Here is a 72089-nt window from a genome sequence, read left to right on the forward strand (position 1 = left end):
CGATCTATAGTTGCTCGTTTGGGTGGCTGGTCGCTGTTGGGAGAAAGGTTTACCGTTCGTGCATATGCTGATGACTTTATGGTTCTTCTCCGTACCCATGATGATACACCACTGCTGAAGGAAGTTTTGGATGCCTTTTGTCGTCTTACGGGAGAGCGGGTTAATGACCAGAAATGTCGCTTACTCAGTTAGCAGGATTTGACGCTGTTAAAATTCCGTGGGCTTTGAATGTCACCCGATATCGATCGTTAGGTGTTATAATTGACAGTTGTCCGCTAAAGATATCTACGATAAACTGGAAGCCTGTCACGGATAAGATTCAGGGAGCAATCATTGAACACGAGCGTCGTTTCGTCTCCCTTCTTCATAAGGTCCTGGCAATGGAAACGAATGTGTTAAGTAAGGCTTATTTTATTACACAAATGTTTCCACTTCCTGCAATGATGTACCGCAAGTTGCAAAGTTTAACTGGTAGGTTTATCTGGCGCTACTCTGTATTTCACGTGTGTTATGGAGTCATTCGCGCGCCCCCGTCTGCTGGGAGATTTGGGGCTCCCTGACATTCGGGTTAAGGCTTCTGCCTTATTCATCCGTCGCATCGTTTCAACATGTCTACGCGCCCCAGTCACTTACAGCTCGCCTTCATGACTGTATCCGACCGGCGACCTTAACACCTGCAGTAGATATTGGTAGGATTAATTATAAACTACGGCACGTTTAGGAATTTTTTCTTGAAGTCAGTTATTTAGCAGTAAATATCCTTTCCCAAACGAATCTCCCCCTAAAATGGTGTTAAGCCGCTGGCCAATTCCTCATAGTATTCCTTCTGTTGAAGCCCTGTCGCCAGAAACGAATTGGGAGATTGTTTGGTCTAACGTTAGCCTCCGGATGTAAATGGCACTCTCATGGTACAAAGTTGTTCATGGTATTTTACCTACCAACATGCGAACTTTTTCGTATTGGTCTCAATGTGACGGATCGTTGAAACCGTTGCCATAAAACTGATACATTATATCATCGGTTGATCTCCCGCGGTCATGGCCATTGGAGATGGCTTTGCCGATAACAGGCTTTTCTCCTCAGGACGTAGGACGCCGTTATCTCGGGGGAGATTCTCGTGCCTCCCGATTCAACCTTCTTTCCCCGATCGAAGATCAATGCCATCATGTGGCTTTTTGAACGTTATCCCGACTACGTGATTGTGAGTGGAAATGACGCAGATCCATGTGCCTTTTCCCAATAATGGGCACAGCCCATTGGAGTGGATCAGGATGCCACGTTATCGTGAACATTTTTCTAATACGCTGTATTTTTTTATTCATCGACAAGGAGTTGGATGAGTTTACATAACCCCCCTTTTTTTTTTGGAAACTCTTGTTTGGATTTAGATGTTCCACGATGTAGAAGTGACAGAGGACAGAAGGTGTGAGCACGTTAAAATTAACACCATATTCCTTCATATTTGTTGTTCTGATTTAACCCTTTTGTTTTTCTAGAAATGACTTCTTTTGTTTTGTTTTAATTGATTGCCTTAAATAAGTGCTTTGAAGAAAAATAAGAAAGAAAGTAGTAGAATGCTCGCCTGCCACGCGGGCGGCCCGGGTTCGATTCCCGGCCAATGCATCTCTTTTTCTTATTTTTTTTTCTTTTCTTAGCAGCTAGGGAACTTCCACCTACTCAGTTCGCAGTTGGTTACGAACAAAGCTAACAGATTATACTACTATTGAATATTAAATCCAACACAACTAAGATAACGAATTCGTTTTCTATTTCTCGAATACACAATGCTAGAGGTAATAAGTTGGTCTCAGTCCTCAACCGCCTCTTGACTCTCTCGATACGTTTTGCAGAATGACTGAAATTCTCTTGAAACCTTCTCAGAAAAAGAGGAGGACTCTACAATTCTGTCACAGGTTTGTGCGGATAATCACTTGTTTCTCTGGGATCCATGTTTCTAATCGACTAATCCTGTTCGCTGTACGTGGAGTACTATGCCAGTTTCAGGTTGGCTATCTAACGGGCTGCAGGGATACAAACATTCTATTTTCAATATTTCGTATAATTACTGACCGAATTTAAAATGATGTAGCAAAAAAATAAAAAATAAAAGACATGGCTGAATTGTACCGTCACTGCTACACGAAAACACTGAGTACTAGACGGTGCTATCAAATGGTTCAAATGGCTCTGAGCACTATGGGACTCAACTGCTGAGGTCATTAGTCCCCTAGAACTTAGAACTAGTTAAACCTAACTAACCTAAGGACATCACAAACATCCATGCCCGAGGCAGGATTCGAACCTGCGACCGTAGCGGTCTTGCGGTTCCAGACTGCAGCGCCTTTAACCGCACGGCCACTTCGGCCGGCGGTGCTATCATTCAACTAATTTAATACAGACTGAGCCGGTGAGTTTCTGGCGCCAGGCGATATCGATTATTACTTACTTCTTTGATCATAGTCCCTGTGCCTTCCTCTCTTTGCGTCTTTGAGGCAGGCTATATATGGTGGCGCGCGTGCGCAAGTCTAGGATAGTGGGTCCACGCATGAGCCGAGTCAATGACGTGACGTTCTTTCGATGTTGACGTTGTGGGGAGTTGGCGACACCATGTCACGTGGCACGGCCATATGCCGTGATGACCAGTTGAGTTGGAGCAACGAAGAAGCATGGGCCGCTGCCGGAAAGTATTAAAGTTGTATTGACACGGCTGACGAGTGGCGATCAGGATTTGCTATTACCTCGGGAGCTATGTGGATGGATGCCGTGTGAATTTCACATGAAGAAGAAAAAATTAATCGCCAAGCTTTCGTGGTGGGTTCCTCCTTCTATATATATAGAGAATATTATTGTGTGGAACCGCGCGTCTGCTACGGTCGCAGGTTCGAATCCTGCCTCGGGCATGGATGTGTGTGATGTCCTTAGGTTAGTTAGGTTTAAGTAGTGCTAAGTTCTAGGGGACTGATGACCTCAGATGTTAAGTCCCATAGTACTCACAGCCATTTGAACCATTTATTATTGTGTACTTAAGGCTGTTGACTGTTGCAGTTGCTCGTGCTAGTGGGCAGCAAAACACTCACTGCAGTGGTGGCAAGGCGAGATATGTTCTGGAACGGCCATGAAATTATGTTACTAAAGTGGCTAGAAATAGCGCCTCGCATTTGTAAGTTTGGATTTGGTGCTTAGTGGCACGCTGAAGGTAGCTGGTTCAGTTCAACGTCATTTCTTGATTTAGCTACAAATTTAGAATTTTCTGGGTTTATGAATTAGTGGTAGTTGTTGTTTCTTAATAATTTCTTTTTTTTATGGATTATCACGTTAGATACTTATTATCTACATTTTCTCCTGGATCAAGGGAAACTAAGCTCCTTAATTTTGTTAACTAGTAATATGTTTATATTACGGTATTGTTTCTCTCTCTCTCTCTCTCTCTCTCTCTCTCTATCTCTCTCTCTCTCTCTCTCTCTCTCTCTCTCTGTATATATATATATATATATATATATATATATATATATATATATATATATATATATATATATATAACTTTTACATACTACAGTCTGTCTGCCGATCATATTTTCCTGTTCTCAGAAACGTGTATAGTGGTCGACGAGAGCAAACCTCGCCCCACGAGCTTGCAGTGTGACGGAAATCTCAGGATTTGAACTCAGGGCCGTCCGGACCCGGTCAACGCGTGATTTCTCTATTCCATTCAACGAGAGGCTTGTTTTAGACAGAAGATGTCCTACTGCCCAAAGTTTAGTATAATTTCACCATTTGGATCGTGTGTTTGCGAACTCGTAATAGATTAACGTTTGCTCGCGGCCATCACATGTTTATCAAATTGGCGCTTCGCCTTAAGCTTGCGTAAGTGTAAAACTGAGTGATAATAAAAAGAAGTCAGTAAATCTATGAACATAGGCACACACAAAGGGTAAATTCTATCCTGGTTGTGCCTATCCCTAAGTTGCATATTTAAAGTAATTTAAAATTTTTGTCATTTTGCAGTATGGCTGTGGCATGACTGAAATATCTCCTGTTTGCAAGTTCATTTAAGTTACTACTTATATTATATGAAAAGTTACATTCCTGTATAATATTTTTAAATGACTATATATTTGAAGCTGTTTCTGTGCTCTACAATTCTTTATACTTATTTTTGTGTATTTTTAAGTACTAATTGTGGATAGGGCCTTAATATGCTAATGTTGTTAATTGATGATTACTGCTGATGAATTCATATGTATGTGTAATCAATAAAGAAGTGTTGCAACTACAAACTGTTTGTGTTACTGGTGTACAAGGTTAGAGCGTGCAATCACCACACCACAGTCGTGTCTCTAATAAGACAAAGGATGTTAATAAAAATATTTTTTATAAATTTACATAACACAAATACTAGACATTATGTCATATAAGTACACAAGTAGTAAATAAACACTGCGTATTATCTGTTTGTTTATGAGTAATTTTTACTGTTACGATTTGCATTGTTTTGGAATATCGCGTTATTATTATAGAAAATGGGAAATCAGACGGTACTATTTTAATAACAATGCCGACAGAAATGAGCAAAACACACGTGGCATAAGATTTGGAGCAGCGTTGCTGAGACAGTGACGTGCCTGTTACCAGGTGGCGTGGCCTATTAGGTGGTACACGTACACATGCAATGTGAAAGATCTGCCCCATCTCGTCTATACGATATTTTCTCACTGAAGTCGTCGGACATCAGATGTATAACAGAAAGGCAACTTCCCTAGCCTGGAAATGTTTTTCGTATTGCGGTATCAATGAAGTGCAATGATCCGTTTGTTTAAAAGATTACATATGGGAGGAGCAACAAAGAACTTGCGACATAATACAAGGAGAAAACTTCAAACTTAATAGATCATTCGCAGTTGACAATAAAAAAAGTGCACCTGATCAGCTGCCGTGTGTGCATAACATGCCCTTATCTGCTTGTAGCCCTTGAAAACGGACAAATTAATTAGAAAAACAGAGTTCTTCAGCTTCAGTTTTCACTCTTCAGCACTGAATTTTCGTAATGTCTAAATAGTGGTACGACCCCCGATTACAACATAGTTTTGAGCAGTTTCCAAAATTTAGAAAAATTCGAAACTACCGGTGATTTTTTGTAAGAGTCAGGCACTCATCACTTTCTCAGGACAAGCAGCGAACGTTCGACGGACTAAGTGTTCTTTTATTTGCCTTTTCAATTTCACATTTGATTCCACGTATCGCGAAACTGAGGGAGTCAAAATAATTTCAGTCTTTGTTAGATTATTTGAATAAAAAAAATGAAAATCGGCTACTTTGGTAGCCTGCTATTTCGGTCGGTTTTAACGGTCCTGTTAAACTGAAGCTCAAAAAAAAAAAGGTATACCCGAAACCTGGTCGTTTTAGCGATAACTTTGGAGTGTGTGTGTGGGTGTGTGTGTGTGTGTGGGTGGGTGGGTGTGTTTGTGTTTTTCTGGCTGATTGAAGACGTGTAACTTTACGTGTCCCTGTGTGAAATGGTCTTTTACGAGGTACCCGACCCCAAAATCCGTGTTCATGCGGTTCTCTTCGAGATGTTCGCTCGGACACTGGTTGAGATGGATGTGCGTGAACTGAGAGCAGCACCTTCTGTCGAGTATGAAGGTAACTGTTGTTCACAAGGCGTTGAATTTGTTTCCGGACACCATCGATTAGGAACTTTTCTTATCCCGTATTACATGTCAGTCAGTGATACAACATTCCTTGTAGAAACGATGGGCAGTCCGTATTAATCCTTCAACAAATTGGGCAGCTTCATGAATCGTACCGAGCGAGGTGGCGCAGTGGTTAGACACTGGACTCGCATTCGGGAGGACGACGGTTCAATCCCGCGTCCGGCCATCCTGATTTAGGTTTTCCGTGATTTCCCTAAATCGCTCCAGGCAAATGCCGGGATGGTTCCTTTGAAAGGGCACGGCCAACTTCCTTCCCCGTCCTTCCCTCATTTGATGAGACCGATGACCTCGCTGTCTGGTCTCCTTCCCCAAAACAACCAACCTTCATGAATCGTGTGGAAATGGACATGTGCAAACACGATGGGCCCTTTCTGACGCTCACTAAGATCTCCATGTGCTGTTCCACATAAGTTATTGACTCATATACAGTTCTTCAGTGCCGTGACTAACGTCAGTGGTGAAGGAGGGTCACCTCTTCTAGACCATACATGGCGCTCCTAACGGGCCAGCGCGCTCTTCTAAAAGTGTGGCTAGTACACTGACGGAAAGAAACAGCAACACTAACAAGGAGTTGGTTCAAATGGCTCTGAACACTATGGGACTCAACTGCTGTGGTCATAAGTCCCCTAGAACTTAGAACTACTTAAACCTAACTAACCTAAGGACAGCACACAACACCCAGCCATCACGAGGCAGAGAAAATCCCTGACCCCGCCGGGAATCGAACCCGGGAACCCGGGCGTGGGAAGCGAGAACGCTACCGCACGACCACGAGATGCGGGCTAACAAGGAGTTGCACAACATCAATGAAAGACGGTTGGTGTGTTTCTGCATCCGAAAGATGATATCCACTCAAGTTCCACGTCAGTCGTACATAAGTGGCGCTAGTAGCTCCGCTAAGAAATTGCAAATCAAATTTGCCTTAGGTACAAGTTGTAACGGACGTGGCCGTTAGTTACCGTTGGGAATGGACGTGGTGAGTTGATGTTAGTCAAGAATGCCTTTAAGATGACAAAAATTCCCTTATCAGCTCCTCATTGAGTTTGAATGAAGTCTTGTCTATGAGTAGCTGAATGTTCCTTCTGCGACATTCAGAGTGACTTGGCAGAGTGACTGTACGTAACTGTTGTGTAGGGGTAGTCGGGAGAATATACGGTGCAAAGAAGACAGGGCTTCAGTCGGCCATGTGGCACTACCACGAAAGGAGAGCATCGCATTCGGCTTATGGCTCTGGCGCATCGCACTACATCATCAGCAGAAGTTATTACAACAGTTCGCACCACAGTAACACAACGAACTGGTACAAGTCGGTTACTTCAAGTACAGCTCCGAGCCACGATAGCGTGCTTTCAACTGACCGCAGACCACCAACATTTACAACTTCATTGGCGTCAAGCGATAACCTATTGGATGGCAGAGTGGAGGTCTGTTGCATTTTCTAATGAAAGCTGGTTCTGCCACGGTGCTAGTGATGGCCGTGTGTTGGTTATAAAGAGGCGAGTTGGGGGCCTGTTACCTACATATGTGCGTCAGACACACGAGACCTACATCTGGAAGTATGATTTGTCACCAGTCGAGCACATATGGTACACCATCAGAGGACACTTCCAGTGTCATCCACAAGCAGCATTAATCGTCCCTGTACTGACCGGCCATATGCAACAGGCATGGAACTCCATCCCACAACTGACATCTGGCAGTCGTACGATCCAGTGTATGAAGGCTTGCTTGCTTGCATTCAACATACTGGCGATTACATCGGTCATGAATGTAATGGATCATCTCACACTTACATTAACCTGTGGTCTTCAGTGTTAATTACTTAAATATGTTACCTAGACTAAGTATTTCCGAAATTTCATTAATTTACGTTAATTCATTTTTGTGTCGCCGTTTTTCCCGTCAGTGTATTTAGTCCCCTGAGCATATATAGTGACACTAAAGCTTTTATTGGATTTGTTTATACCCAGCAAATGGTTCAAATGGCTCTGAGCACTACAGGACTTAACTGTTGAGGTCATCAGTCTCCTAGAACTTAGAACTACTTAAACCTAACTAACCTAAGGACATCACACACTTCCATGCCCGAGGCAGGATTCGAACCTGCGACTGAAGCGGTCGCGTGGTTCCAGACTGTAGCTCCTAGAACTGCTCGGCCACTGCGGCCGGCTTATACCCAGCACTACACTGAGAGTCGCATAGCAGCACCAACATCTGAGGGTACCCGCCAGTCACAACTGAAACAGATATGCTAGACATCCACCACTCGAAGCCATAGAGGTCTTGAGGGTGGTGTCTACACCCAGTGAAAGACGCCACAGTTGGACACCCAAGTGTCACCCGAAGGGACAGAGACGCCACCGAATATTGGTCGGCAATTATAAAACATACAATATAGGCAATAATGCAACTTCCCATACGCTCCGAAGTAAATTGTCAGGGCGAGTGTGAAAGGGAAGCATAAGGAGCAGTTGTGAAAGTTACTGTTGAACAGTTTTACTGGTGAGAAAGAGATCATGTGCTGTCTCATAAAGTGTATAGATATACCTATAGATATCTTAACGGAATGGAAGAACAGAGATCATCTTAGTGTGGTATTCCACTTGCTTTACTCCAGTGTAGAGACACCGGAGTAAAGAGTTCGGTGCCGACCTTGATGAGGAAGGATATTTCGCTACGGCTCGGAAGTCGCTCAATTCAATGGTTTCGAGCACAATGACCGCCAGAGGATCATAATGAGATGGTCCGAGGAGTGGTCGCCAGTTTACACTCCATTGCGGCAATGGCATTTATACAGACTTCGCTTGCTGAATCCACGCTGCAAATCCTACATGCTGCCAAACATCTCCAGTACGGGTTAGCTGGCGCCGCCTACAGTTTGGTTTTGGTTTTGGGGCGCTCAACTGCTCGGTCTTCAGCGCCTGTAAAAAGCCCCAATTTTTACACAGTCCAATTATGTGCGCAGTCACGAATATTTATGATGATTACGAAATGATGAGGACAACAAAAACAGCCAGTCCCCGGGAGGAGAAACTAGCCAATCCGGCCAGGGATCGAACCTGGGATCCTATGATCCAGTCATCGTCTGGTTATGACAGTCAGTAATGTGCTTCCGTCATAGTTCATCTGCCCAAATCACGCATCTGTCTGAGGAACTAGTATGAGAATATAGTAAGAAGTTAATGAGACTTTCATCAATATATTTGGCATATTGTTGTTTTTTCATTCTAATCATATAGATACATGTGTTAATGATGTGTAGCGGGTGCTGCTGTTGTTGTGGTCTTCAGTCCGAACGCTGCTTAGATACGTATCTCCATGCTACTTTATGCTGTGCAAGCCACTTCATCTCTAAGTAACTACTGAAACCTACATCCCTCTGAATAACTGTATTCATCCTTTGGTCTCTCTCTATGATTTTTACCCCAAACATTTGTCTCCAGTACTAAATTTATGATCCCTTGATTCCTCTGAATGTGTCCAACCAACCGATCTCTCATTTTAGTTAGGTTGAACCACAGTTTCTCTTCTCTCCAGCTCTTTTCAGTACCTTCTCATAAGCTACGTGATCTACCATCTAATCGTCCACATTTTTCTGTAGTACCACATTTCAAAATCTCCTATTCACATCCTGTCTAAACTGTTTATCGTCAATGTTTCACTACCATGCATAGCTACACTACATACAAATACTTTCAGAAAGGACTTCCTGACATTTAAATCTATACTCGATGTTAACAAATTTCTGTTCTTCCGAAACCAACTAGCAAAACTCATTTACTGCTTTAAATGTCTCATTTCCTAATCTAATTCCTTCAGCATCAACTGATTTAATTCGACTACATTCTATTATATTCGTTTCCCTTTGTTGATGTCCATCTTCTATCCCCCTTTCAAGACACTGGCTATTCCGTTCAACGTCCTTTCCAAGCCCTTTGCTGTCTCTGACAGAATTGCAATGTCATTAGCAAACCTCAAAGTTTTTATTTCTTCTCTTTGGTCTTTAGTTCCTACTCCCAACTTTTTTGTTTCCTTTACTGCTTTCTCAATATATAGATCGAATAACATTGGTGATAGGATACAACCCTGTTTCACTCAGTTCTCAACCACTGCTTCCCGTTCGTGCCCCTCGACTCTTATAACTGCAAACTGGTTTCTGTACGAATTGTAAATAGCCTGTCGCTCCATGTATATTATCCCTGCCACCTTTAGAATATGAAAGAGAGTATTCCAGTAAATATTGTCAAAAGCTTTCTCTAAGTCTACAAATACTAGAAACGTAGGTTTGCCTTTCCGTAACCTATCTTTCATGAGAAGTTGTGTGGTTGTATTACCTTCCTTTTTCCTACATTTCTCCAGAATCCAAACTGATCTTCCCCGTGGTCGGGTTCTAACAGTTTTTCCATTATTCTTTAAATGATTCGTGTTAGTATTTTGCAGCCGTTACTTACTAAACTGATAGTTCGGTAATTTTCAAACGTGTCAGCACCTGCTTTCGTTGAAATTGAAATTATTATATTCTTCTTGAAGTCTGAGGGTATTTCGCCTGTCTCATACATCTTGCTCACGAGGTAGAAGAGTCTTGTCATGGCTGGGTCTCCCAAGTCTACCAGTAGTTCTAAAGGAAATTGTCTAGTTCCCGGGCCATGCTTCTACTCAAGTCTTTCACTGCTTTGTCAAATTCTTCACGTTGTATCACATCTCCCTTCTCATCTTCCCCTACGTCCTCTTTCATTTTCATAATATTACCATCAAATACATTTCCCTTGTATAGACCCTCTATATACTCACTCCTTCCACCCTCTATATCATCTACATCTACATCTGCATGGATATTCTGCAAATCACATTCAAGTGCCTGGCAGAGGGTTCATGGAACCACCTTCACAGTTCTCTATTATTCCAATCTCTTACAGCGCGGGGAAAGAATGAACACCTATATCTTTCCCTACGAGCTATGATTTCCCTTATTTTATCGTGGTGATCGTTCATCGCTATGTAGGTCAGTATCAACAAAATATTTTCGAATTCGGAGAAGAAAGTTGGTGATTGGAATTTCGTGAGAAGATTCCGTCGCAACGAAAAACACCTTTCTTTTAATGATTTCCATCTCAAACCCTGTATCATCTCTGTGACATTCTCTCCCATGTTTCGCGATAATACCAAACTTGCTGCCTTTCTTTGAACTTTTTCGATGTACTCCGTCAGTCCCATCTGGTAAGGATTCCACACCACGCATCAGTATTCTAAAAGAGGACGGACAAGGGTAGTGCAGGCAGTCTCCTTAGTAGGTGTGTTACATTTTCTAAGTGTCCTGCCAAAAAACGCACTCTTTTGTTAGCCTGCCCCACAACATTTTCAACGAGTTCCTTCCAATTTAAGTTCTTTGTAATTGTAATACCTAGGTAATTAGTTGAATTTATAGCTTTTAGGTTAGACTGATTTATCGTGTAACCGAAGTTTAACGAGCTCCTTTTAGCACTCACGTGGATGACCTCACACTTTTCGTTATTTAGGGTCAACTGTCACTTTTCCCATCATTCAGATATCTTTTCTAAATCGTTTTGCAGTTTGTTTTGATCTTCTGATAACTTTATATGGATAAGGAATAGCAAAGAAATCACTTCTGTTTTACTCGATGACTTTCCGTCAATTACTACGAACTGTGACCTCTCTGACAGGAAATCACAAATCCAGTCACATAACTGAGACGATATTCTATAAGCCCGCAGTTTCACTACGAGCCGCTTGTGTGGTACGGTGTCAAAAGCCTTCCGGAAATCCAGAAATACGGAATCGATCTGAAATCCCTTGTCAATAGCACTCAATACCTCATGTGTATTAAGAGCTAGTTGTGTTTCACAGGAACGATGATTTCTAAACCCGTGTTGACTGTGTGTCAATAGACCGTTTTCTTCGAGGTAATTCATAAAGTTCGAACACAATATATGTTCTAAAATCCTGCTGCATATCGACGTTAACGATGTTGTTGTTGTAGTGGTCTTCAGTCCTGAGACTGGTTTGATGCAGCTCTCCATGCTACTCTATCCTGTGCAAGCTTCTTCATCTCCCAGTACTTACTGCAACCTGCATCCTTCTGAATCTGCTTAGTGTATTCATCTCGTGGTCTCCCTCTACGATTTTTATCCTCCACGCTGCCCTCCAATGCTAAATTTGTGATCCCTTGATGCCTCAAAACATGTCCTACCAACCGATCCCTTCTTTTTGCCAAGTTTTGCCACAAACTCCTCTTCTCCCCAATTCTATTCAATACCTCCTCATTAGTTATGTGATCTACCCATCTAATCTTCAGCATTATTCTGTAGCACCACATTTCCAAAGCTTCTATTCTCTTCTTGTCCAAACTATTTATCGTCCACGTTTCACTTCCATACATGGCTACACTCCAAACACATACTTTCAGAAACGACTTCCTGACACTTAAATCTATACTCGATATTAACAAATTTCTCTTCTTCAGAAACGATTTCCTTGCCATTGCCAGTCTACATTTTATATCCTCTCTGCTTCGACCATCATCAGTTACTTTACTTCCTAAATAGCAAAACTCCTTTACTACTTTAAGTGTCTCATTTCCTAATCTAATTCCCTCAGCATCACCCGATTTAATTTGACTACATTCCATTATCCTCGTTTTGCTTTTGTTGATGTTCATCTTATATCCTCCTTTCAAGACACTGTCCATTCCGCACGTTAACGATACGGGCCTGTAATTTAGTGGATTACTCCCACTATATTTCTTGAACATTGTCGTGACCTGTGCAACTTTCCAGTCATTGGGTACGGGTCTTTAGTCAGGCTAATGGTTGTATATGATTGTGAAGTATGGAGCTAATGCATCAGCATGTTGACAGATGTTCTCATTCGAATTCTGGAATATTTACTTCGTCTTCTTTTGTGAAGGCATTTCGGAATGCTGTGTTTAGTAACTCTGCTTTGGCAGCACTGTGTTCGATAGTATCTCCATTGCTATCGTGCAGAGAAGGCATTGATTGTTTCTTGCCGCTGACATACTTCACATGCGACGATAATCTCTTTTGATTTTATGCCATGTCTCGAGACAAAGTTTCGTTGTGGAAACTGTTATAGGCATCTCGCATTGAAGCCGGTGCTAAATTTCGAGCTTCTGTAAAATACCGCCAATCTTGGGGCTTTTGCATCTGTTTATATTTGATATGTTTGTTTCGTTATTTCTGTAACAGCGTTATAACTCGTTTTGTGTACCAAGGAAGATCAGGTCCGTCGTTTGGTAATTTATTTGGTATAAATCTCTCAATTGCTGCGATACTATTTCTTTGAATGTAAGCCACATCTGGTCTACACTTATATTATTAATTCGATATGAGTGGTGATTGTCTCTTAGGAAGGCGTCAAGTGAATTTTTATTTGGTTTTTTTAATTGGAATATCTTTCGCTTATTTTTCGAGGATTTGGGGATTACAGTATTCAATGTCGCTGCGACAATTCTGTGTTCACTAATCACTGAATCGGTTTTAATGCTCCTTCCACTTTTCTGATTTGCCTTCTTTGTTTATGAAGGGTTTTCCATTTGAAATTTTGATATTCATAGAAGATGTTATCTTTTCTCCAAAGGTCTGTTAAATTTTCATGTAGCAAGTATCTATCGTACACCTAGTGATAAATGCTTCTACATCCTTACGTCTGACCTGTAGCAATTCCTGCTTAGACATTTTGCACTTCCTGTCGATTTCATTTTTTAGACGTTTGTATTCCCTTCTGCTTGCTCCATTTATTGAGATTTTATATTTTCTCCTTTCATCGATGAAATTTAATGTTTCTCTCGTTACTCAAGGATTGCTACTAGCTCTCGTCTTTTTACCTAATTGATCCTCCCCATTCTTCTTCTACTGTATTCCTTTCGCCCGTTCTTGTCAAATAAAAACGGCGGAGATCCTATGGTTCTTTCAGTTTATCCACATCCCACCTCCTTAAATTTCTGCCTTTTAGCAGTTTCTTCAGTTTTAATCGGAAGTTCATAACCAGTAAATTGTGAGCAGCGTCCACATCTGCCCCTGAAAATGTCTTACAATTTAATATCTGATTCCTTAATGTATGTCTAATCGTTATATGATCAATCTGAAACCTTCCATTGTCTCCAGGTCTCTTCCACTTATAAATCCTTCTCTCATGATTCTTAAACCAAGTGTTAGCTATGATTGAGTTATGGTCTGTGCAAACTTCTACCAAGCGGCTTCCTCTTTCATTCCTTACCACCATTCCACATTCACGTACTACTATTCCTTCTTTTCGTTTCCCTACTGTCGAATTCCCACTCCCCATGACTATTAAATTTTCGACTCCCTTAACTGTCTGAATAATTTCTTTTATCTGATCATGCATTTCCTCAATTTCCTCATCTGTGAAGCTAGTTGGCATATAAACTGGTACTACTGTGGTGGGTGTGGGCTTCGTGTTTATCTTGGCCACAATAATGCGTTCACTATGCTGTTCATAGTGGCTTATCCGCATTCCTACTTTTTACTCATTATGAAACCTACTCTTGCATTACTCCTATTTGATTTTGTATTTATAAGCCTTTATTCACCTGACCAAAAGTCTTGTTCCTACTGCCACCGAACTTCACTAATTCCCACTGTATTTAACATTAACCTATCCATTCCTCTTTTTAAACTTTCTGAAGGGTTCTGACATTCCAGGCTCCGATCCGTAGAACACCATTTTTGTTTCTCCTGATAACGACGCCCTGCTGAGTAGTTTCCGCCCAGAGATCCGAATGGAGGACTGTTTTACCTCCGGATTATACACTCCTGGAAATGGAAAAAAGAACACATTGACACCGGTGTGTCAGACCCACCATACTTGCTCCGGACACTGCGAGAGGGCTGAACAAGCAATGATCACACGCACGGCACAGCGGACACACCAGGAACCGCGGTGTTGGCCGTCGAATGGCGCTAGCTGCGCAGCATTTGTGCACCGCCGCCGTCAGTGTCAGCCAGTTTGCCGTGGCATACGGAGCTCCATCGCAGTCTTTAACACTGGTAGCATGCCGCGACAGCGTGGACGTGAACCGTATGTGCAGTTGACGGACTTTGAGCGAGGGCGTATAGTGGGCATGCTGGAGGCCGGGTGGACGTACCGCCGAATTGCTCAACACGTGGGGCGTGAGGTCTCCACAGTACATCGATGTTGTCGCCAGTGGTCGGCGGAAGGTGCACGTGCCCGTCGACCTGGGACCGGACCGCAGCGACGCACGGATGCACGCCAAGACCGTAGGATCCTACGCAGTGCCGTAGGGGACCGCACCGCCACTTCCCAGCAAATTAGGGACACTGTTGCTCCTGGGGTATCGGCGAGGACCATTCGCAACCGTCTCCATGAAGCTGGGCTACGGTCCCGCACACCGTTAGGCCGTCTTCCGCTCACGCCCCAACATCGTGCAGCCCGCCTCCAGTGGTGTCGCGACAGGCGTGAATGGAGGGACGAATGGAGACGTGTCGTCTTCAGCGGTGAGAGTCGCTTCTGCCTTGGTGCCAATGATGGTCGTATGCGTGTTTGGCGCCGTGCAGGTGAGCGCCACAATCAGGACTGCATACGACCGAGGCACACAGGGCCAACACCCGGCATCATGGTGTGGGGAGCGATCTCCTACACAGGCCGTACACCACTGGTGATCGTCGAGGGGACACTGAATAGTGCACGGTACATCCAAACCGTCATCGAACCCATCGTTCTCAAAAATGGTTCAAATGGCTCTGAGCACTATGGGACTCAACTGCTGTGGTCATAAGTCCCCTAGAACTTAGAACTACTTAAACCTAACTAACCTAAGGACAGCACACAACACCCAGCCATCACGAGGCAGAGAAAATCCCTGACCCCGCCGGGAATCGATCCCGGGAACCCGGGCGTGGGAAGCGAGAACGCTACCGCACGACCACGAGATGCGGGCCCCATCGTTCTACCATTCCTAGACCGGCAAGGGAACTTGCTGTTCCAACAGGACAATGCACGTCCGCATGTATCCCGTGCCACCCAACGTGCTCTAGAAGGTGTACGTCGACTACCCTGGCCAGCAAGATCTCCGGATCTGTCCCCCATTGAGCATGTTTGGGACTGGATGAAGCGTCGTCTCACGCGGTCTGCACGTCCAGCACGAACGCTGGTCCAACTGAGGCGCCAGGTGGAAATGGCATGGCAAGCCGTTCCACAGGACTACATCCAGCATCTCTACGATCGTCTCCATGGGAGAATAGCAGCCTGCATTGCTGCGAAAGGTGGATATACACTGTAATAGTGACGACATTGTGCATGCTCTGTTGCCTGTGTCTATGTGCCTGTGGTTCTGTCGGTGTGATCATGTGATGTATCTGACCCCAGGAATGTGTCAATAAAGTTTCCCCTTCCTGGGACAATGAATTCACGGTGTTCTTATTTCAATTTCCAGGAGTGTATTACCCAAAACGAAACCATCAATATTTACCATACAGGAGAGCTCCGTACCCTCTGGAAAAATTACGGCTTGAGTTTCCCCTTGCTTTTAGCCGTTCGCAGCACCAGCGCCGCAAGGATGATTTGGTTAGTGTTACAAGGCCAGATCAGGCAATCATCCAGACTGTTGCCCCTGCAACTACTTAAACGGCTGCTGCCCCTCTTCAGGATCCACACGTTTGTCTGGCCTCTCAACTGACTCTCCTCAGTTGTGCTTGAAACTACGGTACGTGCCGGCCGCGGTGGTCTCGTGGTTCTAGGCGCGCAGTCCAGAACCGTGGGACTGCTACGGTCGCAGGTTCGAATCTTGCCTTGGGCATGGATGTGTGTGATGTCCTTAGGTTAGTTAGGTTTAAGTAGTTCTAAGTTCTAGGGGACTGATAACCACAGCAGTTGAGTCCCATAGTGCTCAGAGCCATTTGAACCATTTGAACCTACGGTACGGCTATCTCTATCGCTGACGCGCGCAAGCCTCTCCACCAATGGCATCTCCCTTGGTTCAGTGGGGAGGGGGGAAGCGGGGAGGGGATATAACGGTAATCGTTCATTAATATTATCTTCATGAAACATGTAACTGAAGATAATATCTGTGAACGATTAATTGTTAGGTCAATATAAATATTTGGAACTGAGCCTATTTACATATCTGCACCTGGTCTCCTAATCGAATTACTTTTTAATTATTCAGTCGATGCCAGCCAAAGTACCGCTATATCTGTCTAGTCAAATTAAAGAGCCCAACTGTCAAAACCCTGAAAAACCATGCTTCGCAGCGCGGGCCGCTGCAAAAAGTGCAGGGAAAGATTCAGGTTCTGGAAGATACCCACAGGGCTATGGAGCCATGGCGACTCCAGTGCTATGGCCGACTGCGATAGATTCCTCTGTTGAGAATCCATGGCGCGAACAGTCCGGTCGAGGTGGTCCCACAGCTTTTCAGTTGAGTTTAAATACGGGAAGTTTGTTTGTCATTGGAGTACGGTAAAGTAATCCTGGCGCACGTAGAACTACGCACGTGTACTGTGAGCTGTACGGAACGTTGCACTGTCCTGCTGGTAGATGTAATTGTGCTGAGAAAAAAAAAACTGCACGTAAGGCTGCTCGTGGCCACCCAGGATAAATGAATACATGTGTTGATCCAGTGTGCTTTCCGGAATGACAAGATCACCCAGGAATGTCACGAAAACATTTTCCAGACAAAATGTTCTTTTCTACAATCTAGACCCTTCCGACAATTGTTGCTGAGTGCTTGCTTTCAGACGATTCACGTTCCGTTGGAACAAAAAATTTGATTCATCTGAAAAAGCCACCTGTCGGCACTTAGTGGTCTTCTTGGAGTAATGTGCTAATTCAAGCCTTCATTGCCGATGAACAACTGCAACAGGGGTGTATGAACCACACGAGCACTGCGGAGGTTGGTATAAAGCAACGTTCGCTGTACGGTTGTTGAGGGATACTGCTGGTTGCCCTTTGGTTCATCCACGTAGTGGACGGTGGTGACATTAATGTGAGTGGATCGCGTTTCTGTGTATACGTTTGTGTGTGTGTGTGTGTGTGTGTGTGTGTGTGTGTGTGTGTGTGAGTGAGTGTGGGGGTCGGTGGATTTGTTGGTTTGTGGATGTGTGTGTGGGTGTGGGTGGATGAGTGTTAGTTTCTTTGTAAGATGCAAAAAGTAAATGAAGGAAAATTTCTGTCAATTGCAGTTAAGGATCTAAGAACGTTCAGAGTTTAGTGGATGAACTCAACGCTCTGTACATGATCGGCTGCGCTAAGATTGATGTTCTACTGATTGAATGCTCATTTAAGAGAAATGTTCAAACTTCTGTCAAATTACCCGAACGTAAAACTCGGTACACCGCGTGTGAATGACCTACGGATGACACGTAAAGTGGCTGCTGTCACAGAGCGACAAGCTTCCGTCTTACGCTGTTTCAAGTTGTCTGAGGATGAGTGTTCGGTGACAAAAACACAGTTCTTTAGAAAGACATGTCAGCAACACTGAAGGACACAAGGAGGTTCCGCATAATGTGTCACTGCCAAGTAATATAGCTCGAAGTAACTTTGACCATACACAGAAAGAACTGCTGCAGTGAAACAAAGAGGAAAACAGAAGAAATTACGTACAGAAAAGAAAAAAAATGACTATTTTATTCAAGGACAATAATTACACAGCAATCACTGTGATTTATAACTTTCCAGTCGATACTGCAAAACGCGGCTCATGGTTCTTAAAAGATCTGCAACGAGCTTTCATGCTGACCACAGGGATGGTAAGGTTTTTTAGTGGTACAGCGTTCTATTCCTCCACTAGCGCGATTGACAATTGCTGGATGGTCGTTGCGCATGTGGACGTGCTGCAACAGTTGTTCAGCATCCCACCCGTCTCGACGAGATTTAGGTTGGGTGAAAGGGCAGGCCTGTCCTTCCGCGTCATATTCTCTCGTTTCAAGAGAGCAGCTCGTTGTCTAGTGGCTAGCGTTGCTACCTCTGAATCACGGGTTCCCGGGTTCGATTCCCGGCCGGGGTGGGGATTTTCTCTGTCCGGGGACTGGGTGTTTAAACTGTCCTAATCAGTTCATCATCGTCCTCATCATTCGTGACTGTGGCTAGACTGGACTGTGAAAAAAATTGGACTGTCAAAAAAATTGGGACTTGGTACGGGCGTTGACGACCGCGCAGTTGAGCGCCCCACAAATCTAAAATCATCATCATCATCATCGTTTCATGAGCTCCTGCACTTGGACAGTTTGATGGGTCGTGCATTTTTATTCACTAAAATAAAGTCAGAGGTGAATGCACTCCTGAAAAGACGTTCATGAGGAAGGAGTATAGTGTCACAATAATGTTCACCACGTGTTCAAATATTGTGTGTCCCCACATTAGAGTACTGAACTACCAAAACTATCATTTTCGACAGTGTTGGTGGATGCCCCATAAACATTTGTCGAGCATTGTTAGTTTTGGTGGTCCATGGGAGTACTGACCTCGAAATCTTTGAAGACGGTGCACTCAGAAGTCAGTGTTACTGTGACTCCTTCACCGTGTGTCTTTTCTCATGGATGCTCTCGGCTGTGACTCCACTTTTATGGATGGCAATTCACTACCGCACAGCATTCGGCGAATGGCTTGGCCTACCTGTTCTCTTGGTTTAAATCCCATGTAGCATGTGTGGTATGCTTTGGGGAGACGAACTGCAGGACGTTCACACATCATCTACAAACCGGCATTTGTCGACCGCACTGGCGGATGGATGGAACGCTCTACCACAGAAAATCCTTAGAAACGTTTCAGAGTGTACATTAAGATGGTGGTGATTGTGGTGATCGCCAGTCTATTAAGAACTGTGTCCGACCCTTTTAATGTCCAGTGTAGCATCATAGATCACTCTGGCGTCGAGTAACTACTGTCGTTGAATAAAAGGGTCATTTCTTGTGGAGTCAGTGCATATTTGTTTCGGTTATCTTCTGTACTGTACAAAAAAATGGTTCAAATGGCTCTGAGCACTATGGGACTTAACATCTATGGTCATCAGTCCCCTAGAAGTTAGAACTACTTAAACGTAACTAAGGACATCACACACATCCATGCCCGAGGCAGGATTCGAACCTGCGACCGTAGCAGTCGCGCGGCTCCGGACTGAGCGCCTAGAACCGCTAGACCACCACGGCCGGCTTCTGTACTGTACAGTACTGTACTGTATTGTAGCAGTTCATTCTATGTACCGTCGAAGGTTCATCGAGCTATGTAACTTGGCAATGATGCATCACACGAAAGTTAATTTCTTTCTTAAGTTTTGCACACCATTGAACAACAACAAAAGCAAATATACTGGTGTTAACTGACGCGACGGAGAAGGCCATTGCTGAGGACCGCAGCGGCCTCCACATCTTCCAGTGAACATGTTGTTTAGTTTTTGCACTACAGCAGGCGCAGAGTGATTTGAGTGACCATCGCGGTGCATCTAAATATGACCTGAAGTACCTGGAATTACATTTTTAAAGTTAGCACTTAAATTGTCGACCATTAAAGCTAGATACGTGTCACCTTGCAAAGCACCAACTAAATAATGTGGATCGACGGTTTCATCTACAAGAATTCCTCACCACAAATATATGAACCACGCCTTCTGACGATCGACATGAAGCAACATCCCATGTTTTTCTAGGGCCCAGCGATGCATATTAAGACGGTTCTCTTTAACATAATTTGTGGACTTGGATTCAGCCGAAAATGTAACGCTTTGTAAAGCGTGTACAGAAAACTGCTCATTTACAGAAAGCAACTCACCAATTGAAAAAGATTCCATGCATGTCGCATGTCAATGACAAGCGGTACGTGTACTACCCGCCACACTCATGTTAGGCTGATGCCAGTAACTGCAGCAGATTCTCGTAAGGTTCCAGAATCGTGGTATATTGCAACTAAACAAACTTTTCAGATTACTCTTTTCCTGTTGTTTGTCTATTACCTCTGCGCCTTCTCAAACTACTTTTTGAGTCTATAGTATCCGCCTGAGACTATACTGCTGCCCATACCAGGTGCGTATTGTCGGCTGTCGCCACTCCAGGAGCACGCGAGTAAACAACTCACATCATCACCGTGCTGTTTACTAGCCTGGCCCGGCTCGGGCTGTTTACGTCGTAGCCCTATAGAACCTCCACGGTGACGTCGACCTGGGCAATAAGCAGCGTGCCCAGCGCTGTAGAGAGCGCTGTACTCTGGTGTCACTATCTTACGCCATGTCATGCGGCCGGTCAGCACCACGCTGGTATCCCTCCGCTGGAGAGTACTGACTGCCGACGGACCACGCTCCAAACCGTGTCTGTTGTGACCAGGAGAAACTACTTTCATCCGGCTTCATCATGGGTTCCTTATTGCTGTGAGACAAGGCTCTTCGGTGATCTACTAGAAGAAGATCAGTTTGGCTTTAGGAAAGGTAAAGGCACCAGAGAGGCAATTCTGACGTTGCACTTGATAATGGAAGGAAGAATGCAGGAAAATCAAGACACGCTCAAAGGAACTGTAGTGTTGCAAATTGGTGGAGGAATTTCTAAATTCTCAGAGAAATAGGTGTAACATATACGGAAAGACGGGTAATATACAATGTGTACAAGAACGAAGAGGGAACAATAAGAGTGAGAAGGAAGAGCGAAGTGCTCGGATTAAGAAGGGCGTAAGACAGAGACGTAGTCTTTCTCTCCAATTGCTCAATCTGTACATCGAAGAATAAAATAAAGGTTCCGGAGTGGAATGAAAATTTAGGGTGAAAGCACATCAATGATACGATTCGCTGATGACATTGCTATCCTGAGTGAAAGTAAGGAAGATTTAAATGATCTGCTGAATGGTTTGAACGGGTAGGAAACTAACCGATGACGGACGGAGCAAGGAGGACATAATTTGCGGATTAGTAATGTCAAAAAGTGCGTTCCTGGTCAATAGAAGTCTATTATTATCACTCATATGCCTTAATTTGAGAAAGAAATTTCTGAAAATGTACGTTTGGTGCAAAATGTTGTATGGTAGCGTAACATGGACTGTGGGAAAACCAGAAAAGGAGAGAATCGAAGCATATGAGATGCAGTGTTACAGAAGAACGTTGAAAATTAGGTGGATTGATAAGGTAAGAAATGACGTCATTCTCTGGAGAATCAGTGAGGAAAGAATTATATGGAAAACATTGTCAATAAGAAGAGACCAAATGGTAGGATGACCTATCATGTGGCCCTTTCTTAGTGTCAGTATTTTCCATATATTCCTATCTTCGCCGAATCTCCAGAGACCCACGTCATTAAATTTTTTATTTATGAGTAAAATTTTTAACTTTCACATATTTCTTTTCTACAGGAGTACTGGACAATTTACAGCTGACAACTGCCATGTACTAGCAAAGCATCACTTCATGCAATAATTAACGAACTGTTGTCTTGTGGTACAACTTTTAATATCGACAATACCACAAGTTCATATGTAACCATAGCTGTCACTGTACCACTCGATGGCGTTCAGTTACTGTTCAGTAATAGCTCTCCACAGCTCGAGACGTCAGCTAAGGTCTCAAACTGTGGAGAGCTCCTGCTTTGTCGACAGTATATTGGTATCAACGTGAAGATTTTAGTATGCTCAGAAGTGTGGTCTACGGTAACATCTCCTATACGTCATTACAGACTGCAGCGAGCCCACGTAAATATCTGTAGTATCGATTTGCGTTGCCAACTTTGGTTTAGGAAGGTGAAGTTTGTACGAAACCACATCCCCCAGCCCTCGGCCCCAAGCCTCTTCGTCGTGTATGGTGAATGTATGGAGAGGACTGGATGCGGACGCAGATGAGAAGTCATGGAGGGAACTGTAGTTCATAATTTGGTATCCACGGCGAGGGCGTTCGGAAACACCAGACAAGAAACCTGTCGCGGGGTGCCCGCCTGCATCCGCAGACATAAACGCTGTTGGTAACTGGATGACAAGGGGATCTTCTGGAGCGGCTTGATTACCTTCTGGAGGCGTCTCATCCAGGGAACAAACATTCTTTGTCACAATCACTGGCATTCTTGTATGCGGGGTGCAGCTGGTTGCTGTGGCATACCAGTAGCCCAGCAGAACAGTGGACAACGTAAGATGAGCGTCCGGTCACTGTGGTAGTAGCTTCACGCTACCGTCACTGTTTCTTGCCGAAGACTTTGTGAAAGACGTTATTCTCCGGCTGAAACTTTGTCAGACCTGGCGGAATGAATTGTTTCCGCAGCGGCCACACAATATGTAACATAGTACGGTGATTTCGACCGCGTAACAATTCTGCCGGGGATTTGCTCTCACCTGAAAGGAGCGAAATAAGGACAAAACATTTTCAATGCCCGCTTCCGTGTCGCGCGATGAATGGAGTAACTCTATGTCACTTTTGAACGTTGAATGAACCGTTCAGTCTCACCGCTTGACGCTGATTGAAAAGTTTGCCTTTGGAAATCGGCTGACATGAACAGACCATTGTTGCCGGCCGCGGTGGTCTAGCGGTTCTGGCGCTGCAGTCGGGAACCGCAGGACTGCTACGGTCGCAGGTTCGAATCCTGCCTCGGGCATGGGTGTGTGTGATGTCCTTAGGTTAGTTAGGTTTAAGTAGTTCTAAGTTCTAGGGGACTTATGACCACAGATGTTGAGTCCCATAGTGCTCAGAGCCATTTGAACCATTTGAACAGACCATTGTCTGAAACAAAGACCTCTGGAAGACCTTGAAGACAAAGCCGATGCAGTACTCGTAGAAGTGGTGGATCTCATGTGGACAACAAAAGGAAACTTACTGTAAGCATCCACCACAAACAACCATTGCGTGTCATGGAACTGATCCGGGAAATCAGTATGAATGCGCTGACACGGTCCAAAAGGATGTGGCCACTCAAAAATGTGTTACGGCGTTGCTGACTGGTTTTCCTCGCAAACTTTGCAGCGAGCAGTCATTTTCTCAGTTTGTGCTGCCTAGTCAAACGTCGGAGGGCTAGTTGCTTCATGCAGTCTACGCCCTAATGACTTCGGTGCAGTAAAGAAAGAACCTCCCGCTGTAGGGACTGAAGAATCACAACCCGCTCTTCGTCTTTCTCCGTATGCAATAGCACAACACCTGATCGTGTGTTAACGATGTGACGATGTACTGGGCAGTGTATTTCTTCTAAACTGTAACGTCACCCATAGCCGTCATACTGCTAAACAACCTGGAGAGCTGCGTCGGAAGCCGTTGCAGCGGCAACACTGAGAAAACTGAGACGAAAATTTTGAAGACTTTCAAAATGCCGAGAATCGATTTGAAAATATTATTCCTCAGATGAACATGTCAGCGTTCTAATGTAGAGTAGTGGGCCCTTACAAAAATTAATTCATAATGATAGTGTAAAAGTAGAAGTAAAGCTTCTAACATCCAAGATTGTTATTTTACAGCATTTATTGTGAGAACAGTTTCCGCAAACTATGTTTCCATCATCAGATCATTTGAAACATTATTCTATGATATAACACGTCATCATTTGCGTTTAATCAAGACACAGTGAAATGTATTACAGAAGAGACGATGAGGAAGTAGTTTGCTGAAACAGGTAATAACAATAAATATTGTACTATAGCGATCTCGGCTGTTAGAAGTAGTACCACTGTTTCTACATTAACCTAGATCGCCCCCTAACTTGATAATGTCAAGCATGTATCTTACTGATAGCTAGACATCAGAGCCCTATGTGGCAGTTTTTCTGCTTTCTGAGGTGGAACAGGCTTGGCAGGATTAAATAAGGCCTCCAAAGTCGATGATCTGTCAGAAAATAGATTCTGGTGAAATTTCGTAATGACGAGCGTCTCTTTCTCAATCTGAGTGTAGTTAGACCGCACTTAGTTAAAAGTATTGGAGGCAAAAGCAATGGGCCTGTCAGAAGAACCAATTATGCGCGAGAGCACCTCTCCAATCCCATAAGAAGATGCATTAGCAGCTAACGTGACAGGCTTCGCCGGGTCAAAGTCAATCAAACATCTACGACATAACAATGACCTTTGCAATTCCTGAAATACATTCTGACGTTCTTTTGACGACACAAAACGAAGAGTTTTCTGACACAGCTGATTAAGCAGACTAGCAATCTGCACAGCGTTAGGAATTTTATATATCAAGTTTCCTTCCGCATGACTGATTGTAGTTCATTAACGTTATGGGGCACCAGCAGATCTCTCATCGCAGCCAAGCGTTAAGTAGTTGGATGTACAGCTCGGGCATTTATTACTTGACCTAAATAGTTCAGTTCTGTGTAGAAGAAAGAGCCCCTTCCATTATTGTATTTTAAGAGGGTAACAGAGTGGACATGAAACAAGCAATCTAATTTTTCTAGATTTCAGTAGGAAAATGACCTGCGACGATAGCATCATCCTGATAAATAGTACAGGAAGAGAATTCCGCTCTTCACTGTTCCAGAAACAATTTAAAATTGCTGGAGTAAACCACTTCCAAATGGTGGTATTTGAAACTAAAACAAACCTAAATTAGTCTTATTACGAAGTATTTTTCGGTTTGTTCATCGAGTGGTATCTGCACTTAAACCTCTTGCAAATGTTTGTAAAGTATCTGCCCTGGCCCAGTTTATACATCAATTCCTCCGAAAGTGGAGGAAGAAAAGAATCGACTACGGTTTGTGGGTTTACTGCTGCCTTAAATTCTCTCCACACTAGCGCTAGCCATCTGAAGGCTTTCTCGGAATGACCAAGGCTGACGCCCATTGGCTTGCAGAAAGGCATTGCATAACCCCATTATCTTGCCATTTTTCATTTCCTGAGGAAGTTACTTATGTAATGCATGGGGAACAGTTTGTGCATGAAACAAGCGCGGCTGTGCATTGTCTTTCGTAGTGATGAGAGTGTTATCTCTCCCTATTCATGTACAAATAGTACACAATAAGAGACACACTTTAACACATCCAGGAAAGTTACTGGCAAAGTACACACACCAAGGACTGGAATTTCTTTTCCATTATAGCCAGAAAAAATAGGTGTAGGCTGCTCCAGCAGTCTATTATCGGTTCTGGCGAAAGTGTCTTTATTCATCAGGGAACAGAAGCATGTGTCCAACTGTACCTTACCAATAACGACCTAAATTATTTTTCTGTTTTTGATTTTGATGAAATTAAGTGAAAATAATTCTTTTAAGAGTACCAGCATGTATTAATAAGTAAAATGTTACTTTTTTAATTTTTACACTGTTTTATTTCGTATATGATAAAATATAAGATAGGCATTAACATTTATTGTTCAATGGAACAATTCAATCGTTTATTCAGCAAGAAAACAATGTAAAATCAAATTTCATTCGTAAAAACCGATACATTACTGTTGTTCCAATTTTCATTTCAGTCAATAATGGCATTTTGGAAAGTAAGACCGATTTGGGTGATGTCCAACCTCACATTAATCAGCGATATGTTCTCTATTTTTCACAATGTTTACCTGTGATAACTCAAAAAAAGAATCTGGGTGAAGACCAATATTACATTTTATGCAACAGAATTTTATGCATTTTCCACAATTTTTACATCTCCTCTGAGTGAAAATTTGGTCCACTAAGTGTCCAACATTGTCCTCCGCGTATATTATTTGATACCCCTATGCTGGGTTTCGAATTGGACCTCGAGGTTTATCTTCTACTGGCGACGTCATAAGAGACAGTTCAACATTTCGCCGGAGTTCCAACAAACTTATATTACTCACCTTTCTACGGAGCACCAACATATTGATGAGGCTACCATCAAGGCTGTATTTAACAATAGGCCAGTACAATTTCTTGGAGCGGATCCCGGTTCTAGACAGACCTCTCAGTTTGTCTAAAAGATCTAAACCTCCCATCCCTTTGTTGTAGAGTTGTACTAATGGTTGAGGCATGGTCACATGCTATTGTTCTGCTTTACACCATTTCTTGCTGGTTGCCTTGGTAAACAATCATTGATTTGCAGAACTGTTGCTGTTGTCACTTGGCTGTTGTCATATCACCTTAACAGCATAAGGTGTTCACCTTAAAGAAAATGATTAGATCCACTACGTCCCTTTTTTAAGTCTTTCAGTTGTGCTTTCTCAATCCTGTCTTTCCGGATAGTGCCAATGCTGTGCAATTCATGCTTGCTTAGTGATTCCCAGAGTGGTGGAAAGTTGAAGAAGTCGTCAGCAAATATTAATGAATTAGGAGGAAGAAAACCTACACAATTTTTTTCTTTAATTGAAGGTCCCAGTGTTTTTCCTTCTTCTTTGTCACTAGCGTCAGAGTAAGGACTGAGCTTCAGAACAAAGCCCTCAGATGTTCCAAGGCACTATAACTTGTAACCATAGAGAACAGGTTTTGCCCTTATGATTTGTAGCATCCTGTTATGTCCATAGTAAGGTTCCATGGCTTCATCTAAAGAGAACGAACGTCCTGGTGTCTGAATAAGTCGCAGAAACATTAATTTGAGGCGTTTTAAAAATGAGTCATTTTTGTAAGTCTTATTACTTGCATCTGTAGTTGTGTTGTGAGTGAAATAAAAAAAAGTGATGGATTTGTTCAAATCTGTTTGTGCTTAGTAAATTACTTACAATATAATTGTAAGTACTGCTATGTCTCCCAATACAATCTTCTCAAAGGGACGGTATTGTAACCAGAAAGAATAAGAATTCCAAAGTGTTTCTATAACTCATCAACTGAATGAATTCCACTACCTCGTTGCAAATGTACTCCATAAAGTCTTCATTGAAAAGTTCCTTGAACATATCTACAGGCATCTTATGAGACAGCTTCATTTTAGCCACAAAAAAAGGCTCTGATGTATCAACAGTGAAATCTACTTGACTGCCAACAATCATACTTTCCAGTTCCTCTGATATACACTTCCTTGGTATTGTTTTATATCTCTTTGATAGTTCTGATGTGTTCTTACCTCCCTTGTTCCTTCCTCTCACAGGCTGTATAATAACATCGTTTCTGTTTCTTTCTAGTTCGTGCTTCCATTGGCTGCAAAACAACTCCGCTACCAGTGTCATTGAAACTAATGATTCTTCCACCGTCACTAGGAGCACATTACAATCGGAATCACTTCCATCAAGTCGTGGAAGAAGAACTACGTCCATCTAATCAGGTATTTCTATTTCACCGCAGATGTTATCTTGATCGCTGAGTTTCTTGAGTAGGATTATGACAGTACTTATTTTATCTGAGAAATGTTGCCTGAATTACATTTAAAAGTAGTGATAGGTTTCCATTGTATGAAACAGCATATGACAAAGTATTACTCTATTACATGAGCATAGATAAAGGTTTTACAACCAGAAACAATATCGTGCTTAATTATTATTCTGACATAATACTAAACCAGGAGCCAAACATGTATATCAATAACAGCAGTTTCAGTATAGGATAAAGTTATTACCAGTCGCACATTATGTTGCCGGATCAGAGCAGCACTAAGAGGAAATGGTTACCTGTGCGATAATGGTAAATGCAAATGTCATGTGACTAGGGCTTCCCGTCGGGTAGATCGTTCGCAGGGTGCAAGTCTGTCGATTTGACGCTACTTTTTGTCACTGGAAACTACCATTATAATGGAGCGGCACCCACTGACTGTTCAGAAAACAATTGTAATCAGCCTACATCATTCCGTCTAGTGGTAACAATACAAAATAAAAACAGGTGTCGGCGTATGATATACCGTGGGAAATACTGGGTTATTCGTGTTTATTTGCATGCCTCGTACAGCAACGGAAGAGTTCCACTATGCGGACGTACTTGGTTCGGCTTGCGCCTGAGTGAGTAACGTCGACTGCATCCCTAACACTTGTTGACAGCCTCCATGCGCTACCACGACGGCGGCTGTCGCCTTTGCCTGGTCTGCGGCGTTAACACACAGTTTGAATGTGACCTGTACGTCCACTCTGAACACAACAACCATTACAATATCGACAGTTTTTCCGGTCATGCCTCGATATCACTGAGGACATAATTTCCTCCCAGAGTTTTGTAAAACATTCCTTGTACGACGAGACTGAAAGTTGTTACTTCTACTGCTCTTACTGCTTTACTATTTGTCTGAGCACTATTCCAGTTCTAGGTGCTTCAGTCTGGAACCGTGCTACCGCTACGGTCGCCGGTTCGAATCCTGCCTAGGGCATGGATGTGTGTGATGTCCTTAGGTTAGTTAGGTTAAAGTAGTTCTATGTTCTAGGGGACTGATGAACTCAGATGTCAAGTCCCATAGTGCTCAGAGCCATTTGAACCATTTTTTAAGCACTACTCGAACAATATTCCGTACGTGAGACTGAGGGTATTGTGCGTTACGAAGGAAATAAATACAAGAATCCTCGAAATTAATCTGTGTCGGGCTCACAATTGTTTCAAATTCCACAAGTGACAGTACGGTTTCTAAATCAAGGTCAGGCAGGTTTACAATTGCTACGAACATGCATGTATCAGATATATTCTGAGTAATGGTGACAAGTAACACAATAAATCGCTATAGTTCATTCCGCACGAGCATTTAAACTTGCAGTTCCTGGTGTAACCTCCGAGTTCCGCTATCCACTGTTAGACAGTCTAAACAAGTTGCTGCTTCAGACAAAAAATTTAAACCGAGCAGCAGCTACATGAATTTGACTCTCAAAATACTCATCTAATAATTTCACAAACTCGTCGTACATGCCTTTCTCGTGAACAGTTTCGGCATAGAGCTCCACACAGTGGCGGCACACTGCAGGACCAATAGTGGGCAAAAAGTAAGCGCTCCACACATGTTACTTTGTAGGCGATGAAGTGTGCCTTTAATTGCGCCCTCTATTGGCTGTGGTAAGGAAGAAATTTCGCAACAGATAACGGGCACTGTGCTGCATGTTTCTTGGGTAAGGACATCAGTTGTCTAACGTTGAGCAGCAGGCGTGGTGTCTGCGGCACCGTGCAATTTAGGTTCCAGACAGTTCCATTGGCGGCTCAGACATGGTGAAATATAGGAGACACAATATAACAACAGAAGCAAACAGGCAACGATAAAGAAAACGTGCGCAACTCAGGCACAAGCAAGCAGCTGGCGTGAATTACGAGCAGCTTAAACGCCGATCATCGAGGTCATTTCTTGTGATCAGGTGAAAGTACTTTCTTTCGGCCACAACTGAGGGTTCTTCGAAGACTTATCATACTAGAACACATATAATATTAGTTCGCTTTGACACACGAACAAATAAAATATTTGTTTACGTTTGACACAGTTCTTTGTCATAGGGGTACTGGATAATTTACATCTCTCATGGGGCAGCAAATCAGCGCTGATGCGCGAATTAACAAACTGTTCTCTTGAAGCACAATATTAAACAATGACTGCACTGCAAATTCGTCTGAAACATTAATTGTTATTGTCCAACTCGATGATCTTGACTGCTGTAGCTGACGTCTCGCACTGGGGAGAGCTCTTGCTAGTTGGCACCATTTGACCTCAGCGTGAAGACGCTGCTACGCTGAGTGGCCAGGCGTGGTCTTCAACAGCTCCTCCCATACGTCACTGCAGACTTCAGCGAGTCCTCTCTACCGTCTGTGGCATCGATTCGTGTTTGCCAGCTATGATGTGGCAACGCAATCTCTGTACGATACCACAGTGTCCACTTTTACTATATATTCTAAAATTTTTTCTATCATGTAGCTGAAGTGCGGTGACTTGTATCCTCTGACAGCCCAAACCCCACCAGTATAGGGTGAGGAGGAAGAAACTCAGTAACGGAAAAAGAGCATGCTGCAGGCAGTTCGGACTCTGGGCTTCAGGCCGGCAGCATCAACGGCCTACCAAACGCGGAGATCGCTCTCGTCGCGGGTACCTGTCCCGCGACGGTACGCTGGACCGCCGTCGGCCACTCCCTGGTTTCATGGCTCCTGCATGTCGTCCTATTGGCAGCCGACGTCATCGAGCTACCGCCGTCGACAGCCGACGTCGAGGAAGCATCGCCTTTCCACCGGCAGGTATGGTCATGGAGCTGTGCCTCCTAAATCCGCCGACGCCCGACGTCCCGGAAGCATCATTGTCCCGCCGGGAACTGTCATCACCGAGTCGTCGCCACTGACAGCCACTGATGCCCGAAGTCCGGAAACCCGCATCCTCTAGGGCACACTCCGCTCGCCAGGCCTGATATTACCGTCGATCATTTTAGACCTCTGCTGCTCGACTCCTCGGCTTCATCATGCAGGCATATTCCAGGCGTCTATGGGTGACATTTCTGTTTATATTTTAGTCTTTCGGACAGTGTCCACGGACACTACATTTGAGTTTTGTTTCTCTCAGCCGTAGAAAACAGTTGTTATGGAACCTGAGCATTCCTTTGGTAGTCAACTGCACCCCTCGACCGCGGACATAAGATTCACGGAACTGTTAGTCACGACATAAGAATACCATGGCTGATGGAGCTCTGTGACCCAAATATCTCACGGAATATGCCATGCTTGCTTCATTGGCATCGTGTCAGAATTAGCGAAGCATCAGCGACATGTCACTGTACACGTTGGTTGTGTATGCCATGTTCATTATACGTCAATATCCATGTCACACAGAACCTCGTGTGTTTTTGGATTGGCCGGCCGGGTGGCCGAGCGGTTGTAGGCGCTACAGCCTGGAATGGCACGACCGCTACGGTCGCAGGTTCGAATCCTGCCTCGGGCATGGATGAGTGTGATGTCCTTAGGTTAGTTAGGTTTAAGTAGTTTTAAGTTCTAGGGGACTCATGACCTTAGAAGCTATGTCCCATAGTGCTCAGAGCCATTTCAACTTTTTTTTTCTTTTTTGGATTCTCACCTGCCTTGTATACGGCTGCATAAAGGTCCACTTTACACTTTAACCAAACAGGACTTCTAACAGCACATCGAGGAAGACTTTTATTCTGTAACACCATAAATTTGGATCTCGTCCGCAAGTCGCGTAGAGGGGGCACTGGATTGCGCATTCAGGTGAACAGGCACTCGTTCGAACATCTGGCTCAAATGAACACTCTGCTACTACCCCTAGGTTGCTGTGCGGTCAGCGTGGCAGATTAGTGGCTGAAGGGGTTCCGGATTAGATTCCTGGCTGAGTCAGAGATATTCTCCGCTTGGGAATGGGTGTCGTGTTATACTCACTTCATATCGTCGTAACTGACAAGAAATTAGTCTCCAATACATTGTCGTGTATTATTTCCATTAGTGAGGTGGCTGAGTGGACGCGAACTGGAAGCAACTACATTTAAACAAAAATTTAAAAAATGGGGAGAAAATCTGCGACTTATACACCCAACATAACTAAGCCAATAATATAAAACATGTAGCATCCACCGGTGAAACTTAACCGTTTCCAGCTCTCTAACTAAAATTGAAAGAAATTTGCTTAATATTGATTTGTACTCGGCTGGTATAACAAAAGAGTCACATATTAGAAAATATGACGTTATATTAAAAATTGTAACTCACTGTTATGCCTCTCTGGAAAATAACGGAGTAAGCTACGACCGGCATTCGTAGAAAGAGTATATTTTCTCATGTTTACCTTTGTAAGTCGTTTATAATACGAGTTTCGACTTGCAGCTGTTAGACATGAATTTGCAGTGGTAAATCCATTGGAAAATAGAGGCTGGCTAAGCGAGCAATGGAGAGATACGTGCTGGAAAATACTTTAAAAACTAATTAAAGATATTAATAGAAAAATAATAAGGAGAGAGAGTAGATGACGTAAGTGGATTAAGTAACTGTCACAGCAGGAGACTTCACTATGACTGCAATAAAATGATTAGGAGGACAACGAGGTACTTTGCTAGGCAGATGGTTGGCGGATGTACTCTGCTTTATTACCAGAAATGGGAAGAGACCGAAACGATCCGCTAATGGCAGCATCTTAAATAAGACCAGTAGACGCGCAGGGTCAATTTGGATAAAAGTAACTGAAGAAAATAACGAATGAGAACGTACAGAGAAATCTTCCAGCTGTCAGTTGATGTCGTATGGTTGTTGACGATGACTATAATTATGGCTTAAAAATAAGCAAAGCCAAAAGTAACGCGTAGTTAAAGAAAACTGAATACACTATTTTCCCCTTTATGTGCAATTTTCTGTAACATTTCAGATCTGAAGAAGGCTTATTGCTAAGCCGAAACTGTTAATCAATTATTCTTAAATTATTGCGAGCAGGACTATTAAAGTACTTTATCTAAGAAATCTATAACGTTTGCGGAAACATAATTGTAACAGGTTTAACGTTCAAGCTGTAGAAGATATAGTTGTAGAAGAAGGTGGAAAAACCTTCTGTAAAGAAAAACCACGTTATAGAATATCTATGCTAAGAAGATACCAATCATTTTGTTCAACTGTGTAAAGTTTTCATCTCCGTCTATGTGATTACTCCGCATTTCAAATTAAGTTGCTGGGAGAAGATTCAGCGAATAACTTTCAAGGTATTTCTTTACCGTTCCACTGTCGGATAGCGGGTGGAGAAAACCAGCACTTAAATCATTCTGTGTCAGGTCATCATTTTATTATGATGATCGTTTCTCACTATGAAGGTGAGACACAACAAAATATTTTTCGAAATCTTAGGAAAAAATTGGTGAGTAAAATTTCACGAGAATATACTGTCACAACTAAAAACGCCTTTGTTTTAAGAATTGCCTCCCGATTTCACATATCATGTTCTTGGCACCCTCAGCTCTATTTCGCGATAATACAAAACAAATCTGAGAAATTTCTTAAAGAGTTTCAATTACACCCATGGAATTTTGCGACAGAGGAAGGTCATTTGATCTACGTTAATACAGAAGAATTGTGAATGGTATGCAGACATCTGACGTGCATGAAATAGGAACTAATAAAACATCTATATAGTAAGTAATTACCAGAGGAGGGCATTGGTTTGTGGGATAACCGCTGCAGGAAGTAGAAGCGGTATTTGAGGCACGTAAAGAGTGGTATATGCAAAATAAATTGAAATGATATTGTATTTATTATACAGGGATAGAAAGATATACTCTACAAGTAGGGAAAGGCGGAGGACACCAAGAAGTGAATAGGTTGGTGACTAAAATGATCTTAACCTGATAGAAAATAATGTGGATGACATTCAAAACTGCTATCATTTTAACGTAAATCGTGTATGAATATTGTATAACATCATACATATACATATACATTATCTAGTACAGCTAACGTTTCTGGTATAAGTGTTCAAGCAAACTGAACTTTTAGGTGGTTGCAGAAATAGGGAGTCCAGCATTGTGTAGCTCATTTGGCATTACTGTCTTTTATGATAACATATACGCCCCGTTAAGCATTTAATAACATTTCTTCGTTACAATTACCTATCTCTCCGATTCTGTATTTGACTTTCAGTTCATGATTACTACCCCAAATTAGTCAGTACAGATTATTATTCGTTTATCTTAATATTTTTTTACACAGTATTGAAATTGCGATATTATGCGGGGCTGAAGTGTGTCAAAACAAAACATCGAGTAATGACTCTATTTCCCTACCTTAAACCATCAGCGTCTATTTATTTATCATTAATACAACCCTTACTTGAAATAAAGTTGATTATTTAAAACCACATACAATTTTGCCGTGGCGGGTAACCCACTTATGCCGGCACCCTTCAAATCAGTGCACACGTTCTCACAATGAAATTGTTTAACCGTAACAGTTAGTTCAAACATTTAAATAGGTAGGAATTCCACTCCATGTATCTTTACACCTTCAATGACGTTCGAAGAGTTTGAAACAAAAAGAAAGTGATTCAGTATTCTTTATCCAGAGATCTGTAGTTAAAAAGTAAAGTACCGCAAACGACACGAAATAATAAATTTCACATCAACATCTCAGTTCGTGTATTAAGTATTCAATCTGCACTTTTTTTACAGACTTCTCTAACCTGCCTGCATGAAGTATTCACGTACAACAGTGCAGCTGTTTGCTTGAAGTAAATTTTATTTTCATGCTATAAAGTAGCCTTATACGGTTACTTCTTTTCCAAGGTTCTAAATAATTTTTACATAAAATGAAACCCTTATCTCACTCGGATATCCTTATGTCTCCTCTATTTAGAATATGTTGTTTCTATTAAATAAGCGACAGATCCATGTATTTCCCGATAGTGACACGGAAGGGGCGCAAATACATCTGCCATTTTACAGACATCTGCTCTTGAATTCACATCCCTCTTGCTGCACCGGTGTGCATTATTTGCGTAGAACTCATCGGAGAATTCACAGTAATTGTCGTTTCCAAGAAACTGTATTATGAAAGCTTAATAAAACAGACCAAACGTTTCGCAAATTAGGCACATCGGAAGATTAAGTTGCACGCTAGGAGCGCGAGCAAATAAACGCGGTGTGGTGCAGCCTGTTAGAATGCAGGCCACCGCCTCAAGGTCCATATTAAACATTTTAATGGCCGGGTCCACGAACCGCTCACACTGTGAGACTGGGAGACCGCCGCGCGCATACTAATGGCCCATTAGCCCGTGACGTAAGCCTTATCGTGATGGAAGGCCCTGGCTCACCAAGGTCGCTAATGTAATTACAAGCAGGTTTGTTTATCAAAGTGGAAGGAAAGTGTCTCTAAATTATTGTTTCGCCATAAAAATTCCGGTAGTCTCACTAACACACGTGAGTGAAACGCGATACGTGTATTGGCTCAAACTCAAGTAAACTGGCTACAGTTCTACAGTCCAAGACGCACACAATGGGTTCAAAATAAGCAGATTTAAGACTTACATTAGTCATATTATTCATACAAATACCCACGGTACACGGTTTCAAAAGAGCGAAAAGAACATGTTCCTGCGGTATACACTGAAATGACAAAAAATGGTTCAAATGGCTCTGAGCACTATGCGACTTCACTTCTGAGGTCATGAGTCGCCTAGAACTTAGAACTAATTAAACCTAACTAACCTAAGGACATCACACACATCCATGCCCGAGGCAGGATTCGAACCTGCGACCGTAGCGGTCGCCCGGCTCCAGACTGTAGCGCCTAGAACCGCATGGCCACTCCGGCCGGCCACTGAAATGACAGAAGTCACGATATACCAGTGCGCACATATCCAGGTAGAGATAGTATCGTGTACAAAAGGTATAAAATGACAATGCGTTGGCGGAGCTGTCATTTGTACCCAGGTGGTTCGTGTGGAATGGTTTCCGAAGTGATTATGGACGCACTACTGGAATTAACAGATTCTGAATGTGGCATGCTAGTTGAAGCCAGACGTATGGGACATACTGTTTTCGGAAATCGATAGGGAATTCGATATTCCGAGGTGCACGGTATCAAAAATGTGCCGAGAATACACACTACCTTTCACTACACACAACACAGTGGCCGATGGCCTACACACAACGACCGAGAGCAGCGACTTTTGCGTAGAATTGTAAGTAATAACAGACATGAAATACAGCGTTAAATAATGACAGATACCAATATGGGATGTACGGCGAGCGTATCCGTTAAGACAGTTCATCGAAACCTGGTGTTAACGAACTATGCCACCAGACGACCCAACGCGAGTGCCTTTGCTATCAGCTTATCACCTGCACGAGATTCCTGGGCTCGTGACCATATCGGTTGCACCCTAGACGACTGGAAAACTGTGGCCTGGCCAGCTAAGTTCCGATTTCAATTGGTAAGAGCTGATGATAGGATTCGAGTGCGGTGCAGACCCCATGAATTGATTGGCCCAAGTTGTCAACTGGCAAGCAGGTAGTGGCTCCATGACGGATTGGGTCCAGGTAATGTTTGGCTATTTGGAAGACATCTGATTTGATCACCCATATCATTTAACATGAATCCAATGAGACATTTAGGGGACAAATTCTAGAGGTCAGTTCGTGCACAAAATCCTACACCCGCAACACTTCCGCTGTTGTGGTCGGCTGAAGAGGCAGCATGGTCCAGTATTTCTCCTGGGAACATCCAACGACTTGTTGAACCCATGCCATATCGAGGTGCTGCATTACGGCCGTTAAAATTAGGTCCGACACATATCAGGAGGTATCCTATTACTTTTGTCACCTCAGTGTACAGAGATTAACAACGATAAGAAGGGGGGACATATGGCGTTGTCCGCTGGCAGACCTCTAAGGGAGGGTACACCCTTCACAATACGTAAGATTTGTTTCTTGTTTCTGTTGATTGCAGATGACTTGAATGGATATGTGTATGGTGCGGTATGAGGTCAGTGATTTGTGATCAAGAGCACTAGGAGATTGTTAAAACTTGTGCCAGCGTTCAGCTTACTTGTGTCTAATAGCATCATGGGGGCCGTCGAGATTAACGTTACCAACGCAGGGATGGATTACCATTAACAGTGTAAAACTCCGTGACTCAGTGTGAGAAGAGAGAGGTTTAAAATTAATACAGGATATTGTGTGGCAAAGCAATATTGGGACATCCTTATAGGCTGTGTTGCGTCTTTGTGCTCGTTCTCACGCTATACAAACCGTCATCTAGCGTCCTGAGGTCCTTGGGCATGTAGCGAGGCGCTAAATCATACGCCAGCCTGTGATCCCACTTCTAACATTTTTTGTGAACCGATATTAATGAAACATTATACCTGATATTACTTAGAAATGTGAGTTCAGCATATTAATTTCAGTGCCTTTTATAATTTTAGAGAGTTAGGCACCCTTATCAGAAAAAAATTTCAGCAGTTAAAAACAAATAGCACTATTCGTATTATAAGACTATGTGTGCAGTGAATGGGAAGGATACATGAAAAACAAATCTCGAACTTGTGAGTATTTAAGAAAATCTTAAAGTGTGAAAAAATGTTGTACAACAGTGGAGTGTGTTATGAATACTGAGGCAATTATTCCGGAAAAGCTAAATCATTGCGCCAGTCCACGAGATAAGTAAATATATGGTTCTCCAGGATTACTTGGCATATTTAAACAGGATTTTGTCCGCAGCTCTGGGTCGTGCGCTAGCGTTCTCGCTTCCCGCGCCCTCGTTCCCGGGTTCGATTCCCGGCGGGGTCAGGGATTTTCTCTGCCTCGTGATGACTGGCTGTTGTGTGATGTCCTTAGGTTAGTCGGGTTTAAGTAGTTCTAAGTTCTAGGGGACTGATGACCATAGATGTTAAATCCCATAGTGCCCAGAACCATTTGAAACAGGATTTTGGTAATTAAAATAAATTACATTGGTGAGTTGCGGTTGGTTAGTTAGGGCATTATCTTAGTAATATGGGAACATGTAAAACTATCGTTAAACATCAACAGAATTAGATAATCAGAGATGAGCACGCTCCCGCGTTCTGTAGCTTGAATGATACCGCCCGGATAACAGTAGGGAATTGTAATCTAGTTACCAGAGCATACAGCGTTTTCTTAAAATGTTGCAAAATCATGATTTGATGAAAACAAAAGTCAAAAGTGGACATGTAGACTCTCATCCGATTTGGAAGAGTGTCCTAATAAGGTATTCTGAAAAAGTGAAAGAGTCCTTCTAATAAAAAGTAATAACTCCAGGTGGCATCATATTATTAACCTCTTTATCAGTGAATTTCAACAATACTCAGTACAACAGCTTTAAAACCGAAATGATCTCTATAAAAGGAACCAATGTTGTTTGAAATCAGGTGGCTTATACTTATGAAACATGCATTACCGATTCTCGTTTATACATACCTGTGTAACTAGTGTAAACGGTAAGCGACCATTAACAGAGAAACCTTAAGTACTGTATTTATTTGGTAAAAATTATCTAGGTGACAACCCGCTTGCTATAAGAATTTAAAGCTAGATTTCTTCGGAACTGAGTAAAGAACTGTCTAATATTTTTGTCGAGCGTAATAACGTATTCCCCACATGAACCATGGACTTTGCCGTTGGTGGGGAGGCTTGCCTTTCTCAGTGATACAGATAGACATACCCTAGGTGCAACCACAACGAAGGGGTGTATGTTTAGAGGGAAAAAAACGTGTGGTTTCTGAAGAGGAGCAGCAGTCTTTTCAGTAGTTGGAGGGGCAATAGTCGGGATGATTGACTGATCTGGCCTTGTAACACCAATCAAAACAGCCTTGCTGGGCTAATACTGTGAACAACTGGAAAGGAATGAAAGACTGAGCCGCTTTGTGTGATCCTGCACAGAGCATAACTTATCACAGATAACACTTGGTTTAAGAATCATGAAAGAAGGCTGTATACTAGGAAGAGACTTGGAGACACAGTAAGGTTTCAAATTTATTATGTAATGATAAGACAGAGATTTAGAAACCAAGTTTTAAATTTTAAGACATTTCCTGGGGCAGATGCAGACACTGACCACGGCAAGTTAAAACAGAAGAAACTGAAAAAAGCCAGTAATTTAATGAGATGGGATCTGGGAAAACTGGGCATTTAGATGGAGCAACGGGGAACAGTTGTCAAGAAAAGGGGAAAGGAATACAGTAGAAGAAGAATGGAGAGCTTTGAGAGACGAAATAGTGAAGTCAGCAGAGGATCAAGTACGTAAAAAAGACGTGGGCTAGTTGATATCCTTGGGTAACAGGAGAGACATCGAATTTAATTGATGAAAGGAGAAAATGTAAACCTGCTTGAAATGAAGTATGTGAAAGGGAATACAAACACATAAAAAATGAGACTGATAGTAAGTGCAAAAACGCTAAGCAGGAATGCTAGAGGACAAACGTAAGGTAGTGGAAGCATATATCTCTAGGGCTACTATAGCTACTGTCTGCAGGAAAAGTTAAAGACACCTTCGGAGAAAAGGGAACCACCTGTAAGAATGTCAAGAGCTCGGATGGAAAACCAGTCTAAGCAAAGAAGGGAAAGCAGAAAGATAGAAAGAGCATATAGAGGAGCGTGTATACATGGAAGATGAACTTGAAGGTAACGTTATGGAAACGGAAGAGGATGTAGAGGAAGACGAGAAGGGCGATATGATACTGCGTGAAAAATTTGACGAAGCACTGAAAGACTTGAGTCGAAACAAGGCCAAGGAAGTAGACAAATCTCCTTTAGAGCTACTGATAGCTTTGGGAGAGCTAGCCATGACAGGTGAACAACCTCAGACTTCAAGTTGAATATAAGAACTCCAATTCCAAATAAAGCAGGTGCTGACAGGTGTGAAAATTACCGAACTATCAGTCTAATAAGTCACGCTTGAAAAATACTAACATGAATCCCACACAGAAAAACGGAAAAGGTGGTAGAAGCCGACTTCAGGGAAGATCACTCTGTATTCTGGAGAAATTTAGGGGCACGAGAAGCAGTAATGACCTTACGACTTTTCTTAGAAGGTAGGTTAAGTAAAGGCAAACCTATATTTATAGCATTTGTAGACACAGAGAAAGCTTTCGGCAGTGTTGACCAAAAAATTCTCTTTCAAAATTATAACGGTGACAGAGGTAAAATACTTGGGGTGAAAGACTGATTACAATTGGTACAGAAACCAGATGGCCGTTATAAGAGTCGAGGGGCACGAAAGAGAAGCAGTGGTTGAGAAAGGAGTGAGGCAACTTTGTAGCCTATCCCAGATGTTATTCCAAGTGTATGTTGGGCAAGCAGTAAAGGAAAGAAAAGAAAAATTTGGAATAGGAACTGAAGTTCAGCGAAAAGAAATAATAACTATGACATTGTAATTCTATCAGAGACAGCAAAATACTTTGAAGAGCAGTTGAACGAATGGACAGCGTCTTCAAAGGAGGATATAATATGAACATCAACGAAAGCAAAACGCGGATAATGGAATGTACACGAATTCAATCAGGAGATTCTGAGGGAATTAGATTAGGAAATGAGACACTTAAAGTAGAAGATGAGCTTCGCTATTTGCGCAGCAAAATAACTGATAATGGTCAAACTCCCGAGGATATGAAATGTAGACCGGTAATGGCAAGAAAAGCGATCCTGAAGAAGAAATATTTGTTAGCATCTAGTATATATTTAAATGTCAGGAAGTCTTTTCTGAAAGTATTTATATAGAGTGTAGCCACGTACGGAAGTGAGACATGGACGATAAAAAAATCTAGACAAGAAGAGAAGCTTTGAAATACGGTGCTACAGAAGAATGCTGAAGATTTGATGGGTAGATCACATAACTAATGAGGAGGTGCTGAATAGAACTGGGGAGGAGAGAAATTTGTGGTACAACCTGACTAGAAAAAAAAAGACAGGTTGGTCGGACACATTCTGAGGCATCAAGGGATCACAAATTTAGTACTTGAGTGCAGCGTGAGGGGGAATTCGTAGAGGCAGACCGAGAGATGAATACAGTAAGCAGATTCAATAGGATGTAGGTTGCAGTATTTAGTTGGAGATGAAGATGCTTGCACAAGACAGAGTAGCATGGGGAGCTGTATGAAACCGGAAATGGATCACAGACCACAACAACAACAACAAACAATCCTGTTGGTAGAACATCCGCAACTGAGCATTATAGCACAGCTACGACACCTTAGGATGGGCTTCTAACAGTCCGAAACCGGTCGTGTGAAAATAAAGTAATTTACAACTGAAGCGGTATTTTCAACCTCAAGAACAACAATAACATATTGAACATAATATGTAATTTAGATTGCTTATGAACTGATTATATCGGTATTGAGTAATATAGTTCGCGAGTTCTATGTGTCTAATGATTGGCAGTGTCAATGTCATACGTGAAATTATAACTCAAATGTGATTTGTAATTCTTGAACAACTTGACTGCCATAATAATTTTAAGCTACGTAATTTTTACGGACGCTTTGGAAATTGTTCTGGAAAATTGTTTCCGTCGTTTAGTTATAGTTTGACGTGTTTGACTCCTTAAATGATTTCTTTCCTTTTAGGATCCAATGTAGCGTCTTATGCATAAAGGCAATAAGTGGAGAATTAATATCTGATATAGAAAAGGTAACGTATCGTTTCAACGGTAGAAGCAGTGGAAGGACACAAGTAATACAGTCATAGTTTGTTTCCAGCTTTTCTTCGCTGAGTTTCTTTGCACGTCGTGGCGCGTGTGGAGCCTACTGAGGTGAGTGTGCGCACCTTTGGAGCATTACAGCAGCATTCAACCGACGGACCTCCATTTGTGCAACATCTGGTAATAAGGAACACTACATAACAACCTCTCCTCCCATTATCAGCCAAATGATGGGTATGAAAATGTCTTCCACACCTTGCAGACCTAAGTTACCAACCAAGGCCTCGAGACCGTACTAATAATGTAATACGTGAATATTTATGAATTTTTCTGCTGTCAGAAAGAAAAACAAACAGAAACGGGGGCAATGCATTCATAAAGTGGACTAAAATATTACTGAGGGCCCGTTACCCTTAAAAGTGTATCCCTCTGCGTTTAACAATAAACTAAAATAAATTCACACTAAGCATGTTTTAGTTCGTAAGTAACAGAGATTAGCGAGAATAAGTATAAACAAACATATCAATGTTTTCTTAAAATGTCTTGAAATTCTTCTACAAACTTTTGCAATATGTGCCACTTTTAGAAATATGTGACGTAATAAAACAATCTATTTCAGATGAATTTGCTAATTATACAACCGCAATTCATCACACAAAAACTACTTCCACCCTGTGCGTGGCCTCTTCAGCTATGTTCCGAGTAAATTTCCTTACTATGAGGAGTTTATTTACTCTGTGCGCAGTATAAGAAACTGGCAAACACATCAAATTCAAAAGATAATAAAAATACATCTTACTAGCCTCTCTATCAGTGGCTCACAAAACTGACAAATCCAACGATTCTAAGGCACATATTAACACTATATCAAAATGTTGTTTCAAACCAGTTTGCTTAAAGTAATGTAACCTATATTACAGATATCATTTTACTCTTATTTGCATAATTACTGTAAACGGTAAGCGAACAATACGACGGAAACATCTGGTACTGTGTTTATCTTGGAAAACACCATTAAGTGACAACTTGAATGCCATTGTAATTTAATGCTAGGTAATGTTAACACATTCTACAGAAAAAACTCCGGAAAACTGTTTCTGTCGTGTAATACACTCCTGGAAATTGAAATAAGAACACCGTGAATTCATTGTCCCAGGAAGGGGAAACTTTATTGACACATTCCTGGGGTCAGATACATCACATGATCACACTGACAGAACCACAGGCACATAGACACAGGCAACAGAGCATGCACAATGTCGGCACTAGTACAGTGTGGTTCAAATGGCTCTGAGCACTATGGGACTCAACTGCTGAGGTTATTAGTCCCCTAGAACTTAGAACTAGTTAAACCTAACTAACCTAAGGACATCACAAACATCCATGCCCGAGGCAGGATTCGAACCTGCGACCGTAGCGGTCTTGCGGTTCCAGACTGCAGCGCCTTTAACCGCACGGCCACTTCGGCCGGCCGTACAGTGTATATCCACCTTTCGCAGCAATGCAGGCTGCTATTCTCCCATGGAGACGATCGTAGAGATGCTGGATGTAGTCCTGTGGAACGGCTTGCCATGCCATTTCCACCTGGCGCCTCCGTTGGACCAGCGTTCGTGCTGGACGTGCAGACCGCGTGAGACGACGCTTCATTCAGTCCCAAACATGCTCAATGGGGGACTGATCCGGAGATCTTGCTGGCCAGGGTAGTTGACTTACACCTTCTAGTGCACGTTGGGTGGCACGGTATACATGCGGACGTGCATTGTCCTGTTGGAACAGCAAGTTCCCTTGCCGGTCTAGGAATGGTAGAACGATGGGTTCGATGACGGTTTGGATGTACCGTGCACTATTCAGTGTCCCCTCGACGATCACCAGTGGTGTACGGCCAGTGTAGGAGATCGCTCCCCACACCATGATGCCGGGTGTTGGCCCTGTGTGCCTCGGTCGTATGCAGTCCTGATTGTGGCGCTCACCCGCACGGCGCCAAACACGCATACGACCATCATTGGCACCAAGGAAGAAGCGACTCTCATCGCTGAAGACGACACGTCTCCATTCGTCCCTCCATTCACGCCTGTCGCGACACCACTGGAGGCGGGCTGCACGATGTTGGGGCGTGAGCGGAAGACGGCCTAACGGTGTGCGGGACCGTAGCCCAGCTTCATGGAGACGGTTGCGAATGGTCCTCGCCGATACCGCAGGAGCAACAGTGTCCCTAATTTGCTGTGAAGTGGCGGTGCGGTCCCCTACGGCACTGCGTAGGATCCTACTGTCTTGGCGTGCATCCGTGCGTCGCTGCGGTCCGGTCCCAGGTCGACGGGCACGTGCACCCTCCGCCGACCACTGGCGACAACATCGATGTACTGTGGAGACCTCACGCCCCACGTGTTGAGCAATTCGGCGGTACGTCCACCCGGCCTCCCGCATGCCCACTATACGCCCTCGCTCAAAGTCCGTCAACTGCACATACGGTTCACGTCCACGCTGTCGCGACATGCTACCAGTGTTAAAGACTGCGATGGAGCTCCGTATGCCACGGCAAACTGGCTGACACTGACGGCGGCGGTGCACAAATGCTGCGCAGCTAGCGCCATTCGACGGCCAACACCGCGGTTCCTGGTGTGTCCGCTGTGCCGTGCGTGTGATCATTGCTTGTACAGCCCTCTCGCAGTGTCCGGAGCAAGTATGGTGGGTCTGACACACCGGTGTCAATGTGTTCTTTTTTCGATTTCCAGGAGTGTATATTCTTGTATGTGTTTGGCATCCTTTTCTTTTAGAATCCAAGGTGACGTCGTATACATAAAGAAAATAAGAGGAGAATTAATGTCTCAATATAGAAATGGTAACGTATTGTTCCCACAATAGAAGCAGTTTTTTCGTTACGAGTGCTTCGATATAATGGCTGTTACACATATGAACTTGTTCAAGAGAGACACTCTATACCTTATTTATGTGGTACACCAAGAGTTAACAAAATATTTCATGTGAAGGTTGACGATGAGTTAACGGTGGAGTTTATTTTATTAATCACTGTATTACGTGATAAATTGCCTGAATCTCATTGATGCTTTTTTATTGGTTGGTTAGTGCCTGTTGTAACTAAAATTTTGTAGAACTAGAATGTCGACGATTTAACTTCTTGTTAAAAATATATCATCTAATAATATTTCATCTAGTACAGAACAAACAAATTTACAAAATGACTATTATAACAAAACGAGAAATAGAAACATGAATATTACTAATGCTAATAAAGTGGGTAGCAATACATGAAACATCGAAAAGCTATGAATGCATTATTACATCATATCGGACAGTGAAATAAATACCGTACTGAACTGTATGCCGGGGTACTAAGGAATGATTCTAATGCCCTACTCTGTATTGTTTTAGATGTGATTTCAAGTACTTTTCATATATACAAGGATACCATCACACATGTTCACCATGCTTCAAATAGCAAATGAATTCCAAATGCTTGTCGCAAATTCAACAACACTGGCAACCGAGAGTCAATATGTGTCCTGTAGCGATGTTTCAGTGGTTACGTTTGGAAGGCTGAATTCACATCAAGGTAGGCTGGCAAATTATCAAACCTTGTTTGAAAGAAACCATAGAGGAAAATTGATGCTTCTGACATATTTTTCATTAATTAAGAGTGTTTTATCCTATTACAGATTATAAAAATACTCTTTAATACCCTGTGCGGCCTTTTAGAGAACAGAAGAACTTGTACTGTTGTTTGTCACCGGTTGAATCATAAGCCAGCAGTCGGTGCAAGGCGGCACTGAGAACTTCACGAGTTTTAATGGCTGCAGTACCATATGTCGTAAGTCTTATCGAGCAACTCCAGCGATTTGTGTATGTGTGTGTGTGTGTGTGTGTGTGTGTGTGTGTGTGCGTGTGCGTGTGTGTCAGACGTTGGCAATATATAAACAGAAGACTCGTAAACCCAGTAGTGAGCCATTACATGCGACTTCCTAAGACACAAACCTGTCTTCCTCATGACAGTGACGGGCTTAGAGTTGTTGCGCCCTACCAAACTACGGATGGGTACTTTTACCTCCGTATATACATTACGTAGTAAATGATAGGATTGCTAGTAGTATTGCTAGCATTAGTTGGGAAAGAAACCTAAGTGAGTAAGTGGGAGAGAAACTGGGAGCCGACGACTTCTCTTTGTTTTTTGTGTGTTTTGCACATAATTAGATCCGCACGTCGTCCAGTGTTAGTCCACTGTGTATTTTCTCTCTTTATGGTGTACAAATTGAATTTTACAAGTAATAAAAGTCAATTGATCGGTTAACTTCTACTCTTTTATGTAACCAAAGCAATTTCAGGTATGGTTTACATGCACAAACCTAAAACAGTCTGTGTAATTATTGTTACTTTTTACTCAATAGAATTTTCTTCCTCGAGATAAAAGGCAATGGTTCCCTGTTGTTACTGATAATTACGAAAGTTGTTTAGCAATAACAGAAACATTAATATAAGCTCGGCGACGTATTGAAGCTACGTTTTATTTTTTTGCGGTTTGTTTAATTTTACCTTTATTGTGGGAATTACATTTTCTAGCTCTGTATGAGAAATCTGTGTTTTCAGCTTCTTTAATTTTTACTACAACATTTCTTTGCTGTACGTTATAAATCAACAAGTTTCGAATAAAATCTGCATTAAACATTGACTATTTAAAAATTGCTATAAAACGTTTTCGAATAAAAACTGAATAAAATATTGAGAGTTGCAACTTTGCTATAAATATTGTTTATTTTTAAGTAACAAACAGTAGGATAACTATGTAGAACAAAAATGTTAAATCAATCAAATGGGGCAACGCCCAGTAGGTACGCAACACACTTATCGTAGAATTAATGCAGTTACGATCTTAACTGACCAAGGCTACTAGGAAAGCTAAGTCTACGCTTATTTATGATAGTCTGCGGCATTTTTATGTCCTTGAACGGGCTACATCTCTAGTTGCATTATCACCTTTGGGAACTCTTTTGTCCACCCACACCTAGTGCTATGTGCACACAACATTTCTCTCTTTCTTTTAAACATTTTTATATAGTATTCCATTTTTGAATAGGGTACGCCAAATGAAATACAAAACCGACTATAATGGGCTACGGAATGAATTAGATTGACCAACAGCAATAAATCTTCAATTCACATGAATCTTGCATCAGTTTTATCAACTACCAGATTGAATAAACGAGTATCTTCCCTTGACACTAAGGATAACCATAACTGCTCCTTGCTACAGATAACCATGGTCCCGCTAAGGAGTGTCTGAAGCATCAATCTTCTTTTCTCACAGCCCTGAGGCTGCCCTTGAATAGGATATTTTTCCACTAGTATTGTTAGGTATGTTTGTGAATAGCTCTCTGCACTATGTACCCCGAATTGACAATTCACCTAATGTAGGTTTTTGGGCATTCACAGAGCCGTCAATGTCCATGAAATTCTGCTGGATAGTAGATTGTGACATGCAAAACGTCCCATGTTTCGCCCACTATTTAAAGGGATTTTCGTCATGGTGTGCGTATCACACACTCTCATAAAGGCTCCTTGCTATGTTGTTGGTCGACAACCAAGCATTTGGGACTCGAATTCGGAACCATCCTTACATTTGCATCACGTTTATCACAGTAAGTTTCAGCTAGAAAGAATCATTTAGGAATTTGGACGTTTAACAAAAAAAATGGTTCAAATGGCTCTGAGCACTATGGGACGCAACTGCTGAGGTCATTAGTCCCCTAGAACTAGTTAAACCTAACTAACCTAAGGACATCACAAACATCCATGCCCGAGGCAGGATTCGAACCTGCGACCGTAGCGGTCTTGCGGTTCCAGACTGCAGCGCCTTTAACCGCACGGCCACTTCGGCCGGCGGACGTTTAACATATTCCAGTAATCTGACAAGGGGAGGCCGCCACTTGTGAAATTCGGATTCAATTCACACTGCGCATAATAAAACCTCATGGCCAGAGGTGTAATGTGGCAAAGAACCAAGATGCCCTTCTCAGCCGTTGTCGAGAAAATCGACAGTTAAAATAAACCGTTGCTGTGAAACACTCTCTACGATTAATAATTTTCTACAGCGTCGTGGCGCAGCGGTACGCGCTCGGGTTCGTAATCCGAAAGTCGCCGGATCGAATCTCGCGCCATGCAACCTTTTTTTTTTTTAGTATTTGTTTTTTGTAATTTAAATCTGTGCACACACACACACACACACACACACACATATATATATATATATATATATATATATATATATATATATATATATACATATATATATATATATATATATATATATATATATATAATTCCCGGCAATCAGTTGCAACAATTATGCATATAATAAGATGTTGAAAGTCGTTTGTCGTGGAAAAACTGGCGACTTCGAACATCATTATGTTTTCCGCAAACAAAGTTGTATTTCACAAATGTTATTAATTGTCTTCATAATGTTAACCACGTATAGTTAACGGAAGACGTAGAAACGATATTCCGAAACGAATACGTATAGCGTAAGTCAAACGTTCGAATTAGAATAGAAACCCCACGAACACAAATTTGCTGTGGCAGGTATGAAATATAAACTCCGTTACTCGCTCGTTACACTTGAAGGACAGATGTTGAATGGGCCGAAACGAGCCGCCGCATAACAGCGTAGTTGCCTGCTAACTTCGAAAGAAGGTAGATGCGGTCCCTAGCGCAACTTATAACATCGTCGAAAATCGGTGCGGACGTGAGAGCTTTGGTACACCCTGTTAAACAAACGGAAAATGGAGGCGGCACAATTGGAGAGCGATCCGCCTTCACCAACATGCATAAGCAATTCATTAATAGTTTATGTGTGTGTGTGTGTGTGTGTGTGTATATATAAATTATATCGAATCTCGCGCCATGCAAGATTTTTTTTATTATTTGCTTTTTGTAATTCAAGTATATATATATATATATATATATATATATATATATATATATATATATATATATATATATATATATATATATATACTTGAATTACAAAAAGCTAATAAAAAAAAAGAGTTGTATGGCGCGAGATTCGATCCGGCGACCTTCGGATTACGAATCCGTGCGCTTACCGCTGCTCCACGACGCTGTAGAAAATTAATAATCGAAGAGAGTATTTCATCGCAACGGTTTCTTTTAACTGTCGATTTTCTCGACAACGGCTGAGAAGTGCATCTTGGTGCTTTGCCACATTACATCTCTGGCCATGAGCTTTTATTATGCGCAGTATGAATCGAATCTGAATTTCACAATTGGCGGCCTCCCCTTGTGAGTACTATAAAGTCTTTTTAATTACTACAAATTTAAATCAGGAAAATATTTTATTAGATTGTTACGATTTCTTAGGGGTCCCGTCAGTCTCGTGAATAAAACATAAATGGAATACAAATAATACAAAAACTATATACTACCAAAAACTGAAAATATTGCCTCGCAGCTGATAATTATAGCTCACACATTTTTTACAGTAATGTGTACAAAGTGAAGTGTACGCGAATTTAGTGAGATAACGACGTATCATTATTCATTGTCAACAGTACAGACGTTTTACACTGAGCATACACAGCCTGACCAGAGAATGTAATGTTACAACAAAACAACATATTGCACATTGAAACATACATATTTTGCGGTTTCCCTACCTTCATCTTACAAGAACCTTGTGTATTATGGAACAAAGAGTCTTCAACAACCAAAGAAATGAAGCGATAAATCAACATACATTGAAATAATAAAATACACAATACAGAAATTAGAGATTAATACACTGAAAATTTTTCACCATGAAACTGGTTGCATATAAACATTTTTTCGTGTTGAAAGAATTTCGAAAACGTAGCCTGCGAAAGGAAATGATTCACTTTTGAGGAGAGCGAGCACTATCTAAGATTTTTCTCTCGGCTTATTTTCTACTGGTAACATTCTAACATTTTTTAACAGTTCCAGTTTTCAATTTTTCTCAGTTACGTGTAAGAGCAGTTTTTCAGATCGATACGAATTTGAGACTACCAACATTGATATCCCTTCGAATAAGATTTTCTCCACTACAGACGACTGTCTTTCAAACGCTGCGTCAGCTATAGAATCAGATTCGTTGGTGCTGAACACATATTTTGCGTCATACAGTTGAAACACTGAAGGCAACATAAACTGCAATCAGCTTGTAGCAGTACCAGTAAAACTAGATTAGCTTCACGACAAATACGTTTAACACTATACTGTTGCTTTTCAAACCAACCTGGGTCTGTAGAAAATACCGTTTCTGCAAAGTGGTTCTGATTTAGGAGCATCAAACACGCAACGTGCTGTGGCTCCGTAGCGGAGAGTGTGATCTGCCTACCACACTTACGGTTTCAAGGCACAAACAATATGCAAACTGGTGTAAGCCTTACATTACCTTGACGCAGCAAATGGCTAATTACAGTATCTGGAAATGGTCTCTGATCTGAAGACCATATTCTATGCACATGAGATCAACCACTAGTAACCATTTGTCAAGAAACTTATTTAAAACTCAAGCCGCACATATATTGTTCTGTGTAGGGTCACCTGCTTTGCAATGGAACGCCGTCACAATGGAAGAACACAACTCACTTATGCAGCAGAAATCGGTCATACTTATTATTTAATGAGAGTCGCCTGCCCTACATCTGCATCTACATCCACACGATTACTCTGCAATTCACATTTAAGTGCTTGGCAGGGGGTTCATCGAACCACAATCATACTATCTCTCTACCATCCCTTTCCCGAACAGCGCGCGGGAAAAACGTACACCTTAACCTTTCTGATCGAGCTCTGATTTCTCTTATTTTATTTTGATGATCATTCCTACCTATGTAGGTTGGGCTCAACAAAATATTTTCGCATTCGGAAGAGAAAGTTGGTGACTGAAATTTTGTAAATAGATCTCGCCGCGACGAAAAACATCTTTGCTTTAATGACTTCCATCCAAACTCGCGTATCATATGTGCCACACTCTCCCCCCTATTACGTGATAATACAAAACGAGCTCCCCTTTTTTGCACCCTTTCGATGTCCACCGTCAATCCCACCTGGTAAGGATCCTACACCGCACAGCAATATTCTAACAGAGAACGAACGAATGTAGTGTAAGCTGTCTCTTTAGTGGACTTGTTGCATCCTCTAAGTGTCCTGCCAATGAAACGCAACCTTTGGCTCGCCCTCCCCAGAATATTATCTATGTGGTCTTTCCAACTGAAGTTGTTCGTAATTTTAACACCCAGGTAATTATTTCAACTGACAGCCTTGAGAATTGTACTATTTATCGAGTAATCGAATCCCAACGGATTTCTTCTGGAACTCATGTGGATCACCTCACACTTTTCGTTATTTAGCGTCAACTGCCACCTGCTACACCATACAGCAAACTTTTCTAACTCGCTTTGCAACTGATACTGGTCTTCGGATGACCTTACTAGACGGTAAATTACAGCATCATCTGCGAACAACCTAAGAGAACTGCTCAGATTGTCACCCAGGTCATTTACATAGATCAGGAACAGCAGAGGTCCCAGGACGCTTCCCTGGGGAACACCTGATATCACTTCAGTTTTACTCGATGATTTGCCTTCTATTACTACGAACTGCGACCTTCCTGACAGGAAATCACGAATCCAGTCGCACAACTGAGACGATGCCCCATAGGCCCACAGCTTGATTAGAAGTCGCTTGTGAGGAATGGTGTCAAAAGCTTTCCGGAAATCTAGAAATACGGAATCAACTTGAGATCCCCTGTCGATAGCGGCCATTACTTCGTGCAAATGAAGAGCTAGCTGCGTTGCACAAGAACGATGATTTCTGAAACCATGCTGATTACGTATCAATAGATCGTTCCCTTCGAAGTGATTCATAATGTTTGAATACAGTATATGCTCCAAAACCCTACTGCAAACCGACGTCAATGATATAGGTCTGTAGTTCGATGGATTAGTCCTACTACCCTTCTTAAACACTGGTGCGGCCTGCGCAATTTTCCAATCTTTAAGTACAGATCTATCGGTGAGCGAGCGGTTGTATATGATTGCTAAGTAGGGAGCTATTGTATCAGCGTAATCTGAAAGGAAGCTGATCGGTATACAATCTGGACCTGAAGACTTGCCCGTATAAAGCGATTTGAGTTGCTTCGCAACCCCTAAGGTATCTACTTCTAAGAAACTCATGCTAGCAGCTGTTCGTGTTTCAAATTCTGGAATACTCCATTCGTCTTCCCTGGTGAAGTAATTTCGGAAAACTGCGTTCAATAACTCCGCTTTAGCGGCACAGTCGTCGGTAACAGTACCATCGGCACTACGCAGCGAAGGTATTCACTGCGTCTTGCCGCTTGTGTTATATACGACCAGAATTTCTTCGGATTTTCTACCAAATTTCGAGACAATGTTTCGTTGTGGAACCTATTAAAGGCATCTCGCATTGAAGTCCGTGCCAAATTTCGCGCGTCTGTAAATTTTAGCCAATCTTCGGGATTTCGCGTTCTTCTGAATTTCGCATGCTTTTTCCGTTGCCTGTGCAACAGCGTTTGGACCTGTTTTGTCTACCATGGGGGATCAGTTCCATCTCTTACCAATTTATGAGGTATGAATCTCTCAATTGATGTTGCTACTATATCTTTGAATATGAGCCACATCTCGTCTACATTTGCATAGTCAGTTCGGAAGGAATGAAGATTGTCTCTTAGGAAGGCTTCTAGTGACACTTTATCCGCTTTTTTAAATAAAATTATTTTGCGTTTGTTTCTGGTGGATTTGGAAGAAACGGTTATTGAGCCCTGAACTGTTGTAGGACAACAAAAAGAGGTAAAACACATTAGCACTTCTAAACACTGGATTTATTTTCTTTAAAATGCTTCACAGTTAACTGAATGCTTTCTGTAATTGAGGTAAATAGAATATCTTACTTTAAGCTCAATTAAAGACAATTTATCTCTGAAAAATCTAACTAATTATGTTGCACCATGGAATGTACGTTGATATGCTCGAAAGTACACTAAATTATTGCTTGAAAAAAGCTCACTTGGTGGTCACTGTTTTGTTGACAAGTGGTGGATAACTCCGACTGAGCAGAAGATTGCTACGGAACCATTACTGGCTTTCAAAAATCTCTGTTGCTTGCAACCATATGTGACCACTGGATCGAAGATACAAAATGAGTAAAAACATTGAAAAGACAACACAAGTTGCGGAACTGACATCAGAAGTAGTGAGCTGTTCAGGGTAAAGGAAGGGCTGGAAAAAAGTGCGCCAGGCTGCGACAACGCGTCTCTGTCTACCGATGTGACCTCAAAGCGACGCGTCTCAACACCATCTCTCCGTCTTACTGATTTTCGTCTCTGCTCCCATAAATAGACGGCTTACAAGGCAGTTTTCACAATTTTCACCACAATGATGACCATGAGTTACTCTGAACACGAAAAAACGCAGGAGAAGTCTGTCAAATCTTCTCCACAATTGCTTACTGTAGGCCAATTAACTGGCCAGAAATTGGTGTACTATATCGTCTGAACAGTTATATTCTGGAATCCGCCTACGCTGAAGATGGAAATTTTTGGTGTCGCATGTTTGCATCAGCCAACAGGAATACGCTCGACTATGAAATAGACCTAGGGTGATGACGAAGTACACAGTGCTTGACAAATAGGTTAGAAAGAACAGTTGACAGCCTCCATAGAAGGAATGATCTGGTGTTCTGCAAGTGATGACACATAATGACATCTACGTGGAGTATCCATCAGCAGATTGGACAGAATTTTCGAAATATCCAAAAGTTTGCGTGAGCACTGCTCAGATTTTCAGAGAGGAAAATTTATACCTGTTTTTTCGGAACGAAACACACTGATGTCCAGTTGTTTTAGTTGTTATTACAAAAATTCTTGCATTGTACACTACTTTATAAGAAACATGTAGAAATGTTCCATTAATTAATGTTCTGTTCAGTAGTTTAAAAGAACGTACTGTATTTGGGTTTTACATGTGTTGTCATCTTGCACTGTGGCAAAAGTCATCTTGTCACAGTACTGGAGCAAGGTGCCGCTTCTCTATCGGCATAGAATTGGCGAAGTAGGCGAGATTATATTTACGAAAAAGTTATAGAACTAGTTAGAATGCAGTAAAAGAACACTTTATAAATGTATGGAAAGGAAATACAGCTACATCAAAATAGCAGTTAATTGAAGTGGATTATCTGTTAACATCGCAAACTGTTCCGATTTATACTATCTTGTTCGATAAAATGTTTTCATGGGAAAAACAAATGTTATGCAGTTTAGAGTAAGTCTTCACTCAGTCCATTTCATATCAACATGAGCTGAAGCATTTATTCTCGTATACAGACACGCATCATTGTACACACGAAATACAGAGAGTTCTCTCCCAGGATGCGGGGCTACAACTGAAGGGAATCCCCTAAATACGGCGCTTCCAGGTGCGCAGTGCGCAGCAGATTTCGCCCCCCCCCCCCCAGCGCCACTGTCCCACCCAGCCGCTTGTAACCTTATGTGGCTTTCCGCCTTGCTTTCCCCTCGCCACCATTATGCCCGTCCGTGGCTTTAGTTACCGAGGCTAAGTTTAAGGCGAGGCTGCGGTACGGCTCCCGCAAGGTGGGACAGAGGCGCTGGGGGAGGTAGAAAGGAGAAAAAGGCGAAACGAGCCGGCTTCGCCCCTTTTATGATAATAGAGCCCGCGTCATTTGGCTCCTTCTAGGAAGTCCTCCCTTACGACATTATTATTTTGCGTTAAAATAACGTCGTAGGGTTTTATGAGATGACGTATTTAGACCACGCCTCGCTCTGGTGCCATTATATAAGACACATTCCTTTCTTTCGATTTTCTTAGCCGTTGCTATATCGCTGGCAGTGTCCGCCGCTACGTATATTTCCATCATTTTTATTTGTGCTGAGCACGTAGAGAATGAAATTAGATTACAGAAGTCATGGGGCGGTGATATGAACATGTCAGAGGGCGGTAGTATCGTGTGTACAAGGTACAAAAAGGGCAGTGCATTGACAAAGCTGCCATTTGCACTCACGTGAAAACATTTCCGACGTGATTATGGCCGCACGACTGAATTAATACACTTCGAACACGTAATGGTAGTTGGAGCTACAACCGTGGGACATTCCATTTCGAAAATCATTAGAGAATTCAGTATTCCCAGATCCACAGTGTCAAGAGCGTGCTGAGACTGTCACACTTCAGGCATTACCTCTCACCACGGACAACGCTGTGGCAGACGGCCGCCACTTAACTAGCGGGAGCGGCGGCGTTTGCGCAGAATTTCACTTCTAACAAGCAACACTGCATGAAATAGCAGCAGAAAACGATGTGTGACGCACAACGCATGTATCCGTTACGACGGTGAAGCGAAATTTGGCGTTAATGTGCAACCGCAGCAGATGATCAACGTGAGGGCCTTTACTAACAGCATGACGTCGGCTGCTGCGCTTCTCCTGGGCTCACGACCATGTCGGTCGGACCCTAGACGACTTGAAAACCGTCGTCTCGTCAGATGAGTCCAGATTTCAGTTGGTAAGAACTGATGGTAGGGTTCGAGTGGGGTCCCGACCCCACGAAACCATGCACTCAAGTTGTCAACAAGGCACTGTGCAAGCGACGGCTCCATAATGGTGTCGGCTGGTATACATGGAATGTACTCGGTCCACTGGTGCATCTGAACCGATAATTGACGAAAAATGGTTATTTTCGGCTACTTGGAGACCATTTACAGACACTCATATACTTCATGTTCCCAAAAATGATGGAATTCTTTTGGATGACGATGCGCCACGTCACCGTTACACAACTGTTCACGACTGGAATTTTGGAACACGTATTATGTTCGAGTATATTGACTTTTCTGGAGTCTAGAAATCTACTCTGTAAGAATCAGCATGGGTTTCGAAAAAGACGGTCTTGTGCAACCCAGCTCGCGCTATTCTTCCACGAGACTCAGAGGGCCATAGACACGGGTTCACAGGTAGATGCCGTGTTTCTTGACTTCCGCAAGGCGTTTGATACAGTTCCCCACAGTCGTTTAATGAACAAAGTAAGAGCATATGGACTATCAGACCAATTGTGTGATTGGATTGAAGAGTTCCTAGATAACAGAACGCGGCATGTCATTCTCAATGGAGAGAAGTCTTCCGAAGTAAGAGTGATTTCAGGTGTGCCGCAGGGGAGTGTCGTAGGACCGTTGCTGTTCACAATATACGTAAATGACCTTGTGGATGACATCGGAAGTTCACTGAGGCTTTTTGCGGATGATGCTGTGGTATATCGAGAGGTTGTAACATTGGAAAATTGAACTGAAATGGAGGAGGATCTGCAGCGAATTGACGCATGGTGTAGGGAATGGCAATTGAATCTCAATGTAGACAAGTGTAATGTTCTACGAATACATAGAAAGATAGATCCCTTATCATTCAGCTACAGTATAGCAGGTCAGCAACTGGAAGCAGTTAATTCCACTAATTATCTGGGAGTACGCATTAGGACTGATTTAAAATGGAATGATTATATAAAGTTGATCGTTGGTAAAGCAGATGCCAGACTGAGATTCATTGGAAGAATCCTAAGGAAATGCAATCCGAAAACAAAGGAAGTAGGTTACAGTACGCTTGTTCGCCCACTGCTTTAATACTGCTCAACAGTGTGGGATCCGTACCAGATAGGGTTGATAGAAGAGATAGAGAAGATCCAACGGAGAGCAGCGCGCTTCGTTACAGGATCATTTAGTAATCGCGAAAGCGTTACGGAGATGATAGACAAACTGCAGTGGAAGACTCTGCAGGAGAGACGCTCAGTATCTCGGTACGGGCTTTTGTTGAAGTTTCGAGAACGTACCTTCACCGAAGAGTCAAGCAATATATTGCTCCCTCCTACGTATATCTCGCGAAGAGACCATGAGGATAAAATCAGAGAGATTAGAGCCCACACAGAAGCATACCGACAATCCTTCTTTCCACGAACAATACGAGACTGGAATAGAGGGGAGAACCGATAGAGGTACTCAAGGTACTCTCCGCCATACACCGTCAGGTGGCTTGCGGAGTATGGATGTAGATAAAGATGTAGATTGGCTTGCAGAACATTCTGGACAGTTGAAGTAAATGATTTGGCAACCCACACAGCCCGATATGGATCATATCGCTTGTTAATGGAACAAAATCGAGAAGTCAGTTGGTTCATAAAATCCTGCCCTGATTACACCTTCGCAGTTATGGGCATCTATAGAAGCTCAGTATTTCTGCAGGGGACTTCCAACGAGTTGTTGAGTCCATGCCACGTCGAGCTGCTGCACTACGCTGGGCAAAAGCAGGTCCAACACGGTATGAGGTGGTATCGCATGACTTGTCACCCCATTGTAAAGATTCAAAGGAATTATACCCATCACAATGGTTAGAAAACTAGGAACTAAGGTTTAGTCTATGAAATCTCAGTAACAAATTTTGCGATGAGTCTACCGCCACTATTTTATCAAAATAACGTATCAACAAAGTTATTAAATTATTTTGCATTTAGTTCGACAACCAATGATAGCGCTGTCAAAGCAGACACTGCAGTAGCTTGCTTTGATGTACGTTCGTTGGAATTAGGAAAGAAGCACTGTCTACAAAGAAGTAAATAAGAAATTGTAAAGTTTGAAACGTCCCCTTTGAACAATTATACAAGACTGTGCTTATCCTGACACACAATATTTTTTTAACGCAACGCAATCTGACTTTCAAAAATCCCTACAAAAGAATGGCCCTGACTAACATTAACCTACACGTTTCACAAATCACTTACCTCACAAAAATCTTGGTTACTCGAACTGCTGCAATACAGTGAGCGCCACTACTGCCAGCTAAATAAAAGATTCAAACTACGGAAGGTACTAACTACTGATAGGCATAGTTAGCAAATGAAAGGTTTTAATAGGGAACAAACAATGTATTTACCTTAATAGTCATAATATATATAGCAGTTCATGACATCCAGTCTTACAAATTTCATAACTCCGCCATCTCTCTCCCTACATCCACCACTGCTGGCGGCTCACCTCCAACTGCGCAACGCTACGCGCTGTTCACATCCAGCTGCCCAACACTACAATGGCAAATTCCAACAATGCAAACCAGCCACCGGCTGCACACAGCACAGCCAGTGATTTTCATACAGAGCGTTACGTGGCGCTACCAATATAAAAACCTAAACAGCCTACTTACAAGTTTTCGGAGTATAATGAGGGAAGATGTCGCTACAGACTTAGGTTGTACGCTAAATTGAAGCCGGCATCGCCATCTTCGATGCCCCAGAATATTAGCAGACTACGATTGCTTCTTGCTCTTAATTAATGTCTTGTGAAAGCAAGGTGTGATTTTTATAGCAAATGTTACAGTGTGTTTGTGAACAACGCAGTGCAGGTAGACATTCTCATACGCTTTTAGACGCTTTTTAGATCTTAAATGAGTATTTTATGCAGTAATACGACGCTGTTATGAAACTTTCTGGCAGATTAAAATTGTGTGACCGAGAATCGAACTCGGGTCTTTTGCGGGCTAGTGCTCTACCAACTGAGCTACCCGAGCACGGCTCACGACCCGTCCTCACAACTGTAATGCCACCAGTACCTCGTCTCCTACCTTCCGAACTTCATAGAAGCTCTCCTGCGAACCTTAAATAAATACTCCTGTCACTATCAGTTTTGTAGAGAGAAACGCCTTATCTGAGACACCGCGCTTATTGCGCCAGCTACTGTACAGGGTAAGCTGGAGGATACGTCGTGCTAATGTCACCGATGCTCTGTGCTAATAGTTGTACGAAATGTGGGAGGAAAACATAACGGCCAGTATGTTTCTGTACGCATCCTTATCTCCATTATTTTATTATCATCATCCCTATGTGAGTTACACAATGCTGGCAGCATAATGGACGCACTGGCTTTTTCACACACATGTCCTCTAAATTTATCTTACAGAGTATCAGGAGATGTACTTTGTCCTTTCTTCCAGAGACTTTCATTTAACCTCCCAACCATTTCTGTCACACTTTGTTATGAGCTAGAGAGCTCTGTCACGCCCCTAGCAGCGCATTCTTGAACTCGATTCCGAGTTTTGTGCCTGCTCGACAAGGACTGTAAACACTGGAAGACAGGCAGCACCTGAGTTTTTTAAGGTATTTTCATTGCATATGTACTATATGTTCCAAAGACTCTTCCGGAATTTCTACGTCTTAAATTCGCGTTCCTTACTCCTGATTTTAAGTTTTGTTCTCATTTCATGCAGCTTCTTAAAATATACACCCAAAAATTTGTGGACTTGGCGTGCTCAGGATGTTCACTACAAATCTTTCAACTAGTTCTTCTTCTGTGGCATAGACAGTATTTTGTAACTTTCACGTTTAAAGGGCGTTCTTGTAACTTTCATGTTGAAAGGGAGTTCAGATGCATTACATCAACAGCAAATACAGCTCGAAATCTGTATTTCGTTACAAGCGCTCAACGATGCTAATTACCTATGGAGAACAGCATCGTCGGAAAACAATCTTATTGTGCTGCACAACCTATTTCATAAATCGTCTTTGTATTATGAGAACGTTAGACGTCATATTAAGTTTCCTTGCGGCACATCCGATGTTAAGTTTCACCCTTCCACAACAAATACCTTTCATTAAGTTATTTATGAGCATATCTATTTATTTTTGGAAGTGCAATAAATTTCTCTAATGGTTTTGACGGCATATAGTGGCCTTTCCTGTTGAGTAGGCTACGGGGCATACGTAGTTCGCTCTATAGTTGTTCAGAAGACTACAGTATTCAGCCGATGAGCCTCGAATCTCTTAAGTTATCTGTTAGCGATACAATAGAGAAGGATTGTCCGCTGATGTCCTTAGTTTGGTTCGTATTCTCGACGTCTAAATAGGATAATTTTTAGAAATCTCATACAACTATAATGTTTCAAATTTAATGATATCAGTATGCTGTAATAAGCCTTCACAATGAAATCGAGATGTCAGCACAAATGATAATCATTACAATATAGACGTGAAAAAGTGTGAGGGTGAAGTTTATCTTTTCTATAGTTGCACTATGAAAGTTTGTAAGAAACTCTGGGTGGTATTTCGAGTTTTGTGGTGGACGATATCGCGATTCTTAGACATTAGCACTCTCCCTTAATGTAGTTCCACACAATGCCCCAAAGCAATCACTTTCTGACTGTCTTATTCCCACTTTATCGAAGACAGATGCGCTAGTATTGACTTACCATATGAGGCTCCAGGTAAATTCATTTATGGTTCCAACAACGAATAATACCAGGTGTGTTCAATAAGTAATGTAACATACTTTTTTCTGACAGCGAGTTGGCTTTATTCAAGATTCCAATGCATCATATTATTCGCCACTGTTTTGGCTACGGAACACTATTTCTCAACATAATCTTCGTTCAGTCTGACGGCCTTACGCCGCCTTACTGGAAGGAGCTGCATGCCCGCATTGTACTACTCTGCAGGACGACGTCGCAGCCAGCGCCTTCCTGCATCAGTAACTTCCCCATCACCCAGGCACTGCATCCCGCGGATTGCATCCGTCATTGGGCCTAACAGATGGAAGTCGGAAACCATGAGTCACACGTGCGTGCCGCCGGCCGGTCAGCGGGAGATCGGACAAGTCTGCGCGACATTGTTGCGATGATGGCAAATGCCTTGTCCAACGACTCACCGGGGTTTTCTTCACTGCTAGGTCTCCGTAGACATTGTGCAAGTGCCTATCAGTATCTGCAGTACTCTGGTTTTCCTCCAAAAGAAACTCAATGAAAGCTCATTGCTTGGAATGAACCTACGTCATAGACGCCATTTTGAAGACTACCTATAGCGTAACAACAAAACGGAAACTCTTGAAACTATAGGGGCCAAAGCGGAAATATTCCACGATGTCTTGCCACAAATTCCGCAATGTTTCATTTGAAAGTGGCCTAGAAGAAAATGTGTTGCATTACTTACTGAACGTCGTCGTACATCTGCCAACGCACATCCGCCACACACCGTCAGGTGGCTTGCGGAGTATGGATGTAGAGGTAGATATTAACGTTATTTACTTGTGTCCAGGAACTAATATTACTTTCTACGTCAGGGAAAAGTACAAACGCCGCTGCCTTCAAACAGATAGAAATTCTCTCACAAAATACAACCGTGGTTATCACTCGCGTCAACGAAAACTCGTCGAAGAAGATTCATTCATCTCTAATGGCAAAGTAAAAAGAACGGCCGAGAAATGTAAGAAAGGTGAAATAAACTGAAACTGTCAAGCAGACGCAAAATAAACTTGTATGGATGGGAAAGCAGTAAGCATAAGGTACGTGTGAACTGTAAAGCTTCATTATTACGAACCACACTCCTTGACTGGACGTAAACAACGTTAAGTTTTGTTCACCTGCTTACCCATAATTATTTTACACAGAGCATGCACCAGTAAAGTCTTTAAAGTGGTCCTGCCTTTCACATCTTGGAAAATAGTCTTCGTTTCCTTGTTATTCAACTACTGAATGAAATTAGCCCTGGATGAATACCCATTTCCTTCCACAGCTGTATCATCCTTCCGTCTCGGTGAGCATCTTGTTTCATTACCTTGTGTGTGACACCATTCCATTATTACATCGCATTCGGCGTCTCACTGGAACTTAGCAGATTCTATTAAACTTTGGGTGCTCCAGCAGAATTTAATTTCCTGTGCTAATTTCGTAACTCCTGGAAATACGTTCTGAATAGTGATTCAGGAATTCCATCGGCGAAAAGAGATAAGTAGAATAGACGTATAAGAAAAATATTGCACATTCTCTGATGAACCATGTTTATTGTGAACAGGATGTCGTAATGTCTAAACAGATAAAATGGACGTCCTCTATCTGTAATGTTTCTTTGGAAGAATAAGTGGAAGGGTACTGTCGGCAGAACCATGACCCACTTTAATTCTTCACTAGAGCTAATATTGGACCGGAAAGATGAAGAAGATTATATCAGTGAAGCAAATCTTTTCATCCATGTCAGATTTGGGCAACTTCTCTTCCAAAAACTGTATAATAACAAATCACAGAATCTAGTATTCATTTCGAACGTGGTATACACGGCAAAAGTAAGATGATGTAAGGAAAATGAAATGTCAAAGCAACTGTACCAGATGCTTTTCATTACAGAGTAACTTACCATTGCATTACATATGAAGCTGATACAGCACGTACACCAGCATTTGTAAATCGAAACGTGCCATCCACGTCGTTCAGGAGGGACGTCGAGTGAGTAATGACAAAAAGATATCCTGAAACTTCGTGATCACAGTCTAACACATAAATCAGTAAGATGTTCCCAGCAATGTAACTCACATCGGCAGGTAACTTCCAGCTCTCCTTTATTTAGGTCTAGTTCTCATACTTTTTTGTTTTGTTTTGTGTGGTACATACTGTCCAAATGTGCGCTGCATACAAAATTACGCCGCTGCATGTACGTCGTTAAACCAATCAAAAGCACATTAATGTACTTTAAGCAGTCGTTCACTATGCAGTTTTACCTAATAACAATCTACACGATAAGAGAAATGATGAATATTAACCACAGAATACAGAAGTACTACCAACACATTCGTCTTGGATATAATGTGCCAGCAGTGTCGTGCAACAGGCGTAGATGCACATATGAGTACACATTGCAGTTGGCCAGGAACTTCCTGAGGGTACTTGTTCAGAGAATAAATTGCTGAACACGCAGTGAACAACGTCGGTTATATCCAGACAAGAGTTATTAGTCATTATACGCTTACGAGAATAAGAAATTCCTTTTCCAAATTGTACATAGCTGTAGCACTAGCTTAGAAACATGGCCTCGCCTGAATATTTCTTTATTCCAAACTTATATTGCTCTGTCTCCTTTTCAATCCTCTCTCTGCCCATCTCCTCTCCCCTCCTCTCTCTGCATCTCCTTCTGTCCCTCTCACCGTCCATGTCCTCCTCGCCCTGTCTACGTCAATCTGCTCCCCCCCCCCCCCTCCGTCCATCTCCTCCTTCCCCATCTGTCCATCTCCTCCTTCCGCCTCTAATTGCTTCTCCTCCTCCCCTCTCTTTATTAATCTCATCCTATACCTCTCTCTGTCCACCTATTCCACCAACCACCCTCTGTCTATCTCCTTTCTCTCTTCTCTCTGTTCATCTCCTCCTCTACCATCTCTCTACCTATATCTTCCTCCCTCCTGTTTCTCTTCATATCCTCCTATTCCCTTTCTCTCTCCATCTCCCCTCTCTTAGTCCATATTCCACTTCCCTAACCCTGTTCATTTTCTCCTCCTGCTCCAATCTGTGCTTATCTCCTCCTCCCCCCCCCCCAGCTGTTCGTCCATCTCCTCACCCTTTCTCTCTCTACAGTATCACGCAAACCCAAATATGAGGCTCCTGGTTGCTACCTCTACAATATTTCTTTCCGGATTGTCACTGATATGTTCTCCAAATTTGGCTGACATCTTGCTAGAGGTTTAGGACGAACTTTTTACCCGTGGCTTTGCTCACATATACACATTCCAAAATGTATTTCACACATATTTAAAATATTTCAAGCTTATTTGAACACAAATTTCTCCTGTAGGTGTAACGAATTTCGTCTTGTAGTTTCATATTCACGCAGTTTGACGTTTATGTCCTAGTATCTCCTGAACTACTTGCTGTAGAATGATGAGGTACATCAAATGATGTGTGCCTACTGTCTTCCAAACGTGGCGCAAGTAGAGTTAGTAGTAAAGAAGTAATAAATCAAAAGGTCATGTCCGAAAGAACAGACAGCACGCATTCATTTAACGTATGAGCTTCGATGGGTATTGAATCCACAACCTTCAGTCCGGATACACAAAATTGGTAGACCTCCTGCTGGAATCTCAAAGTAGATTCGAGGACATAAACGGGGACTGTAGATAGGTGGCGCTAGGTGCGAATGTGAGTCGATCAGAGAGCCTACTGAGATACTCCAAGAATTAGCTATGAACACTGTATCGGGATGCACAGTGTTTAACGCAGATACCTAGTAACTCAGGTTTGCGTCCCAGTCCGGCACACATTTTCACTCGTCGCCGCCGATTCTGCGTAAGGTCCCCATACAGCTGATATCATCAGTTCCTTCGTTTTCCTTTATTTTCTCCTTCCTCCCCCTTCAATTTACATAATAAACAGTATGTAGTTTATAATATAATAAATGTTTAGATATATGGAAATAATGAGATTAATTTTTCGGCGTGTCGGACTTGCACAGTAAGCTGAACTACGCCTGTAAATGAGTAAAGAATCTTTTCATATTAGTTTCACTAAATGAAATAGTCTCTCTCTTACTTCAGATTTATGCTTACCAATTAATAATACTACGCCCGATCGACGTATACGCCAACAAAAACTTGACAGTGTCCATGATATGGGAGTTGGATCTTCTTGGCAACTCTGAAGCACAAATGTCGGCTTCTTGGGTTTCGGTGTAATTCAAACTATTTTGAATAATGACTCATACAATCTTTCAGTTAGTAATATAATAATATATTCTTTGCATCGATGCGCATAAAAATAGAGATATTTTACTTATTCTCACAACCCCCTTTTATCTTTGCCTTTGAAGAACACGAAAACATAAAAGGAAGAAATGCAAAAGTACATCGCAAATGCGCCCCTACCGTATACCGTATACAGTTTAGCATAGCCTTCAGCTACGTCATTTCCTACGACCTAGCAAGGCGCCATATTCAGTTACTATAATTATTTCAAGAATGTATTCTGAACAGATAATATTGTGAATCACGTACCGTCAAGAGCGACGTTCATCATTAATGGATTAAAGTTAAGTATCAAACTAATTACGTCCGCTTTCTGAATTGTCATTCCTTGTCATGTTCCAGACCTCACGTCAGTATAGTTCTTCCCTCCTAACGGCAGCCTGCGTGAGCTAAAACGCGTGCATTTCGGCCTCCACTCGTAAAAAGGTGTTGGCTCTTCTGCTAACACAAAAGGTAGAGCAAACAGAACTGCGATTCATTAGCAGAACACTTAGAAGGTGCTACAGATCTACTAAAGACATTGCTTACACTACAGTGGTCGGCCCTATTCTGGAGTATTGCTGTGCGTTGTGGGATCCGCATCAGGTGGGACTGACGGATGATATTGGAAAAGTTCATAGAAGGGCGGCTCGTTTTGTATTATAGCGAAATTAGGGAGATAACACCACAGACAGACTGGAGTGGCAATCGTTAAAGCTAAGGTGTTTTTCGTTGCGAAGGGATATTCTCATGAAATTTCAATCACCACTTTTCTCCTTCGATTGCGAAAACATTCTGTTGCCACCCACCTACATAGGGAGAAACGATCATCACGATAAAAAAAGAGAAATCAGGGTCCGCAGAGAAAAATTTAAGCGCTCGTTTTTCCTGCGCGCAGTTCGAGAGTGGAACGGTGGAGAGACAGCTTGAAGGTGGTTCATTGATCTCTGAGCCAGGCACTTAATTGGGAATAGCAGAGTAATCACGTAGATATAGTTGTACATTGCTTCATTTCTTTGTCCAATTCAGATTCATACGCATAAATACATGAACATGTATTTATATTACATAATTGCACGCCCATGTTGTGCTACCGTCCTAGTCTGTTAGTTACCTTACATTTGTTAACGTATATGGTATGAACAGGGGGAAAATTTTAAATTTCATAAATTGTCCTTTCACCCTGTTTTAAAAATTGTTTCTCATTTGCTTTCTGTTCAATGGCCATTTTGAGACGGTGTCCTTTCGGCACACGCTGTCTCATTGTTCGCTGTACTTATGGTCAGCAGCAGCTCATTGTTTAACGCGCCCGTCGCAGTGACTCAAGCGCCACGTGAGCACCAACACTGCCCGCGAATTCATTGTAATGCCGCTTCAGGCTTTAGAAGTCGGTGTCGAGAATGCCCTCCAGTCCGGAGACTGGATACGACGGATTCAGCTCCAACGCTCAACCCGAAGAACACAATATCTCTCTCGCACCTGGACGAAGTTTTCTGCCAGCAAAATTAGATGTAACGGCAGCACTGCAGGACTCGGCATTATCTTTCGTTGTCAATTGCAGTTAGGCTGTCCTCTCATGAATTTCCTCTGATTTCTCCGTTGCACACGCATCGCACTCACTGTATTCACTTCGCTAGACTGTAGCGTTTACTCTTATCATCGCTCAGCAATTATTTTCGCTATTATCAGGACTTACTATTTTTGTATCATTTCACACGTGCGAGGATTTTACTCTTCATAGTGCTGCACTTCACATACATAAAAAATGGTTCTCCTTCAAGAATAAAATTTCACATAAAACTGACAAAAATACATACATTTTACATAGACATGGACATTGACAATAATAAATCTGACAAATAAATGTACAATTCACACTCGCATTTCATTCATAGACTTCATGACCGACACTATCTTACACACTAATTTGTAAATTAGTAATAATATGGCTTTTATTCTGAGTATTTGCATTTTCCTTTCCCCTCTTGCAGAACTGACCTCCTGTGCATTTTTATCTTCACAACTACACATAGAAAAAACGTTCCAGTATTATTCACTATATGACGAAAAGGGATTTCCTTGGGTCTGCTTCAGAGAGCAAGCTACTTCTAGTACTGTTACTTGTAGTACGTCGTTAGTGTACTTGTTCTATCCTTCATACTATGTACAATATTTAAAAGTGCAGCGGGTATGAGGAATGTTTTATCCCTTGACAATCCTGACTATTCATAGCTTGTTAGTCGTCGTAATATTTCACATTCATGTTCACATATTTCAAGCTGTATATCTGCCTTATTGGTGCGACGACATATACATGTTTACCTTCGTACAGTGTGACCGGTAATTTTATTGTATTTTTGACATGTGTAATTCCACTAATAATTCATTCCCTCTAAAGAAGAACGTGCTCATACCAAAGGTACTTCTTTCGCTTCTGCGTGTGTAAAGAACTCAGTGTAGAAAATATTGTTTCTCTGCATAAATAGTTTTCATACTAAGTAGTTTTTCATTCTGATTTATGTTTGGCGAATTACTGTGCTGTGGTGTACGTTACATGTACCGTGTAACTTTGTACTATTGACTTCACTGTTTCTTCTTTACTCTTCACCGCTTCTTCAAGATGTTCGCTTTCACAATTATTCATCGTACATGCACGACACTTCGCTTTCCACTCTCACACAATCATTCATTCTAAGACTTAAAACTATGTAATCTATTCTTTCTTACATCGCTTTCGTGGCCCTTTCCTAGTTACCCCTGTAATGATCATGTGCATATTTATCACTGTTTACCCATATAATTATTCACTAAAAAAGTTCCACATAAATCTACATTTATACCCATGTATTACCTGTGGGGTTCCTACACTGGCACCACCTCCCTATTTATTTCTTCCCACCCATATAAATAAACTCATACACTTTCATTCTCTTCCTAGTTTCACGCCATGTATTATATGTCAACACCACTGTAGATTAAATACTTAATACATCCAGTTGAATCTAAAGTCTTTCATACTCTCTGTACTTCCTAGTATTTTCCAGCAGTGAAATTTCATTAATTTCTCCATATTGCTTCTCAATTATTTTGTTAAAGTTCATGTAATTGCGTTGTGTGCGTATTGGTTTGTTTTCGTATTTTCTCAGCTTACCTCCCGCATTTTGTACGATTCATGTTCACAGTTTTATTTTGCTGTTTATGATTTTCCTATAAGGTACCATGTAATTAATAGCAACTACCATAAGTGAGTTCTGTAATAGCAAATTGTGGGTTTGTATTCTCCCTGCATATTAAGCCCGCTACTTCTAATGTTGTCTCTAAAGTAGTGTAGTTCTACAAGTGCATAACTGCTGCTTTCTCTAAATCTTGTACGGTATGTTGTTTTATAGATTACGTCTCAGTCACATGCATTGTTCTATGTGCATATTTCACTCTACCTTTCTTACCTTCGCTTACTAACGTGTCGTATGTAAATCGCTTAGTCCTTAATTTCTGTGGTAATTGCTCTCTTTTAAGTGCATATATTACTATTTCCCTTGAAAACTTCTCTTAATCCTGTTGTATATAGTCGGATAGGTCATTTCCTGTGTATATTCTCTTCTACTTTGAATCTTTTACTTATTTATAACTATGTACATTCAATAGCCTATGTTAAGTTCACAAATTGGGCGTATACTACGTTCCTTGTAGTTTACTTATGTCGATGCGCTCCTTTTCTTAAAACCGCATACGCTTAACCCAATGATATACTCTTAAAATTAGTGTTCTTTACGGTATAGTCTCCGACTTCGGAATAAATGTCAGTATTCGTTTTGTTTGTGTAGCTGATTTACGTTATTGTAAGCAGCTGATGGGTACTCCATTTCATATCGCTTATGTTTTGTTCAGTTGGCTGCCCGCCGTGGACGCCGACTCGCTTAAATTGCAAAATAGTTTCCGTACCCGGCTATCCTTAAAGGTGATACTGATCTTGCACTTTACCTACTCTACCACTACGATCAGCTGCTAGCCGCTTCACATAAGTTGTTATTATACGCTCAGCTTTAAGCGCGGCTGCGCGTCTCAATACATTTCACCGCTCGCTGCTCTCGTTTACTCGTATATCTATACAAGTTTGTGCGCAAGATGCAGTATGACTACGTCATCTAATGATTTTCACTCGTTCAGTATTACGTACAGTTGTTTTACTTCTTGTTGTATTTTCCGTGTTTCCTTAAGAAATATCAAAAGGTTTCCTTTGTTTCTACAGCTATTTAATTCTTAAGAAGGTACAATATCAAAATACGAGGAAAATTTCTAATCACTAGGTTGCATGTCACTCTTGCATGTTAGACAGTAAAAGAAAATTGAACATTCCTCATTGGCTAAACAGGATAGCAGAAGGCGGAGAGGATACCGGAAACATAAGTATAGTGCCCTCTAGCTGGAGAGTAACTGAGGGCCAGTCGGTTTATTCGTCAAAGGGCGACAAACCTCCTGCCTTCATGTGTTTTATTGATACAAGAGACAGGGAAAGAAAGAGACTTCAATTTTCATTCAATAAATTTCTGGAAATCTTTATGTGGATACATGCCTTTTATTTTACCATTTTTTGTATTTCCTATCAAGTAGCACCAAGGATGTGGCTTGTCAACAATAATATGTGGACCAACATATAATAATTGCCATTTTTTTATTAAATGCTTTTAAATTCGATGGTCTGGGATGAGTTCTTAGTAGTACCTCTTGTTCAACTTGGAATTCTATTACGAATTTCAGTTTCCTATCGTAAATTCCTTTCCTTATTTGAGCTTGATCTTCCAATGCTATTAGCGCTTGTCGTACTTTCTCAACTAAGGCTCCGTCTTTGTGCCCTAATTTAACTGTCGGTTTTTCGCATTCATCTAGTTCCACTTTTTCAAATGTAAGTTCGGTCGTTGTGTACCCTGTAGAAGCGTGTGGTAGGTCATTTACCATACTTTGAAACGGACCCAGGTATTCTATCCATTTCTTTTGATTCTGTGGTATATATGTCCGGATAAATCTATTAAAATCACGAAAGCGTCCTTCGACGGAACTTACTTACGAGTGTAACTTGGACACTAAAATATGAAGTATGTTTTGTGAATTAAAAATTGATTTCCATTGGTCACGTGTAAAATTTAACTCGCTACCCGTTAGTACTGCGTGGGGTTTCCGAACGCGTGGTATTTAGTCTTCCAGAATCCACCATATAATTAGTCTAGACCTAATTGTTCTGACAGCATATAGCTGGAGTTACTTACTAAAAACATCATACAGGGCTACGATTTGTTTGAACCCGACGCGGTCTTGGGGTAAGGTCCTGCGGCGTCAACGGATACAAGATCCCTTGGTTGCTTTGTTATTAGGTGTAGTACGTTATGACATGCCCTGTTCTGAAGCTTGACCTTTTGACAAACCGCACAGTGTCTGATAACTTGGTCTATACGTCGCTTCATATTAGGGAAATAACAATACGTAAAAATTTTGGCAGCACACTTCAGCAAGCAATAGTGTCCCCATGTGCGGTGCGTATGTTGAATTACTTTGTCCTCATATTCCTGAGGTATGCACACACACCACGTATCCATTCGTCGATCTCTTCTATTAAAAAGGACGCCATTATGTGTAATGTAATTCTGCTCTAAGTGTTCGTGTGTTCTAGCATGCAAACTTTTTATTACCTCGCTCCATCTATGGTCTTCTTCCTGCAAGTGTAGCATATTTTTGCACATTTTGATATAATATGGTTTAGAAGTTCCATCATTTATTAAAAGTGAAATCTGACGTTTGTTCTTTTAACTCCAGGAAATCGGTGAGGCCTTGGGGTAACTGTGGTAGTGCATCTGCCAAAACATTCTGTTCCCCTTTTATGCACACTATTTCAATATCAAACTCTTGAACATACATGCACCACTTCGCTACTCTCTTATGTAACAACTCACACGTAAGAAGAAATGACACACTTGATAACGGCCAACTTTAGTATGTTTTCCCCAAAGGTAATATTGAAATTTGCGAAATGACCAAACTATCGCTAACGCTTCTAATTCAGTTACAGAAGATCTTTCACATTCCGTGAGGGTTCTACTAGCAAAACTGATTACATTGACTTCTTCTTTACCTTCCTTTGTTATTATTAGAAACAAACACCCACCGAGCCCCTGATAACAAGCACCGTGGCTTAAACAGAAGTCCAACTCCATATCTGGATGTTTGAGGATAGGTGCGTTAATCAGCGCCTGCTTAATCTGCTGAAAATCATTTTCGCATTCCTTAGTCCACAAACAAGTGTGGTTTTTACGCAGTAAGTTTAATAGAAATGCTATTAACAATTTTTGTTGCCGAAATTTCCTTAAAAACGAGGCCAGTCCCAGAAAATCTTTTAATTGTCTCTTTGTGTATGGTGTCGCGAAACTGCTTATCGCATCTAGTTTACTGGGGTCAGGTACAATTCCTACTGGTGAAATGACATGTCCCAAGAATTTTATTTTGTCTTTTCCGAATTCAGACTCTTTATAGTTAACTGTGACATCGTCTTCACCAAATTTTTGAAAAACCTTTTCAAAAATACTTATGTGTTCATTCCATGGTTGGGTCGCAATTAATAGGTCATCAATGCAGAGTGTAACTCGGCTAAGCAGTTCTGGTCCAAGTACTCTGCCTAATGCTTCAATAAATACACCAGCGCTCACGTTTAATCCGAAAGGTAGCACCCTAAACTGATAGCTCCTTCCGGCATTTATGAAAGCTGTTTACTTTCTACTCTTCTCATGTAATAAAATTCAAATCGAGGGATGTTAAGTACCTAACGCCATAAGATTTAAATAACTTCAAAACTTTAATAACTGCTCTTCTAAATTCTCTAGCCTTGTTCTTATGGGAACGATGGTTTTGTTTATTTCCCTCGTGTCTAACACGAACCGCACCGTTTCGTTAGTTTTAACAACTCCAAGAATCTGTAGCTCACAGAAGGGCATCGCCTTCTGTGTGTCCTCCCACATACTTGATCGTTTGGGTTCCTGTCCCAGTCCTAGGCAGTACGTTCCTAAAGCTCGGGCAAACGCTACCGAGTGCGTTCGCTTTGTTTACTTAAAAAAAACAGTAAACTGTAGGTGTTTTATTAAACTCTTGTCCATTAACAACACTGCCCAGCAGGAAGGAGCCCTATTTACATGCAATGATTAAATCTCTGTCTCAAAAAATTTTGGCCGTTGCTCGCGTCGAGCGTCGGCACGCAGTCGCGCAGCTTGAGTATTGTGACAAGGGGGTGCTGCCCCAAAGTACCATTATCCAAGATGGCGACCGTGATGTCACAGACACACCCCCGGTGACGTCAGTCAAGATGGATTTAGCGGGAAGTTAGAACTTTGGTGGGAAGAAGGTCAACTGGGCTACCTCCACTAACCTAACCACCCTCCCTCCCATGAAATGGCAGGAGGTTCAAATTCCACCATGATAATGCGTCACACTTAGTAAAATGGCAGGAAAAATTAACTTGTCTTTATTATGTAACCAATTTCAAGCACGTGTGTTCGCCACTGGGTCTCGACCCCAACTGGCTTAGTTCATATCGTCGCCACCAGAGAGCACCACCGTGATGTGATCCAAGATGGCAGATTTGGTGGGAAGATAAGACACTCGGGCTACCTCCATTAACCTAACCCCCCTCCTCTCCAGAAAATGGTATGATCTGCTCCTGATTCAAACACTGTTTTCTAACACGTTTTAGTACATTGCCAAACAGTTCGTTTTCTGCCACAACTTCGAGGTCTGTGATAAATATACTCCATCCCTAAATAAAATGCCCAAAAATAAATAAACTACACTCCTTCCTCTCTCCATCATCCTAATGGAGGCTGAGTCCTTTTACCATCAACCCATAGGAGGAGGTGGCGGCCTGGTGACTTAGTGGTGGTGGTGGTGGTGAG

The sequence above is a fragment of the Schistocerca nitens genome, chromosome 6, assembly GCF_023898315.1.
Source record: "Schistocerca nitens isolate TAMUIC-IGC-003100 chromosome 6, iqSchNite1.1, whole genome shotgun sequence".
NCBI classification, from domain to species: domain Eukaryota; kingdom Metazoa; phylum Arthropoda; class Insecta; order Orthoptera; family Acrididae; genus Schistocerca; species Schistocerca nitens.